Raw genomic sequence first — 72,089 nt, 5'->3', positions numbered from 1 at the left:
AATGAAGAGAGGCAGATGGTTGTTATGACCCCTCTTCCGGAAATCTACAATGATCTCCTTGGTCTTTTTGGTGTTTAAGACCAAGTTATTGTCGTGGCACCATGACTCTAGTTGTTGCACCTCTGTCCTATAGTTTGTCTCATCATTGCTGGATATAAGTCCGAGCACTGTAGTGTCATCTGCAAACTTAACAATGAGATTGGACGCGCAGGAGGAAATACAGTCATGGGTGAAGAGAGTGTATAGCAGAGGGCTCAGAACACACCCCTGAGGGGCACCGGTGTTGACCACAAGGGTGGAAGAGGTGTTCTTACCCACTCTGACACTCTGTCTACGGTTAGTGAGGAAGTCCACAATCCAGTTGCACAGAGAGGAGTTAAGTCCCAGTTGGTGGAGTTTGGGACGGAGTTTGTATGGCCGGATGGTATTAAAAGCCGAGCTGTAGTCTACAAAGAGGAGCCGTGCATAGGTGTTCCTGTGTTCCAAGTGCTTCAGTAATGTGTGCAGCACTGTGGCGATCGCATCCTCGGTTGACCGGTTCTCCCTGTATGCAAACTGGTGCGAGTCCAGGGATGGTGGAAAAGCAGCTCTGATGTGTTTAATGACCAGTCTCTCTAGGCATTTGGCGGGAATGTGGGTGAGTGCCACAGGTCTGAAATCGTTCAGACATGTGACATTTGACTGTTTTGGGATGGGAACGATGGTTGCTGCTTTGAAACAGGATGGTACCAGTGAACAGGACAACGAGGTGTTATATATAGAGGTGAAGACGTCCGCCAGGTCCGCAGCACAGTCTTTTAGCACCCGGCCCAGCACTCCATCCGGCCCGGCCGCCTTCCTGGTGTTAATGCTCCGGAACACACGCCTCAGCTCATGAGTGCTCAGGACCGGAGCAGGGTCAGTTGAGGGGAGAGGGGACAGGACAGGGTCGGTGTTCTCCCTGTCAAAACGGGCATAAAAGAGATTTAGATCCTCAGCCAGAGTAGAACTGTCGGCTGAGGGTGATGGTGTTCTTCTTTTGTAGTCCGTGATAGCCCTGATGCCCTCCCAGACCTGCCTTGGGTTTGTGTTGTTCTCAAACCTGGCCTCGATACGCCTCCTGTGCTGCTGCTTGGCAGTCTTGATGCCTCTTCTCAGGTTGGCCCTGGCAGCACTGTATGCCTCCTGGTCCCCGGATTTGAAAGCGTTGTTCCTTGTTCGAATAAGTTGTTGAACTCCGTGTGTCATCCAGGGTGGATTATTAGGGAACACACGGAATCGTTTCCAAGTTGTTACATTGTCCACACAGAAACAGATGTAGTCCAAGACAGTGGAGGTGTAACTGTCCAATGCGACACGATTGTCAGTGTCCTGCACCTTGAATACATCCCAGTCTGTGCAGTGGAAACAGTCCTGAAGCATCGGAATAGCATCCTGCGGCCATGTTCTCACGGTTTTGGTTGTAATCCCAGTGCTCTTGATCTTTTGTGTGTATATTGGGTGTAGCAGAAGGGAGAGATGGTCTGACAGACCCAGGTGGGGATAAGCCTGGGCTCTGTACGCATTCGCCATGTTGGTGTACACCTGGTCCAACGTTCTATCTCCTCTGGTAGCACACTTCACATTACGGTGGAAATTGTGAAGTACAGATTTCAGGTCCGCGTGGTTAAAATCCCCAGCCGCAATAAAGACACTGTCCGGGTGTGCTACCAGGCTGTTATTGATGCTGCTGCTCAATTGTGCTAACGCTAGCTTAGCATTAGCATCTGGTGGAATGTAAACAGTGCAGATGTAAACGGCAGAAAATTCCCGAGGGAGATAGAATGGACGGCACTTTAACACCAACAGTTCTACCTCTGTACTGCACAGTTTTTCCGTTACCGTGACGTTCGTGCACCAAAGGTTGTTAATATAGATGCACAGCCCCCCGCCAGTCTTCTTACCCGAGTCCGCAGACCTGTCGGCTCGATAGGCGGTGTGGCCTGCTAGATCGATAGCCGCATCGGGAATGGCGCTGTCCAGCCAGGTTTCAGTGAAAATCATGCACGAACAGTTATTAAAAGTCCGTCGAGTGGCAATCTGCAGTCGTATTTCATCCAGTTTGTAACGGATTGAACGGGCGTTGGAGAGGAATATGATCGGGAGTGGTGGTTTAAACGGACTAGTCTTTAGCCGTGCCCACAGGCCTCCCCGCTTGCCTCTCTTCTGCCTCCGCTCGCAACGTCTCCTCCTGCGGCTTGCTGTTGCGGGTAGCCCCGGGGGTTGCTTAACGATCTCCGGGGGGATGAGATACTCGGATGTTAGTTGAAGATCTCCACGGCTTAGTTGTAGTAGATCATCTCTGTTGTATTGAAGTAACCCCAGACTGTGTGAAATAATACACAGTACCACCAAAAGTGCAAAAGTGTAGGAGCTCCGGGCCGCTGCGTCTGTGCGCGCCGCCATGCTGGAATGAGCTTAATCTGTGAACTAGAATTCAAAAGTCCATGAAACAGGTCCAAGGGGAAAGAAGGGGCTGTGGCACGGGCGGAGGTGTGTAGAGTTGCTGTATTAAAAAAAAAAGGAGTCAGCTGGTTTCCACTGATTGACGGTAAGATTGGAAATGTTGCTCACACGTTGCAGCGGAGAACGTCGTGGAAGGAGGGCAGTCCAAAAGGTCTGGGTGAGCTTCCAATTCAGGGTGAGTCCAAAATGTACTGATCCAGAATCCGTGGCAGGGAGGCAAAAGGAGACAAATCGATGGTTTTTGACAGTAACTGGAGGGAGAGCACTTGTAAGTGGCAATTTGTCCACAATTTATTTTACAATGTACCAACTATGCATGTATCCACTTCAAGAAGTACATGTGGGGCAAAAAAGTATTTAGTCAGCCACCGATTGTGCAAGTTCCCCCACTTAAAATGATGACAGAGGTCAGTAATTTGCAACAGAGGTACACTTCAACTGTGAGAGACAGAATGTGAAAAAAAAATCCATGAATCCACATGGTAGGATTTGTAAAGAATTTATTCGTAAATTAGGGTGGAAAATAAGTATTTGGTCACCTCAAACAAGGAAAATCTCTGGCTCTCACAAGACCTGTAACGTCTTCTGTAAGAAGCTTTTCTGTCCCCCACTCGTTACCTGTATGAATGGTACCTGTTTGAACTCATCATCTGTATAAAAGACACCTGTCCACAGCCTCAAACAGTCAGACTCCAAACTCCGCCATGGCCAAGACCAAAGAGCTTTCGAAGGACACCAGGAAAAGTATTGTAGACCTGCACCAGACTGGGAAGAGTGAATCTACAATAGGCAAGCAGCTTGGTGTGAAAAAATCAACTGTGGGAGCAATCATCAGAAAATGGAAGACATACAAGACCACTGATAATCTCCCTCCATCTGGGGCTCCACGCAAGATCTCATCCCGTGGGGTCAAAATGATCATGAGAACAGTGAGCAAAGATCCCAGAACCACACGGGGGGACCTGGTGAATGACCTGCAGAGAGCTGGGACCAAAGTAACAAAGGTCACCATCAGTAACACACTACAACGGCAGGGAATCAAATCCCGCAGTGCCAGACGTGTTCCGCTGCTGAAGCCAGTGCATGTCCAGGCCCGTCTGAAGTTTGCCAGAGAGCACATGGATGATACAGCAGAGGATTGGGAGAATGTCATGTGGTCAGATGAAACCAAAGTAGAACTTTTTGGTATAAACTCAACTCGTCGTGTTTGGAGGAAGAAGAATACTGAGTTGCATCCCAAGAACACCATACCTACTGTGAAGCATGGGGGTGGAAACATCATGCTATGGGGCTGTTTTTCTGCCAAGGGGACAGGACGACTGATCCGTGTTAAGGACAGAATGAATGGGGCCATGTATCGTGAGATTTTGAGCCAAAACCTCCTTCCATCAGTGAGAACTTTGAAGATGAAACGAGGCTGGGTCTTCCAACATGACAATGATCCAAAACACACCGCCCGGGCAACAAAGGAGTGGCTCCGTAAGAAGCATTTGAAAGTCCTGGAGTGGCCTAGCCAGTCTCCAGACCTCAACCCCATAGAAAATCTGTGGCGGGAGTTGAAAGTCCGTGTTGCTCGGCGACAGCCCCAAAACATCACTGCTCTCGAGAAGATCTGCATGGAGGAATGGGCCAAAATACCAGCTACTGTGTGTGCAAACCTGGTAAAGACCTATAGTAAACGTTTGACCTCTGTTATTGCCAACAAAGGTTATGTTACAAAGTATTGAGTTGTATTTTCGTTATTGACCAAATACTTATTTTCCACCCTGATTTACGAATAAATTCTTTACAAATCCTACCATGTGGATTCATGGATTTTTTTTTCACATTCTGTCTCTCACAGTTGAAGTGTACCTCTGGTGCAAATTACTGACCTCTGTCATCATTTTAGGTGGGGGAACTTGCACAATTGGTGGCTGACTAAATACTTTTTTGCCCCACTGTAGCAGGAATAACTACTAAGTCATTGCGTCCATGAGTTTCCTCTTTGGCCACAAGACAAGTAGAAAGATTGCATTTCTATTACACCCATTTTTAAATCACATACTACATACAAGGAAGCAGGAAGCATTGCCAGAAGGTTTGATGCATTTCCCAGCATATTCTCAAGAGCATGCAGGACATTCTGAGAGACAGGCAGCTGCTCTAGGAGAGTTGGATAGGGCCATAATATAGTGGTAAAATTCTCAAATGCACACTTTAAAGCAGATAACTCGTAAGCTGGAGAGGAAATGGCATGTCACAAACTTAAAAGATCATCATTTAGCCTGGAGAAATAGTTTGTTACTTTATAAGAAAGCCCTCCGTAAAGACCGCTCTGGCCTTCGTTTTCAGTCTCCTCTGGAAGGTCTGAGGGGCCTGTCCAGCCTTCGTCTGCCTCCGCTGGAGGGTGTGAGGGACACATCCAGCCTTTGTCTGCCTCCGCTGGAGGGTCCAAGGGACTCGTCCAGCTTTCGTCAGCCTCAGCTGGAGGGTCCCAGGGGCCCATCCAGCCTTCATCGCCTGCAGTGCCACCACCTGGTCCTGCCTCGTCTGGTCCTGCGGTTGCTACACCTCAACATCACCGGCCGCTTTCCAGGCCACTGGCTGGGCGTCATCACTGTCGTGGCTGGCCTAGGGACCTCCTTCGCCTGCGTCGCTGCCTTCCGCGGACGGACCTCCAAGCCAGTCCCCTGAACTGTTCTGTTTTGGACCTCCGTGCTACTGGCCTCCTGGTCAGCCCCCTGAACTGGTTTTGGACTCTGTTTTCTTAGGCTCCAGTGTTTTTGGTTTTGGACTTGTATTTTTTTTTTTTTTTTTGGGACCTTCTGGTGCTCCGGTTTTGTTTCCCAGAACATGAGTTTCGGGTTAGCCTTCGTCACGCTGCTCAGGTTGCCTAGCAACCATGGCACTTACTGCGAGAAACGTTTCATACAGGATTCATTGTTTGACAGAAATGAAGGAGAAAAATGTCTTTTTGTTTATTCATTTTTTTATCAGATCACTTTGATGTATATATAGAGATGTATTATATATTATATTATATATTATAAGAGACAAATATTGTTTGTTTAATATGTTGGCATTATTACATATGTCTCAATGCTTACATATATGTGTAAAAAGAAAATGTACGAGTTGTGATAACTGTTGGTCATAGAATGAAGAGTAGACTGATATATTAAATATTCCTTTATTGGGTGAGAAAATCAGACCATGTCATAACTGCTTTAAGTCATACAGAATAGATATCAGAGCCTTAAACAGGCTGACTTTTGCTAAATGGGTCAAACTGGGCAGAAAGTATACAAACACATAACATCCTTATAGAATATGATGTAACACTATAGATCAACTTACCTCAGAATATTATTAGATTATTCTGTTATTATATGTTACCTTATATATGTAATCAAAGTAGTTGAATTAGAATACTGCTGTAGATCACATTATACCCTTTAATATAGAGTGTGTGAGCTGTATGTAGTGTAGTTCTCATTATACTTTTGAGTTAACAGAACATATTCACATATTAGTTCATTAGATAAATGTGCATCACTCTGTATCCTTGATCTGCTGGGAATGTGTTACACTGTTTTCTTGACATGCTTAATTGTTGAATCATGAAGAGAAGGTTGTAAGCAGGAGACTCTGTGTCTAAAGACAGGGGAGATAGATAGACCACATTCCACACCCCCACCTTACAGAAAGCAGAGAAACAACTGCCGAGGTCATAACTTAGGCGCTGTAACAGAGAAAAAAATGTGATGTTTTGGCTTTTACGACTAGCTGGGGGCCACTAGAGACTATAAAAAGCTGAGCAACCCGTCACCATTTTGAGACATGCTGTCGAACCTCTGCAGGCATCTCTCCCGTCCGGACGTTGTAATGCTCTTATTGTTGAATTGTATGGAAATAAATGATTGTTGATTGAGCATTTATACACCGAGTATTGTCCTTCCTTCAGCCCAAAGATTCAAAGAATTGGGAGATTTCAACAACTTGGTGCCGTGTGACCCGGATCTTTGGTGTGCTGAGGAGGTGTAGATTTGGCCTTTGGTGAGATCGTGGGGCAAAGTGAACAGAAGGCCGGCCTAAAACAGAAAGGTAAGCACAGCCTGTTGTATTATAAATACCAAATGTGCATATTGGGCTTTCCAAATTAATCTGTTCGCTGAGTCACATGTATTTTCACAGTAAATTTGTCGGTGTCTGGTTTTTGGCGCAAGATACTAACAACATAAGTTGAGGCTGAATTCCAGTGTGTTAAATAAACTGCTTCTACCGAGATACTAATAACATACTACGTTGGACTAGTTGCAGTAATCTGCTTCTACCGAGATACTAATAACATACTACGTTGGACTAGTTGCAGTAATCTGCTTCTACCGAGATACTAATAACATACTACGTTGGACTAGTTGCAGCCACTTTACCTTCCACATTTAATTTTGTCTAATACTGGCTTCTGTAGCAATAATACATTAGAATTTATTCTGAAGACGCGGCCATTAGTCCAGTACATTGAAGTTGAGGTTTGTTTATTTTGTTTATGGTGTCAGTGACGTCCTGGCTTTTGCCGGCTATGAAATAGAAGTTGATTTAAGGAAAAGCAGATGCTGGCTTCACGGTGCAGTTGAACGCTGGCAACGCGAGAGCGAAACACGTCCGTAGGTTTGGTTTATGATACGGCGTGTTCCGGTGGTGCGGCCGTGAAGTGCAGTAGTGGTTGGTGCTAGTTTTAGTACATTGGATAGAGGTTTGACGGTGGTTTGTGGCGTCAGTCGAGTTTTAAGGGCTGCGGTCATAATACAAAGTAAAATTTTAAGTACATAGAGCAACACCTGGTTTATGATGTCAGGTATAACTTCGGGGATGCAAGCATCACTTTTATGATGCGACTTTGCCCCGTTGTGGCGGTCATAAGCGCAGAGAAAGGGGTATTTTGGTCTATGGTGCAGTGTGCTTTAAGAAGATCTAATAGTTGAGCTCAGAAGTTTCTGTGCAAATTTCTGCTGATGAGAGGCGCTCTCTGTGTGTCACACTGATGGTGTAACGCGCTGTGTGTGTAAGGCGCGCTCTGGCCGTGGGTGAGGCGCGCTCTGAGTGTGCTTTTTGTGTGTGTGAAGTCTGAACACAGTGACAGTGACGGTTGATGTGTTTGATTAGGAGGACATTAGAGCAAAGACACATTTTAGGATCAAAGGTTGATGCCTAGTGTACCTGTGGAACATTTTGCCTATGGAGTGGCGACCCTCCTGTTCGTGGACGCGCGGGCAGGACCGGCGGTGTCCGGGTGCCGAGGTGGTGACTTGGGGAGGTGAGGGCCCCCGCATAGCTACGGAAATAACACTGGAACGGCCGTGTAATCACGGGTTCACATTTATTCCGGACTAGAACAAGACACATTTTGCGAACAAAGGTTGAGTCTAGATTAGTAAAGAAATATAAAAAGGTTGAATTCCTCGTTTCAGTGGTTGAAATTGTTGTGTGCCTGTCCCCTGACGAGTGTGAAATTAAAATAAAGAGGGAATTTGGAGCCACATAGAGATAGACGGGCATAATTGGGTGTATTACTCTGTGGTGTAATAAAAATAAAAAGGAGAGATAGTAAGAGGTGTGCAGTGGAGAATTATGGAGGAGTACAGAGAGGAATGTGTTGGGAGACTGGCGTACAGTTTACGCTGTCAAGGTAGGCGGGTTGCCTGCTTATCTGTTTAACAGTGATGAAAATGAAATTAAATAAATCTCTTAGTGTGTTAATACAGGAAGCTGCGGACCTGGACCAACTGCCCCCACAAGCACAGCGGTCGAAGCAAAATTATAGGTAATGGGAACCACACCCAGCACGAATCAGCAGCTGTGAAAAAGACAGCAGCGAGGAGAGAATTAGAGGAGAAATTAAGAGAAGCTTTAACACATAAAATTGGGGCCAACGGACTTGTGGAGGTTGGGAAGGCGTCCGGAGCATCACAACAAAAAGGTGAAACAAAAACACACACAAGCAGAGAAATCTGAGAGAAAGGCTCCTTTTAAGGTAACGCCTAGTTTGAGAAAAGATAAAATTAACCTGCTTTTATACAAATGCACATACACGCAATGAAGAAACAGCTTACACTCATGAACACGTGAAGATTTTCCAGCAAGGTTAAAGAAAAATTAACATACTTAAATGATGAAGTCTATACATTACTGACAAAGAAACCCTCTGGGTTGCAGGACAACAATTTAACTAAAAAAAAAAAAAAAAGGAACACTGGTCTAACCAACCAGGCAAGACACAACAAATTTAGTGGTTAAAAGATTCAAATTGTGACATGTTTTCTGTTGATTGATTAATAAAAGTGATTACTGAATGAAAGAAAGTTCCTTTTTTGGGCTTTTAAACATTATCTTAAGAATTTTAACATGTACCTGTGTTGTCCTGTCAACTTGGTGGGTTAGGAGTTGATTATATCGGGAGAGAAAAAACAAAAAAAGGGGGAGAGAAGGCTGACACAGGGCCTGGCCCCGTTGTCTCCCCTCTGAATAACACAGCCAACACAACATCATTTTCCTGTTCGTTTGTTTTTGTTTTTCGTTTGTTTTTGTTTTGTTTTGTTTTTGTTTTTTCTATACATATTTAATTACAGGCTGCTTTGCCGGCCCTGAAAGCCGAGGCTGACTGGACTCCTGCTCTCCCCCATACGTGACACTGACCAAATGCTGCAACAGCTGGACCCACAACAACGACCTGAGAATGTCAACAGACCTGCAGGAATGTGATCTCATGCAGCCGAGACGGAGAGCACTAAACCTAAGGCCCGTTTCACTACACGGGGGAAAATTCCCAGACTGCGTCAGCTGACAGAGCTGTGACGAGATGCCCGCCAAGCCCGAATGAAAAGTAAGGCCGAGCGAAAGAATGCTGACCTTGATAACTTTGCATTCACACTGTGCAGGACAGTGATGGACCAACACGGATGATCGGGTGGTGAAAAAGGGCGTGACCGAGACAAGAGGAGTAACTGAGGACAGAAGGCACCTCAGAATGGACAAAAACACAGAAGAAGATGCAGGTTTCACCTGCGGTGAACATCGACACTGGAGAAAGGACTGCCCCAATTGGGGTCAGAACCAGGACGGACAGAACTTTGGGCAGCAGCAGCAGCAATGGTCGCAAACAAACTGAAAAGGAGGGGGGCAGGACCCCAGGGCACGCTTCAGGCAGTGGTTTACCCAGAACACCAGAACAGGAAAGTGATGAACACAAACACCCACACAAACACACACATCTACATGCACTGACTCAGAATGAAGAGAAACAAACACACACACACACACACACACACACACACACACACACACACACACACACACACACACACACACACACATTGGAATGCTGATTCACTGAGAAGTGATCTACATACACACACACACACACACACGCTGATGCAATGAAGAATGCTTTGCTTATGCTGATATGCAAAATGCTGCACACAAACATCCCAATGCATAATTTTTATGAGGAGCCATTGATTACTTAGAATGTGTTATATGTCACCCAGAGGGCATTTATGTAGATTTTAGGAATAAGGTCTAAAAAAGTTTGGTTATGAAAACAATGTCTGTGCGTGATGTCTGTTTATGGCTCAAGGCCTTGACTGAATTCTTTGCTGTGCTTCACACAGCCCTGATGAGGAACAGTGGCACAGAGTGAAAATGATGAATTAATAGTGTAAGTTTAGGTCGGAGTACGGCATTTTCTGTGATTGAGATTAATTCAAGGAGGAACAAAAGGTGTTATGGCACCTGAGCTTCTCATTCCCACACAATATTGTCCCGGCAGGAAGCAAAACGTTCCTGTGAATTTCTGGTTGATTTTTTGGTTTTGCTTAGCGCTAGCTTGATGTTATCAGTGAGCTTTGGCTTGTGTTCTTTCTCGTAAGCGAGAGAGGGATAGTTTTATGCTTGGACATGTCTGCAACGGGCCCTAGTTTGTGTTATTGTTGTTAGTGTTTTGTTGGTTATGTCTGTTTTCGTTTTGTTACAGTGCACTGAGATAAGAAAATCTGAGAGGTGTGATCCACCGGTGGTGATATGTTGATATTTTGTGAGTTTATGATTTAACAATCAGCTCTTTAAACCAGGCCTGAAAGATTGAAATTTAAAGCGCTATGAAATATTCTTACAAAAACAGTTGCAAAGTGTGCTTCTCCATGATTGTAATTGGCTTGGGAGAAATTCACTTATAGGGAACACTGAGAAGTTCTGAGTCTAAAAGGATTGCACCGAGTCAATCCGGCCCAAAAGACAACAAGGAATTGTTTTCCTTTAAAATGATGACGTCATCTTGCTGGTGATGGATGCTCGAATAGGTTGCGCGTGAGACTCCATTATCAGCAACATCTGGTATGAATGTGTGTGGATGAATGCATGTGAATGGACTGTGATGGACTGACGACTAAAAGTTTTGACTGACTTGATACTGAGACAATGACTGCACCAACTTTAGGATTAGTAAATGCCAATAAACAATTCATAAACAATTCACCCAGCCGACAAGAGAAGGGTGGATGCTTCGCTTTGTTTTGTTTTGTTTTTTCAGGAGCAGGAAGATAAGAGAGACTGGAGGAGGAGACTCTAGCTTCACATAAGTATGAACTGCAGACTTAACACTGTGGTTGCTGATTTTGAGTTACCGATGTTTGCATTAAGAAAACTGTGCTATATTAGCTGTGTTTTGAGTAAGGTATCATGTTATATTATTGGGAATGCCAAATGCTACAGTGGAGAAGACTTTTGATGCCACTCATGACTGGAATATGTTATTATTAACCATAGCAGGCCACTGTAAAAAGTCAATTAAATTTTATAGAGGAAAATCGCCAAAATTGAACAATACCTATGAATGACTGGCCACATTCAGAATAGAGATATGCAATAATAAACATTGGTCCACGTGATTTAGGTTCTCACTTGAAATAGTAAGTTATTAAATGTAGAATATAATCGACAGGGACATTTGATAGGATGTGGTACTGAAAAAGAACAAGAGCAAAGTAAATAAAGAAAATATTGTGTTTAGTTTGGATAAATTCAAATTAAAATGTACCATTACACTCAGAGGATCAATATGAAATAAAACATATGCAAAATTTGTAGGAAGTACATGACTGATAACTGTTCTGTCCTGAGCGTTTGTTTCCAGAGCACCCACTTGACCACACCAACAGTTTCTCGCCACCGAGGAGGGGTACTTGCAAAAAGAATAAAATAAAAATCTGAGTTTAACAAAACATTTTAAATGTAAATATCAAGCTTACCTTTCTTTTTCCATGAAATGTGCTTGTGGGCACGCCAGCCATTTTGAAAAGGTGGGCAAAACAATTGGCAAGGCCACACCCCCACACGTGTGATATAATTTTAAAGGTACTGTTGCCCTCTCTAAGAAACATCAGGACTTAGAGGAGTGGCAAGTAGAGTATGCGAGCTACAAGCAAAAACTAAAATGTGTACTACAGTGTGCAAAAATGAAATACTGGGTCATCAGGGGGACATGAGGGACATTTATAAAACTAAAAGTCCCACTAACCTTAAAGTGCACTTGAAAAGCTCACACAAGAAGGTTAACCTAGCTTACCTAGAAGACCTCATCAGGGGGAGCACACTCCCCCTCCTTGAAGAGCTCACCCACTCAACCCGCATCCCCAGAAAACAGCTAACCCCAGATAAGGCAGCGTGATGTATCCCGAGACAACAGGACTGGGACATCTAAATAAAGGTGTGAAACAATCGCCTTCAAAAGGTTATCAATTCATTTCAACCAAAATTAGGACCACACGGTGCGGCAAGAGTTAATAGTTATTAGTCTCAACACCCAAGGATAACCAGAAGAGCATGACTGATATGATGGAACTGGGATTTTGTTACACTTAATTTTTGCAAAACACAAATAAAACTAAATTGAAACTAAGGATTTTCAGAAAATAAAAACTAAACTAAACTAGCAAACAATTGGTAAAAACTGATTAAAACTGATGAAAATTGCAAAACTATTACAACCCTGGTCCAGACTAAGATGGTGTTGGACATCTTCAGGGCAGAAAAGGGTTGGTGTGACCAAGGTGTGGTTTGGCTTGTTGTATGTACATTTCAAAATGTTACAGCTCTGGATGGACCAGTTACCAGGGCATGGAAGGATGACAGACTTTATTACATGAGGAGAAGGGACATTTTCGGGATCGAAGATCCTCAGGGATGACAAGGCTGGAGCAACGGTACTCGAGAGAAGAATTTCTGATACTTTCTGAGATATGATGTCACCAACCTTCTCTTTTAATTGTCTAGCTCCAATGAATTGACACATGGGAGTGTGTCAAAAAGGGGGAAGTTGAGTCCGAACATCAAACAATGGTTTTATGAACATCTTATGACGTTATTTCTGTGTTTAATAATTTAGCTATGGTAAAACTTAAGCTTATAATGTGTTAGACTTAGAAAGGGTTCACTAATTTTTGATTTCTTTTACACACACATAGATTATGATTAGAATAGGTCCTGAACATAATATTTTAAACCAAATTTGAATCATTAAAAGAACAATGGATAACAATATTAGATTATCAGGGCTAGGGAGAGAGGTGTTTTGGTTTTCTGTCTCTTGCAGAGAAAGGAAGAGACACCAGACGGGGACACGGAGATGTGAGGACCCTTCACAGCAGAGACAGATGTAGGGACAGCCGAGACAGCAACTGGGGTCAAGTGTCATGACGTTTGGGCTCCTGGAGAAGATGGATCCCACAAACACAGCAATAACCATGAAGGGGTTGGCGAAAACCAGGAACACCAGACCAACGAGGTTCGAGAGGCTCTTGGCAAAAAGGGGGACACGCCGGTGAACCCAAAACACACAGATCCTTGTTTGAAATCGGGGCAGAATAATCCCCAGAACTGTGCAATGACTAAAGGGTGGTCTAACCCCGGAGGTCGAAGAAAGAAGCTGAGAATCACCCAACTGGAAGACACTGGTAGCTGCAGCAATAAAAATAAAGGTTAAAAGCTCCTTAGACAGAGGTTCTAGTCTAAGTACATTTGAAAGGTATAAGGTGGCATTAAAATGGGAGTGGAAAACTGGAGCACCAAAATAAAGCTGTGGGAGAATTGGGGAGTGATGGGAGAGTCATCTGTAACTGCTGTTATGGTTGTAAATCTAACTTTGCTTGCATCTGAACTGCGTGAACACAGAGGTCATCCCACATGTGGTCCACCCGTTAAAGGGGAACAGAGGGCCTCAGGATCAAGAAAACCTGGACCTTGCGACCCTGGAGTGCATGTTGTAAGTGATCTCTTTCAGAGATCAAAAGGGGGAATTATTAGATTATTCTGTTATTATATGTTACCTTATATATGTAATCAAAGTAGTTGAATTAGAATACTGCTGTAGATCACATTATACCCTTTAATATAGAGTGTGTGAGCTGTATGTAGTGTAGTTCTCATTATACTTTTGAGTTAACAGAACATATTCACATATTAGTTCATTAGATAAATGTGCATCACTCTGTATCCTTGATCTGCTGGGAATGTGTTACACTGTTTTCTTGACATGCTTAATTGTTGAATCATGAAGAGAAGGTTGTAAGCAGGAGACTCTGTGTCTAAAGACAGGGGAGATAGATAGACCACATTCCACACCCCCACCTTACAGAAAGCAGAGAAACAACTGCCGAGGTCATAACTTAGGCGCTGTAACAGAGAAAAAAATGTGATGTTTTGGCTTTTACGACTAGCTGGGGGCCACTAGAGACTATAAAAAGCTGAGCAACCCGTCACCATTTTGAGACATGCTGTCGAACCTCTGCAGGCATCTCTCCCGTCCGGACGTTGTAATGCTCTTATTGTTGAATTGTATGGAAATAAATGATTGTTGATTGAGCATTTATACACCGAGTATTGTCCTTCCTTCAGCCCAAAGATTCAAAGAATTGGGAGAATTCAACAATATATAAAGCATATAAACAATTACAGCAATATGATGCAACAAACACAGCAGTGTTACTAATCCAAAATACTCAAAGCTTCATAGAACTGGAACAAACATTTAGTTTTAGGTCCATTCTGCTGCTGATACATACTTTGGGTTTCTGAATATTAAACTTGGGCAAGTTACTTTGAAAAAGTAATTAATTATAGTTACTAATTACTTCAAAAAAGTAACTGAGTTAGTAACTGAGTTACAAGATTCTAAAAGTAATTAATTACTTGAAAAGAAACTATTACGTTACTTTAAAAAAAAATTTTTTTAACCCTCTGGGGTCCAGGGTAATTGGCCATTTTTAACTACTTTTGATGTTTCCTCTACATTTCACCTTAAAAACTATTTACTTTGCCTTGTTTGGTATCATCATTTTCAGCACAACCTCACGTGTCTGAATTTACAGTTATGTTTTCATTTTGACATACTGTAGTAAGACAATTGATCTAAAATCAGACAAAAAACATAAAATCCGAGAAGAAAAAGTTATATTTTTACTGTAACAACCACAAACATGTTTAATGAATCATATTTCATAACTTCAAATGCAAATATAAAGTGTCAATTTTAAAATCATATGCACAAGTTTTGCAAACAACAAAGTTATTTGCAGCCATTTACTTTTTACCCTTTTTTTAAATAACCATTTCAAACTATTTACATAACAATCAGCTGTTCTGCATTCAATAAGATGCCACACAAATTATTTGTGCCACTCCAAATATTCCTGTCCACTATAAAGGAGAACATCACAGCCTGATAGGTCTAACAGCAGCAGGTGTATCACTCCTTTTTCTACCTGGAGACAGCAGTCGCCTCATTGTTCTGACACAAAACACAAAACTATCCACAGCACTACCTACACAAAACAACACATTAACTACACACTCCAAACACGTCACAAATCTCTCACATCTCCAAACTCGCTCTCTCTCTTTTTCCGCTCTCTCTCTCTCTCTCTCTCTCTCTCGTGGTCACTCCTAAATCTTCCCCCTCTTCCTAAACAACCAAATGTCATGTTGCCATATCATTTTTGATTGGTCGATGTGGTGCATTTTTCCACGAACACGAAAGGGCTGTTTTTTGTTCTTTTTTTTTGGTCATAAGCAGAGAGTGCTTGCTAGCGCTGTCCTTAGACAGTAAACGTGTCGAAATTATTGAGGAAAAACACACGTATATATTGTTTATCATGACTCTGGTTTTACGCGGCCTATCAACACAATTTAAAAACTGGTATGTATCACCTTGTTGCTTTGTCATCTTGAAGTGGTCATCTGATTGGCTTACCACGACTACTTTATTGTTCCTCAGTCAAACAGCAGCACTCATGCGATTGTTTTGCCCTCTTAGCTCCAGGTGTTGTGCCAAAAAGTGTTCGTCGGGCAGAAAGTGATTGCCGCCGCTAGTGCCCAGATTACTACTTCCGTGCAACTGATATAAGATGCGGTAAGCTGAAGACAGCTTCAACTGTTTGTTTGTTGAAAAATAGTAATGCGACTGCACCGCATTTTCTTAATAGTAACAATAACGGCGTTGTAATGATAGAAATAGTAATTAGTTTACTCATTACTGAAAAAAGTAACGCCGTTACCTGTAACGCCGTTATTCTCATCACTGATTCTCTGTAAGATAACGGTCAACTATTGAACGGCGTATATTTAAAAGTAAAGGCTTTAAAACTGCTGCATTGACTGTTGCAAGAGCAAAGGACCTAAATTTGTGTCCGAGATGAGCGTGCGCCTTGTCATTTCAAAACATGTATCTCTCTGAATTTGTATCCTCCATGAGAGTTTGTGTTGTATTATGTCCATCCATCCATCCATCCATCCATTTTCTTCTGCTTATCCGTGGCAGCAGCCCAAGCAGAGAAGCCCAGACCTCCCTCTGTCAGGGCCCTGGGTCTGAGCGACCCAGGGACCCTGAGCAGTTATGGACTTGAATTTTAATATATGTATTTCTGGTATTGTTGTCCCTCGTTCTCCCTGCTTGTAGATATGTGTGTATGTAGGTGTTTGTGTGTGGCTGCAGGTGTTTCTGAGAGCACCTGTTTACAGGCACCTTCAGGCCTGGTGGGTGTGGCCCTGGCAGGTGATTGGCCACACCTGAAGACCGTGACACACCTGCAGCTGATCAGGCCTCATTGGAGAAGCTACTTGAGAGTGTGGTGGAGCTCTGTCCGACGCTGGATCATTGCGTGGCTTCACGTTAGTCTCTTGACCAGTTACCAAGTTTAATCTGCTGCATTGTGGTGTGTCTGACGGCTGCCTCTTTGTTGTTTTCCCCAGGAGAGGCGGCAAGGAGGAGGTAAGTGACGGAAGTGACGGACAAGGTAAGCGACTCATGTTGTAACTGATGTCAGACGCCGGAGATTTTGGCGGAAAATTAAAGCAAATGGTAGTTTAGATTTGAACAAATTCATTTAAGCTTCAGCATTACCAAATACACTTATCAATTGTCTTATAACTAACACTATTTGTCTAAATAATCTCCAACACCCTGGAGAACAACGAGGAGAGTTTAGAGACTCTCCAAGATTATATTGATCAGTGCTTTCAGGATCTCGTGATGAAGAAGACCCCGTGTGCAGCTTCCCCAGCCAAACCTGAGACGCCGTCGTCGAAAAGACAACGCCAGGCAGATTCCCCCGGCTCAACATCGCCAGCCGGCAAAGATATTGCCGACATATTGGAGTCAATCGACAAGCGATTGTCCAGTTTCGACGCAAGGCTGTCCTTGGTGGAGATTCTTCACCGAGAATTTAAATGCTTGCGAGAATCCCTGGAGTACAGCCAGCAGCAGGTGGAAACGCTTGCTGCTGAAAATGCCACGCTAAGGGAGTCGGTGAAATGTCTCACAGATAATGTTACCCAGCTCAATAGAGAAAATAAAAAAATAAAAGAAACAGTTATCGATCTACAAGCTCGTAGCATGCGTGATAATCTGGTATTTTCTGGTATTCCAGAAGCCGCTGGAGAGGACGCGGAGACCACGGTAAAAAGCTTCATCAAAACCCACCTGAAGCTGCCGGAGGACACTGTGAAGAACATCGTCTTCGATCGGGTACATCGCCTCGGCCCCATTCGGGCTACGGCCGGGAGACCACGTCCTATCGTGGTCAAATTCGGCCACTTCAAACAAAAGCAACATGTGAAAAGCCGCGGCAGGGAATTAAAAGGAACGGACTTCAGCGTGAACGACCAGTTCCCCAAAGAGATCTTGGAACGACGCAGGGTCCTCTTCCCAATCCGACGCGGCTTCATCCAGAAGGGCTCCCGCGCTGTCATCGCTGTGGACCGGCTGTACGTGGACGGACAGCACCACCGCGACCCCAACATCACTCCGTGGCTGTATTAACCTCACACCAGATAAGAATCAGCTGCACCATTTCCCTATCCACTCACACTAACTTGCATTAACATCTGTTTAACTTACCAGCATCAAATCGCATCTTAAAGTGTGATTTCATAGCAGAATTAACACCGTCACTCTCCGTCAGTGATTTAATTGGAATGTTTACGTTTTGTTTTGTTTTTTTTCTTCTCGTTTTTTTTCCCCTCTCTTTCCCCCCCTCTTGGTTTTATGCTGCTCACCCCTGTCCTTGGTTTCTTTCTTTATTCCTTTCACTGCCTCGATCACCTGTTTCGACACTCATCCACAAACATCCTTTATTTCGACACATACGCACCATGCGCTCAACGGCAGCACATTTACATCAGTCAGACAGCGCACACAGTCGTTTAGGATACACACACTTAAGCCAAGCCTACTCATATTAGTAACTATGCATACACAAAGTCAGACTCAGGGAGCATCTCGCCACACATTTTTTCTCTCTCTCCTTCTCTTTATTTATGAACAAGTGACGTATTCTCTCCACCTGGCTAAGCGACGCACACAGCATACATCCCTAGTTATACACAAACATCTATGGGTACACTGAGGTTCATTACATGGAATATAAATGGAGCTGGCTCCAGAGTAAAGAGGTTAAAAATATTTAACCAACTCAAAAAACTACAGGCAGATGTTGTCCTTTTACAAGAGACCCACAGACCTCTTAGAGGTTCGAATGAACTTAAAACACCTGAGTTTCCTAATGTGTTCTCAGCTTGTTATAATTCTAGACAAAGGGGAGTAGCAATTTTAATACATAAAAATATTAATTTCACAGTACTCGATACAGTTATAGATCCAGAGGGCAGATTCTTAATCATTAAACTATCTATACTTGATAAAAAGCTATGTGTTGCAAGTGTATATGGTCCAAATGTTGATGATCCCTCATTCTTTCACGGTTTTTTCAGTGCACTCTCTGAACACTTAGATGGCACACTTGTTCTTGGAGGCGACCTCAACCTTGGACTAAATGAAGACATGGATAGGCTCAATACAGCGGGAACTCAGCGTAATTGGCAGTCCACAAATATAATCAAACAGTATATGAGCGACTTTGGTCTTTGCGATGCATGGCGCTCCCTTCACCCCACCAGTAAGGAATATACTTTTTTCTCACATGTCCATCACTCCTACTCTCGTCTGGATTATTTTTTTTGGTCAGCAGCTCACTGCTGAACGACATTTCAGACACTGAGATTCATCCTATAGCTGTCAGCAATCATGCTCCTGCATCTTTAACACTAATGCACAAGAATAATACTACGCCAAGAAAAAAGTGGAGATTTAATATATCACTACTTAAAGATGAAGACTTTATTAAATATTTTAAAAAAGAGTGGACTTCATATTTGGACTATAATGACACTCCCGAAACATCAGCTTCTGTTCTATGGGAAGCAGGGAAAGCTGTGATGAGAGGTAAAATAATTTCTTTTTCATCACATAAAAAGAAAAAAGAAAACAAAAATATTCAGGAATTAGAAAAAAACATCAAATCACTAGAAGAAGCCTACGCGTCCCACCAAGATCAGGAAACATTGAACAAAATCCGCAAAACAAAACTAGAATTAAATGAGATAATTGATTAAAAAAACAAAATTCTTAGTACAAAGACTACGCCTACAAAATTATGAACATGGTAATAAATCCGGTCAATTTCTAGCAAACCAGCTAAAAATAAATAAAGAAAAAACAACTATATGTGCTGTTCAAGATTCATCTGGGAACACAATATATGATCCGATACAAATAAACAACATTTTCAGGGATTTCTATAAAACGTTGTATTCACCACAAATAAACCCATCTAAAAAAGAAATTGATCAGTTTTTGGACAACATAACTCTTCCAAAATTATTGGACACTCGAGCAATGGCACTGGATTCACCACTGACACCAGGTGAACTCCAGGAAGCTCTGATAAGTATGCCCAATAATAAGGCTCCAGGTCCAGACGGCTTTCCTGCAGAATTCTACAAAGAATTCTGGTCGATTCTAGCACCAGTTTTCTACAGAACGTTGTTGGAAATTAAAGAAAAGGGCAGACTTCCATCAAATATGAATTCTGCAAACATTAATCTCCTGCTAAAACCAGGCAAAGACCCTGTATATCCCTCAAGCTATCGTCCAATATCCCTTATAAACGTAGACCTTAAAATAATCTGCAAAGCTCTCTCAAAGAGACTGGAGAAAATAACCCCCCTCTTAATTAATCCTGACCAAACTGGTTTCATAAAAGGTAGGCACTCATCAACAAATACACGTAGATTACTTAATTTGATAGACTACTCATACAGTAAAAACCTAGAAACTACAATATTCTCTTTAGACGCAGAAAAAGCATTCGACAGAGTTAACTGGAAATTTCTATTTGCAACTTTACACAAATTTGGTTTTGGATCCTCTTTCATAAACTGGTTAAAAATATTATATAATTCCCCAACAGCTTGTGTTAGAACAAATGACCAGACATCCTCCAGCTTCTGTCTCTTGAGGGGCACCAGGCAGGGATGCCCACTCTCCCCTTCACTGTTTGCAATTTTTATTGAACCACTAGCAGCAGCAATTAGACAGAATTCAGTAATTAAGGGCATAAAATGCAAGAACGTGGAACATAAAATCAGCCTTTATGCAGATGATGTGTTACTCTTTCTCCAAAATTCACAAACCAATATCTCTGGGGTGATTGAATTGATAAACTCTTTTGCAAGAATATCAGATTACTCAATTAACTGGTCAAAATCTACAGTTCTACCGATTAATTGCTCCCTTCATAATTCCTCTTCTACACCACTGCATTCGGGAAATATAAAATATTTAGGTATTAATGTTTCTCCCAAGCTTGCAAATCTAACTAAATTAAACCATATCCCACTTTTAAAGAAGGTAGAAGATGATCTGGCTAGATGGAAATGTCTACCCATATCACTCATGGGAAGGGTTGCCGCTATAAAAATGATGGTCTTACCAAAAATAAATTATTTATTCTCAATGATCCCAACTAAACCGCCACAAGATTGGTTCAGATCTCTAGATTCATGTATGTCCAAATTCCTTTGGAAAAATAAACCCCCACGTATAAGCTTAAAAACACTACAAAAGACCAAGGATAAAGGAGGACTAGAACTGCCTAACTTTCAGCACTACTTCTTAGCCAACAGGCTTCAGTTTATCTCAGGATGGCTAAAACATACCCTCTTAGATGAACCTTGGCTAGATGTAGAACAAGCACTTTGCAATAATCTAGAGATCTCAGACCTACCATTTATCAGCTCAAACATCCAACGACATGAATGCTTTAAAAGCATCAACATCAGCGCTTCTCTGACAGCATGGTGGGAGTTTCTAAAATTGACAGCGTCTTCATTAATCCCATGCAAACGTACACCTATCTGGAACAACCCTGACATATTACAAAACAATAATATGATAAACTTTTCAGATTGGAGTGGTAAAGGAATCAAATATTTAGAACATATACTAGAAGGAACAGAATTTATTTCATTTGACAGACTAGTTACACAATATGGGATCAACAAGAAAAGATTTTTAGAATATCAACAAATTAAATCCATAGTAAAAGAGAAATTTAAACCGGGTCAAGTTGAACTACAAACACCACCAAGTGTGGTTCAATTTCTTACTCTTAAAACCCCCAAATTACTATCCAAAATATACAGAATGCTTTCTAAAACAGATGAATCAATATCACTTCCTATTGCAAAATGGGAAGCGGATTTATCAGTTAACTTAGACCTAAACTTCTGGTCTCAGATTTGCTTAAAAACCTTTCATCTAATTAGAAATCCCAGTCTTCAATTAATTCAATACAAAATATTACATAGAGTGCACTATACAGGTCATCGGATGTTCAAAATGGGCTTTACGTCTACCAACAACTGCTCACACTGCCAAACCAATTCACCGGACAATTATATCCACGCTCTTTGGTTCTGTCCACCAGTTCAGAAGTTTTGGCGCGAGATATGTGAAGACTTATCGAAGTGTCTGAAATGTAACATTCCAACTTCCCCCTTAGTGTGTTTGTTGGGCAGCTTAGATAATGTCACTTCAGAAAAGAATATCGCCCATATGGTTTTCACTGCCCTATGCATAGCCAAGAAAACAGTCCTCATGAACTGGAAAAATAAAAATAATCTTAATTCTAACCAATATAGAAATTATCTATTAGATTACATTAGTCTTGATACAGCCTCTGCCACCACATCAGATCAATTGCTCTAGGCTCCTTTGATCAGCTCCATCACCTAGTGGGGGTGGGGGGTCATAGTTTGGTCCCACCTTCACTGTTGTGATTGGTGTGGGGGTAGGGACAGGCTTAGGGCGTCGGGGAGTTCCCCGGAGGCATTTTCCTTGGGGGGCTCAACCCGGGGTAGCGGTCATGTCCGGTTAGGGGCTCTGTTGGCTCTCAGGTGACTGTTTCCTCGCGGCTGCGTGCAGCGGGACTAGGGGAGGGTCTGTGCTGACGGACGTGGGTTACTGACCTGGTAGCCTGGCTGCCCCTGGGTGGGTCCGGGATGGGCGTGAGGTTCTGGGGGCGCTCCGTCTCTGGGCTGGGGCCCGGGCCGGGCCTCGGGGGCTTGGGTCCTGGTTGGTGTGTAGCCGGGGTTGTGGGCGGGTGGGTGCATGGGGGCCCAGCCCTGGAGCAGGGTGCCGCCGGTGCATCGAGCCACCTGGGGGGCTCTTCAACTGGTGGGGAAGATTGTCACATCTTGCAGGAGCTTTCCTCTCCTCAGGGGCTCTCTCTACAGGAGGGAGAGATACAGGAGAGGTGGAGGAAGATCTCAGCCTGGGTGTTTATTGTCTTATGTAGTCTGGAAGAAGAGTGGATGGTGGGGTGGGTGCAGTTTTCTCTGTGGTGGGGTTGGGTGGACTGTCCTGGGCTCTGTGGGGCCGGGAGGCGCTGCTGCGCTGGGCCCCGGTCTGGATGGGCCTGGGCCCCCTTTCCCTGGTGGGTCGCGGAGTATGGGGGTGCCTACTGGGGTCAGCGGGGGAGCTGGCCCCAGGGAGGGGTCACTTGCCCCTCCCTTCCTTCCCTCCCCATCTCCAGCTGCCTCCCTCTTCCCGCTCCACCACAACCACCCACACATGCAGGACCTTGGAGTAGGGGTATGTCACCAGGGTGCAGAGGAGGCCACCCCCCCCCCCCCCTGTCCCCTTCTGGCTGCCTCTGCCTCAATTTTATCCCACAACTTAGACATTCACATTACTCACACTCTCATTACACATACATATAGGATCTTGGGGGTGGGCACGATACACGGAATCCAAAGTACCATCAGGGTGTACACCCCACCCCTGGCGTCGTTGCCCACCTCTCAATGTTAAATACACGTAGACATTGAGGGCCAGCAGGAGGGACCATGCGCTTACCTGCTGCTCTCTGGCAGGTAGCTCCATGCCCTCCTGGGTTTTAAATGCACCTTAGAACACACATGCATCAACACTACAATGAGCGGGTGGAGGGAGGTTTGGAGTCTTCTCTCACCCCCATTCTCTGCGACCTGCTGGAGCGGGGGGGCTAGGAGGAGGAGTTGGCCGTCCGACTGCGGTCTGGAGTGTGGGGCCTCCCTGCTGCTGCGGAGTCGGGACGGTCTGTCTCCCCCCACCGCAGGGAAAAGGGTAACACCACCTGGGTCTGGGGGCAGTTCCCCCCCCTCTCCAGGGGCAAGGGTACCTAGACCCGGGGCTTAGAGTACGCTTGGGGAGTGTGATCGTGTGTACAGCATCTCTTTATGTCTGTCTCCACGTTGGTTGAGTGTGGAGTAAGTGTATATGAGAACATGAGGGTGGGAATGGATGTTTGTATATGTGTGTGCCTGTATTTCTGTGTCTATATGTCAGGTTGGGTGTCAGGCGCCACCTCTCTGGGGACATCTTAGGCCCTCCAAGGTATGGAGGCCTATCTCCCCCTACCACCACTTCCCCTGCCAGTGGCGGACTCCCTCAGACATCGGTGCGTTGGAGGTTCTTTGTGTCCGGGGATGGGCGTCCAGGTACACACTGGCTCACTCCTTGGCGGCCGCTTATCGGGGCCTGGAGCCTGGGGCTTGCTCGGGCCACTTCGGAGGTGGGGTGCCCCCGGCCTCTCGGCCTGGGGCTCGGTCACTCAGGCACGGCTGGCTGCCGGCGGAGCTCACGGGCGCGTCACTGCAACTCCCCCTGGTTTCTGCTCCGCGGCTGCTGAGTGAGCCCTCATCTGGGACTCTCCTCAGCTCTTTCTGGGACAGTGGCGCGGCTGCCCCTCTGTTGGTCTTCCTTGGTCTCTTGTGTTCTGGGGGCCTCTGGATGTCTGGAGTTTTGATCTCCACCATACCTGCTTCATGCCCTGGAGGACGGGGCTGTAGCCCCCCCACACCCTCTAGCAGATCATTACATGAAGGAACCTTTTAAAAAACAAAAAACAAATGCGTCCATGCTCACAGGTGTACACACGGGTGATCACACCCACAAACTACACCCTTTTTGGCTCCTACCTCAAAGCACACTGTGTTCTGTTGATCTTATGTGCTGCACAATAATGTTTAATATTTAGTATTTACTGTCATATTCCCATATATCATTGTGATGTTGTTTATTCTATTACTCTTGTTCTCTTCTGCTTGTTTTCTTTTTTCTTTCTCAGCAGGTGACCCAGGTGATTGATATATGCTTTTTTTTTCTTTTTTTCTTCTTTTTTTTTCTTTTTCTGCTCATTCTGTTGGTTTTTGGTTTTTGCCCTTCTCCCCCGTCCCTCTTCTCAGCTGTTTCTCTTTCCCTCTTTCTTTCTCCCCTTCTTTCCCCCAGTCAAGTCTGTCCCATATTCAGTAAGTGAAAATAAAATAAACAATAAAAGGTGAATCAAATGGACCATTATTGCAAGGCTGGGATGGTCAATTTGGTAAAGTAAATCCGTTGGGCATCTTTCTTTGCCTTTAGACAACAATTCTGATGGCAAAAGAGCCAAACGGGACAGGCCAAAACAAAAAAAAAAAACAAAACAAAAAAAAACATGTATCTCTCTGAATTTGTATCCTCCATGAGAGTTTGTGTTGTATTATGTCCATCCATCCATCCATCCATCCATTTTCTTCTGCTTATCCGTGGCAGCAGCCCAAGCAGAGAAGCCCAGACCTCCCTCTGTCAGGGTCCTGGGTCTGAGCGACCCAGGGACCCTGAGCAGTTATAGACTTGAATTTTAATATATGTATTTCTGGTATTGTTGTCCCTCGTTCTCCCTGCTTGTAGATATGTGTGTATGTAGGTGTTTGTGTGTGGTTCAGGTGTTTCTGAGAGCACCTGTTTACAGGCACCTTCAGGCCTGGTGGGTGTGGCCCTGGCAGGTGATTGGCCACACCTGAAGACCGTGACACACCTGCAGCTGATCAGGCCTCATTGGAGAAGCTACTTGAGAGTGTGGTGGAGCTCTGTCCAACGCTGGATCATTGCGTGGCTTCACGTTAGTCTCTTGACCAGTTACCAAGTTTAATCTGCTGCATTGTGGTGTATCTGACGGCTGCCTCTTTGTTGTTTTCCCCAGGAGAGGCGTGGAGACGAGAGGGCAGCAAGCACCGGGTGCTCAAACACTGGGAAGCGGAGACAGGAACACTAGCACTGGGAAGAAGACACGTCACGGGGGCCGGGAATGCACTGAGGATTTATTGTTATGTTTGTCCATTCACTGTAAATAAACGCACTGCTGCTATTCAGAGCTCCGCGCCTGAGTCCTCCTTCCTCACTTCCCCACGGTTGGCCATCGTCAACCATGACACCCTCTCCCCAACCACCACTTCCAGCTTGTCCGGTGGAACACCCAAGCGTTCCCAGGCCAGCCGAGTAATATAATCTGAGGTGTGTCAACCAAGATAGCCCTTCAATATCCAGAGCCTTCAGGAATTCGAGGCAGACATCATCCACCCCAGGGGCTCTGCCACCAAGGAATTGTTTAACTGCCTCAATGACCTCGCCCCCAGAGATTGGCGATTATCCCCTTCGTCCGCAGACTCTGTTTCCTCCACGGAAGACATGCCAGTGGCATTAGGGAGGTCCTTGAAGTATTCCTTCCACTGCCCGACAATTTTCTCAGTCGAAGTTAGGGGCGCTCCACCCGCACTACACACAGTCCAGGTAGAACACCGCTTTCCCCTCCTGAGTCAGCTGCCAGAATCTCTTCGAGGCAGCCCGAAAGTCTTTTTCCATGGCTTCTCCAAACTCCTGCCACACCCAAGTTTTTGCTTCAGCCACTGCCCGTGTTGCGTTCCGCTTGGCCTGTTGGTACCTAGCAGCTGCCTCCAGAGTCCCACAGGCTAACCAAGACCGATAGGACTCTTTCATCAGCTTGGTGGCTCCCCTTACCGTTTGGTTCAGTGCAGCGGCTTCGGCAATGGAGGTGCTGAACATGGTCCATTCCGATTCAATGTCCCCAATCTCCCTCAGAATGCTGTTGAAGATCTCGCGGACTGGGGCCTCAGCTAGGCATTGCCAGCTCACCCTCACTGTACGTTTAGGCGTGCCAGGTCTGTCCAGCGGCCTCCCCTGCCACCTGATCCAACTCACCACCAGGTGGTGATCAGTTGACAGTTCAGCCCCTCTCTTTTCCCAAGTGTCCAAAACATATGGCCTTAAGTCTGGTGATATGATTACAAAATCAATCATAAACCTGCAGCCTAGAGTGTCTGGGTCCCACGTGCACTTATGGACACTCTTATGTTCGAACATGGTGTTCATTATGGCCAAACTGTCATTTGCACAGAAGTCAAATAACAAAACACAGCTCGGGTTCAGATCTGGAAGGCCGTTCCTCCCAATCACACCCCTCCAGGTCTTGCTGTCATTGTCCAAGTGAGCACTGAAGTCTCCCAGTAGGACAACAGAGTCCCCAGGAAGAGCACCCTCCATTACCCCACCCGGGGACTCCAAGAAGGCTGGGTACTCTGAACCACCATTCAGCACATAAGCACAGATGACTGTTAGGACCCATTCCCTGACCCAGAGGCGAAGGAAACAAACCCTCTCGTCCCCTGGGAGAAACCCCAACATCCAGGCAAGTAGCCAAGGGGATACCAAGCTACCCCAGCCTGCCACCTCTCACCAGGGGCAACTCCAGCCTGAGACAGAGTCCAGCCCCCCTCTAGGAGACTGGTTCCAGAGCCCAAGCCATGCGTTGAGGTGAGCCCGACTATATCTAGCCAGTACCTCTCAACCTCACATGCTAATTCAGGCTCCTTCCCCACCAGAGAGGTGACATTCCATGTCCCAATTGCCAGTCTTGGTATCTGGTGATTGGTTCCGCCAGGGCCTCTGCTCCTGGCCACCGCCTGGCTCACAATGTAAGCCGGGTTGTATTATGTTCAAATGTTTAATTAAAAAATTTTTTATTGCTCATTCATAAAGAAGAAAGTTTGTAACTATCTTGACTAGTGAAGAGAGTGTAATTTAAACTTGTGTCAAAAAGTTCACAGAACTTGGATATGCACAGAATGTTTTCCTTCATCATGTGGTTGAACTTGCAGGTATGTCCCATTTGCTGGGAGTAAGGGCGCCCTCCATTTGTGAGGTGCGCCTGCTGCTTGCGGCACAGGGAGGAGAGGGCGGGGCGGCGGGGGATTCTCTGGCTGGCTGGAGCAGCATCTAATAACTCACTCGCAAAATAAAACAAAACAACAAAAACACCAGACATTATGATACAGACTTATAATTTACACCGATGTTTTTTCGAAATTCTATACACGAAAAGTGAGTGCGAGAGCCCTCGGTGCGCCTGCTTGCTGCTGAAGTCAAAGTAAACTTTATTGTCATCTCCGCTCAGTGGCGTGTCCAGCGGGGTGGCCCCCCCAACCAGACTGGCCACCCCAGGTGCCAACCCAAAGGCAAAACAATAAAATTCAATCAAATATCAAATGTACGATTATGTTTTCACGGTGAAGCTCAGATATCAGAGTGTAAGTGAATGCAGCATCGGCTTCTGCGCTATGTGCATCACGTTAGCAAAGGTAGGAAAGCCAAGCACGAAAGACGGCACTGCAGGAAACAATTTTTTGGTGAAAGAAAATGAGGACAGAATAAATGTCCCGGTAAGTAATATTAAGTTTGTTGAGTTTAGTAAACTTCGGTGAAATTAGAATACCAAAGAAAAAATAACACTTAAAGAATTAATTCAGCCGACGAATATTTCAGACAGTATGCTACTGAGGGGAGCTAACATAAGAGTTATGAGTTATAAGATATAATCTAAGTCGTAACATTGCTGTATGGAGCTGCAGATTTGGTTGCAGGTTAACATAGCTGGACTGGCCATCGGGCATACCGGGCATATGCCCGGTGACTTATTTTTAAAAAAAAATTTTTTGTAATGGCATGAACAATGAGAGGTGGTGGATTGGCCAGATGCAGGTTGATGTGTAAAAATAACTCAGTTGTTTGGTGGTGGCTATGGCGGGGCTTCCACAGAGGCCAGCAGGTGGATGAGGGAAGGGGAGGCAGGAGGAGAGACCCGAAGCAGCCGCCAGTCTGAGTGTCAGGTGAACTGAACTTCAGGTAAGAAGTTATGACCTGCAGTCTATCTGGGTCAGATATAAACCAAGTTTAGGTGGAGTTTATTTTCGTTGTGCTGACTTTTTACCCTCAGTTGCAATAACTCGTACTGCGTTGTAGCCAGCTTGACGGAGTTTATATACAGCTGGGTGGTGCTATGATGTTACTGATAGTGAACTTTATTTTATTCATAAAGTTAGTTAGTAGAGTTGCCAACGGCTCCTTAAAAAAATGGAATGGTCCCTCATTCAGAGAAAATATTACACCTTTCGTATTGAGCTGAGAAGAGACGCAGTTTGTCCCGGACTTTCGCTAGAATGAAAAAAAGACACAAAGCTGGAGTTATTCTGTCGTTATGCTGCACAGCTGCCTCTTCTTCTCTCATTCTCCCCCCCTGCCTCTCCTGTTGCTACTTCAATCATGAAACTGATCAATGATCAGCTGATCAGCTTTTCTCTCTTGTTTATTTATCGCCCACTTTGCGCCAGAAAGAGGAAACCAGCAGATGTCGCGCTAAACAACAGCAGCACGTTTAAGCTTGATCAGCTGTTGTTAGAATTTATTTAATATTAATTTCTAGTATCAGCTGATGTTTGCTGGAGCCACAGCTGTAAAAGCTGCTGGTCATGATGTCGGTTTGGATATGTGGTGAGAGGGAAGCATGAAGATGAAACCAGGAGATGTCCTTACTGAATCATCAGAGCTGAACAGGTGATGGAGAAACAGGTTTACCTTTTAGGTGACATGAATGAGTTGAAGGGAAGTTATGAACTGTTTCTGAAAGATAAATAGCACCAGGATCCTTTTTCTACGTAGCTGACAGCTGGTAACTGTGCAGGGGTGGATCTAGCAAAGTTTTGCCAGGGGGCCAGGTAGGGCATTAACAGGGAAAGGTGGGGCACAAAGAAATACTTTTCTTTCTTATTCTCATTTAAAATATCTAGCTTTTATTAAATAATTATCTAAATCTTACAACCAAAGTTTTTATCTGACGTAAATACATACATATATATACACCAACAAGACAGTGTACATCACTGTCACAACAGCATTTATTTTCATTCAAAGTCTTTATGGCTTTAATACCTGGTGGGCCGGTCTCTAGTCAAAATGCCCGATTTTCTGTCCCAGTCCAGCCCTGCAGGTTAATACTGGTAGTGTCACCATGCCAGCTGACTGTATTTCATCATAAGCCAGTGTTGTTCTTGATCAATATTGATCTTCGTCCCACTCCTTTTTCAGGCAAGTTTTGTTTTTTGTTTTGTGTATTTTATGTTCAATATAGGTATTTGTTGTGCCTGAAAATGAATAAATAAATGAATGAATGAATGAATGAATATTACCAAAGTTTACCATAAGGCAGCATAGAAAGTATTTACTTGCTTTCAGGTTTTATTCAAATGTTAGTCTTTTCAGTTGTTTCCCCACTTTTTTCCTGTTTCAAAATCAAACACCAATTTGTGAGAAGATTATCTTCTTTTTTTAACAGGCAGATAAAGTTTTGCATTGGCTAATTTGTCAATTGTTTGTTACAAATGTTCGTATTTTAATATTCAAAAATGTTTTTGCCCAAAACATATGTGCACTACATGTCAGTAAAAATACTATGCAAATATTGCTGTCCTTGAATGCTGAGTAAACACTGACAAAGCACTGATTGTATCTCTTGTACTTTATCAACGCAGTATCTAAAAACTTTGCACCGTAGTGGTTAAAATCTCATTCTAATAAGAGTTAAAAGCGCATTCGGTTATTAGGTTTATAGGGTTATTGAATTATGGCTAACGGTTGGTAGAATTTTTTTTAAACATTATCTGCTAATTACATCTGCCACCCTTCTCCAAATCTGTGCCCCTACCTGGCCCCCCCAACAAAAATTTTCTACACACGCCACTGTCTCCGCTACAGTCCAGTATATAGAGAGACGAGATGACGAGGCTCCAGTTACAACAGTGTAAGTAAACAAACAGTAACTACAGGGAGTGCAGAATTATTAGGCAAGTTGTATTTTTGAGGAATAATTTTATTATTGAACAACAACCATGTTCTCAATGAACCCAAAAAACTCATTAATATCAAAGCTGAATGTTTTTGGAAGTAGTTTTTAGTTTGTTTTTAGTTTTAGCTATTTTAGGGGGATATCTGTGTGTGCAGGTGACTATTACTGTGCATAATTATTAGGCAATTTAACAAAAAACAAATATATACCCATTTCAATTATTTATTTTTACCAGTGAAACCAATATAACATCTCCACATTCACAAATATACCCTTTTAATTATCTTTTTAATTTGCTGACCTCACTACCATGAATACACCGCTTGAGCTTTTCTAGATCCTCTTCTACAGGAAAACCTGTAATCACATCCCAGGTTACTTTGTTTTCTCCTTAAGATCCTCGTCTCCTGCGGTCTTCTTACAAATGCTTTTGTCATTCAACACCTTATTTTTCCAAACTTCTGTCTTAACCACTATCAATAAGTTGCCATCTCTAAGAATTTTTGCCAGCTGAATTTCTCCAAATTTCTTTTTCAATTATCTAGTTAAGGCTATTGGGCTCGATTGCACATTCTCATCTTCCTTCCTGAACTTCAGGATTATTTTAAATTCTTCCCTCACCGTCTTCCTCTGAACAACCCTGGAGTCTTCATCCAAACTGTTCCCCTCCAAACTCCAAACTTTACTTGTCTGTGTCCCAAACAAACTTGGCTCCTTTCTCCTGCTCCTCCCTCTTCCTGATCTTCCCACACTAGCAACCAGGGTACATTCACCAAAATCTATTTGGTCATAACCTGAGATGATGACGATGTCTCCAGTCTCCCTCCTACCTCAGTTTCCACCTGGTGTTTCTCCCTCAACTCCAATCTGTCCGTGACACCGAACTGAGGGAGACACTGACCTAAATACGCATAACAGGATAACAGGGACGTGAGAAGACACGAGGAACACAGCTGACACGAATAACCATAACGAGCAAACCTGAACTGGATGGTTTAACGTATAGATACGACGCTATGAATATAATATTTTTATATATGTCATTTCTGAGCAATAGCATGCAACAAATACAATATTTTAAAAGACTCAGTTAACATTTTACCACAATTAATTAACAATTAATACACAATTACAACTTCTTCAAAAATAGAAAACAGGACACTGCACAATAAAGGAGATACACTGAACCAAAGCTGGATCAAAGCATTGCTAGACTGCCTGATGACCTCACCCTCTAGCAGCCATCCTGTTATGAACCAGTCAGTCATTTGCAATAAGTAAATGATTAACAGTTGCAGCAGTTTGGTCATTTGTTCTTCTGTATGTCATTTAGCTCTATTCTAGTTGTTTGAACAATTTTTCATCAGATTATAGAAAAACATAATTTTAAGGTATGCCTCCAGAATAATTTAATTTAGTTATTTTTTACAGCGCTAAATTACAACAGCAGTCGCCTCAAGGTGCTTTATATTGTAGAGTAGGTCGTACAATAATACATACAGAGAAAAACCCAACAATCATATGACCCCCTATGAGCAAGCACTTTGGTGACAGTGGGAAGGAAAAACTCCCTTTTAACAGGAAGAAACCTCCATCAGAACCAGGCTCAGGGAAGGGCGGGGCCATCTGCTGCGACCGGTTGGGGTGAGAGAAGGAAGACAGGATAAAAGACATGCTGTGGAAGAGAGACTGAGATTAATAACAAGCATGATTCAGTGCAAAGAGGTCTGTTAACACATACTGAGTGAAAAAGGTGACTAGAAAGGAAAAACTCAATGCATCATGGGAATCCCCCGGCAGCCTATTGCAGCATAACTAAGGGAGGATTCAGGGTCACCTGGTCCAGCCCTAACTATATGCTTTAGCAAAAAGGAAAGTTTGAAGCCTAATCTTAAAAGTAGAGATAGTGTCTGTCTCCCGAATCCAAACTGGAAGCTGGTTCCACAGAAGAGGGACCTGAAAACTGAAGGCTCTCCCTCCCATTCTACTTTTAAATACTCTAGGAACAACAAGTAGGCCTGCAGAGCGAGAGCGAAGTGCTCTAATAGGGTGATATGGTACTACAAGGTCATTAAGATAAGATGGGGCCTGATTATTTAAGACCTTGTATGTGAGGAGCAGGATTTTGAATTCTGGATTTAACAGGGAGCCAGTGAAGGGAAGCCAATACAGGAGAAATCTGCTCTCTCTTTCCAGTCCCTGTCAGGACTCTTGCTGCTGCATTTTGGATTAACTGAAAGCTTTTCAGTGAGTTTTTAGGACTTCCTGATAATAATGAATTACAGTAGTCCAGCCTGGAAGTAAATAAATGCATGAACTAGTTTTTCAGCGTCACTCTGAGACAGGATATTTCTAATTTTAGAGATGTTGCACGAATGGAAGAACGCAGTCTTACATATTTGTTTAATATGTGTGTGACCAAGTGGTCGGCGGGGTTATAAAAGAAATAATAAAATGACAACGCGACTTAGGGGAATTTCACCCCCAGGAAATATATATTTAAGAAAAATAGATAAAAGGAATAAAAAGAGGCCGCACAGATTCAAGGAAGCACACCGAGGCAGGTTGGCTCCAATATTAAAACAGTTTTATTTATAGTAAAAATAAATAAAATATTAAAAACCAAGATATAGCGTCATTGTTGACAGTGTCCTAAAGTTAAAATAAAACAATCATGGAACTTGGACTTACCAGCAGCTGTGGACCCAAAAGAAAATCACACGAAAAGAAAATCACCCGGTGCTGTACAAAAGAAAGTGTAAAAACGACCCACCACCTGAGGTCCCTGGCACGTCCTCCATTCACTGAAATAAAACAGAAATACGTTAAAAGAATAAAAGGACACTGAGCATCAGGCTCGCTACAGATCATAAAAAAACTAAAACCAACTTTAATAAAAGAAATCACACACGTGCGCACACACACACACAACACTGGAAGGCTACGAGTCAACTAAAACTCGTGCTGGTGGTAATTGTCCAAGCCTCAATTGCAAGCCGGTCTGGGTCCCCACAGGCTGAGACCGGCAACTGAGGCGATTTAAAGTTCCCAGCATGACACTCGGGCAGAGGATCGCTCAGAAGTGTGGTTACAAGCAACAGTCCAGAATAAAATACAATAAAACCAGGCGAACCAGAAAAAGGTAGGCCTACTTAAAAAAAAACAGTCTCACGACAAGACAAGACAGGACAGGACAGCAGGCTCCACCGAGGAGGAGCCCTCACAACAGCGGCTAGGCAGGCGTCTTGATACTCCAATTAAGGTTGGGCGAGTTGCCACGGACAGGTGAGGGCAGCGAACAAACCCCCAGGACCGGAGGCACTATACCAGGGGTGCTCAATACGTCGATCGCGATCGACCATTCGATCGCAAAGGTAGCATTGGTAGATCGCATGGCATTAAAAAAATAGATGCCAGCCTATCATCCATCTCGTCACTTGATTGATACAGGGAAGCCAGTCAGATGACATCAGATTTTTTCTGACGCTTAGGTCGCTGCGCATGCGCAAACAGCGGCGCGAAGTGTAGTAAAACTGACAAGCTAGTCAGCGAGTTAACTCCAATTTTTAGCTCTCGGTTTTTTTCTCTTAAACCTAAGAAAGGGTTAAAAATGAGTGAGGGAGCTGGACCAAGTAAGAAGACAAAAACGTATCACTTTCATACGGAATGGGAGGAGGACTTTTTTTTCACGATGTCATTTTCGAAGTGCGTTTGCCTCATCTGCCAGGCTACCATCGCAATGCCAAAGAAGGGAAATGTGGAGCGGCATTTTCGAACTGTTCACGGAAAATACGACACTACATTCCGCCGAAAAGCGAGCTAAGAAAGAAAAAGGTGAATAAACTAAAATCCCAGTTGTCCGGACAGCAGTCATTTTTCACACAACAAACTTCAAAAGCGAAAGCCGCCACCGAAGCATCATTCCGGGTGAGTCACATCATCATTAAAAACAAGAAGTCTTTTCAAGATGGAGAGATGGTAAAAGAGGCTTTCGTTGAAGCAGCTGACTCATTGTTCCGAGACTTTAAAAATAAGGCAGAAATAACATCTTCGATCAAAGCTCTCCAGCTGTCAAGAAGTACAGTTACACGGCGCTGTGAAGCCATGGCGGAGGATTTAACCCAGCAACTTTGGAAGGACATCGGAGATTGCCAGTGTTTCTCACTGCAGTTGGACGAATCTACGGACGTGAGTGACACAGCCCAGGTGTGCATTTTCATTCGTATGGTGTTTACTGATATCACTGCAAAAGAAAAGCTATTAACAGTCCTGCCCATGAAGGAACAGACGCGAGGAGAGGACATATTTCAGTCGTTCAAAAACTTTATCGAGAAAACCCAGCTCCCAGTGTACAAATTGGTGTCTATTACCACAGATGGAGCACCCGCAATGGTTGGCCGCTTGAATGGATTTATTGCCAAGTGCAGGCAGGACGATGCTTTCCCGGACTTCCTAAATTACCATTGCATAATCCACCAACAAGCGTTATGCGCTAAAATGCTCAACATGAAGGAGATCATGAATGCTGCAACGAAGATCGCCTGTTCTATTCGCGCCAGATCTCGTGCACATCTGGAGAAGGCTGACTGCGACCACTCTGAGTTGTTGCTACACACTGACGTGAGGTGGCTTAGTCGAGGGAAATTCCTGCAAAGATTTCGAGAGCTCTGTCCGGAGATTAAGGAGTTTTTCCGTGTAGCTGGACAAGCAGAATACATGCAACTTAATGACGGTCAGTGGCTGTTAGACTTGGCATTTTTAACCGATCTGACAAACATGTTGAATGGCCTTAATCTACAGCTGCAAGGAAAAGACAAAACAGTGATCAACATGATCAGCTCAGTTAATGCTTTCAAACGAAAGATGCAACATCTCTCTTTAAAGCTGCAGCGCCATGATTTGATAAACTTTCAAAACCCGGCGTCAGAGCTGGAGATGCAAGGGATGGCCTGTTTGCAACTTGACAGTGCACGCTACACAGAGCAGATTGACAATTGTCTGTCAGAGTTTGACAAACGCTTTCAAGACTTTTCTTTGCTCGAGCCAGTCGCTACCTTCATGTGCTATCCTTTTCGGGAAGATGCTGAGGTCGATTCACTCGCATCAAAAATTGCAAAACTATTTCACCTGAACTCTTCTGGAGTGGAAGATGAGATTTTGACACTACAAGCCGACATTGAGCTGAAGTCCAGAGATCATGGACAGTTCTGGAACTTACTCACAGAAGTAAAGTACCCCAACATGAGGAAATGTGCTGCCTCTTTGACTGCATTATTCGGCTCCACTTATTTATGTGAGTCATCATTTTCCCACATGAAGATCATTAAGTCCAAGTACCGTTCCACCATGACTGATGAACATTTGGAAGTGTGTTTGAGGCTGGCCGTCAGCAGCTACTGTCCGGAATATGCATCCCTGGCTGATTCAATTCAGTGCAAGTCATCAGAGTAAACTCAGGTAATGACAAAAAGTTTACATTGTTAATTGTGTTGTGAAATATTGGATATTGCGGTTATGCATGTATATACATTGTAGATATAAAGAATCCTCAATATATTTATAAATAAGTATATGTTTTGGATTTTTGTAGTGGGTAGATCATTTTGACTTGGTCATTTTATAAGTAGCTCACATGCGGAAAAAGTGTGAGCACCCCTGCACTATACTCTCACTGGTGGAGATAACTGAGCACCTCTCTCCGCAACGCCGGAATAAAACAAACTGCCACGCTGTAGCTGTCATATGATCTACTCGCTTGCTGATCAGTCCGTCGCAGTGTGCCAGCATTTACTGCTGCTTTGCGCCGAATGCACGGGAGGAATGATCCAGAAAAACACCGGCTTAGCTTTATACGTGCTGACGCCACCCTGCAATCAATATGCAGGTGGGTTCCCAATTAACCTAGTTGCACAGCCGAGAGCGAGAGCAAGAGAGAGCGAGAGTGAGAGAGAGAGAGAAAAGAAAAGAAAGGCAAGTAGCCCATCCGGCTACATGTGCGTTGAAGGACATATCCTGGTCAAAAATGACTCCAAGGTTCCTCACAGTGTTACTGGAGGCCAAGGTAAAGCCATCCAGAGTAAGAATCTGGTTAGATACCATATTTCTAAGCTTTTCAGGGCCAAGTACAATAACCTCAGTTTTATCTGAATTAAGAAGCAGAAAGTTTTCCGCCATCCAGGTCTTTATGTCTTTAAGACATTCCTGCAGTTTAACTAATTATTGTGTGTTATCTGGCTTCATGGACAGACAGAGCTGGGTGTCATCTGCATAGCAGTGTAAATGTATGCTATGTCTTCTAATGATACTGCCTAAGGGAAGCATGTATAATGTAAACAGAATTGGTCCTATCACCGAACCCTGTGGAACACCATAATTAACCTCAGTGTGTGAAGAGGACTCTCCATTTACATGCACAAATTGGAGTCTATTAGATAGATATGATACAAACCACTGCTGCACAGTACCTGTAATACCTACAGCGTGCTCTAATCGCTCTAATACACGTGTCAAACTCAAGGCCCGCAGGCCACATCCGGCCCGGTGTACATTTATATCCGGCCCGTGAGATCATTTTATATAGATTTATTATTATTGTTATGTATGGCCCGGCGATATGAGGCGCTAATAACACACAAACTACAGATCCCATAATGCAGAGCTGCAGCCTCCTTGCCGAACACTAGGCTAGCTGGGAACATTCCCACGTCAATCAAGTCAAACTTCTGTTATTGCGAAGCTAGCCCCTCACAATGGTGGAGAGAAAAGTTGATTCTGAAAGCAGAGCCTTTCAGCGCCAGTGGGTGACTGAATACAGACATTGCCGGTAAACCCGTGTGTCTTATTAGTGGAGCTAATGTGGCTGTAATTAAGGAATTTCATTTAAGATGGCACTACGAGACAAAACGTCAGGATAAGCTGAAAAACCTAAATGCACAAACCACAGAAGGTAGAAGAGCTAAAGAAGAATCTAACATTTCACCAGAGCAAAATCACAAAGTGAAGCTGTTGTGAAAGCAAGTTTTATTGTAGCAGAGGAAAAAGCCAAATCAGCCCGGTGCCACTCTGATGAGCTGCGAAGACGCTGTGAGACATCTTGTGTCCAGACAAAACGCAGATTTTGGCAAATGTGAGCCTGAGGAGAAATACGATTGCTGATCGGGTTTGTGAGATGGCCACTGATTTAAGAACACAGTTGTGTGAAAGAAGCAAAAACTTTATTGCATACTCTCTTGCTGTGGATGAAAGTATAGACATGATGGACATTGCACAGCTGATCATCTTCATCTGTGGAGAGGAAATATTGAACATTAAGTCGATGCAAGGGACAACGACAGGGAAAGACATTTTTGAAAACGTATTTCAAAGTGTAACCGACATGAAACTGCCCTCGGACAAACCTGTTGGACTTACAACAGATGGAGCGCCGGTGTTGTGTGGTGAAAAAAGCGGACTAGTCGGCAGGATGCGAGTAAAGTTGCAGGAGGAGAACTGTACCGGTGAGTTAACAGCATACTGCATCATACACCACGAAATGCTGTCTGGTAAAGTCCTAAAAATGGAGCATGTAGTGGTCAATTTCAGTCTTTTATGTGGGAAATAGATTCAGAGTTTGCCAACATTCCTTATCATACAGAGGTCCGTTGGCTGAGTCGAGGAAAAATTCTCAATAGGGTTTTTGAACTCGGCAAGGAAATCTGTCAGTTCATGGACATGACATATGATGCAGTGAAGGCATTTCAAGTGAAGCTGTCACAAATGCACCAGTGCAACTTGCTGCACTTTCCCTGTTGCCAAGTAATGTTGAACCAAGTTGGCGCACTTTGCTGATAAACTGAGCGCACTGAGTTCGCAGCGCTTTGGTGACTTTGAAGCACAAAAAGAGAATTTTGAGCTGCTTCGCAACCCATTTACGTGGAAACTGCACCTGTGCAGATTCAGATGGAGCTGCAGTATAATGGTACAATCAAGGCAAAGTACGACTCTGAATGGCCCGCACAGTTTATTTGTTCCATTCCTGAAGTTAAATTAAAAATGCTTCAAAGGCTTCGAACTGAACATCTCAATATCTGAACATCTTACCTTGGGCATGGGCATCTGAGAGGTTGCACTCTTGACTATTTCTGATTGGTTTAGACCATGATATGGGCTTAAAGTGTGTCTGTTGTTGACCACACCGAGACTTTCAGATTTGCAGAGACTTTATTTTTTCTTTTGACTCAAACAACTGGTCGAACTAGGAATTTTTGGTCCCCCATTTCTCAATGGGGGACCAAATTGGTCACACTCTAGAGCCCTATGAGGGGAGCTAGGACCCAGCCGAGTCTTGTACCCATACTTCTTCCTAGGGAGGGAGCTGCTGGTGTCTGGCCTGTATCCCCCACCCATCCCTGTCTCCAGCTTGAAGGTGGCTAAGGCCTAGGCTGCATCAGGCCCGGTCCCTGGAGTGAGAGCGGCTAAGCAACAATGGCAGCCCCAGTCTTCAGAGCAGGCAGCTGGTGGTCCCTACAGTCTTGGGCATCTGCACAGCCCGACTGGCCAGTTATGAATCCATCCAGTGATTCCTGTTCTTCTTGTAAATCTTGTTCATCCTGACTCAGCCCCAGACTGATGGGCCCAAGCAGGTTGTGACCCCTGCACAGCCCCAGCTTCTACAGCATTCATTGTAACTGGGTCCCATCAGAGTGTGTGTGTGTGTGTGTGTGTGTGTGTGTGTGTGTGTGTGTGTGTGTGTGTGTGTGATCACTCAGGCCACTCACACACAGACTCTATACTCAGACCAAGTCCTTTACACTTTATTTGAATGTGTGTACACTACAAAACTCCTGTTCTGTATATATTTCTCTTGTTGTATATAATCCTCTTGTCTGTTATTTATTGTTTCTGTTCTACTATGTATATTTTGATTCCATGCACAGTTGGTGTGGTGCATCCACAATTTTGTTGCACATCTACAATGACAATAAACGGCTATTCAATTCTATTCCACTGCATTCTACTTTACGAATATCACAGAAATGTATTGAAGTGATTTTAAAGTTCAAACTCTGTTTTAAATCATGTGTGTGGAAAAGTCAGATAGCGAGCTGATGATAAGGTTTGCTGGACATCAGGTGATTAGATGTTAACAACGTGATTGGATGTCACAGTAGGTAGGTCAGGCCATATGTCATTTCTGAAGATGTGGCATCCAGTCAGAGATAAAGGAGAAAAGGTGACCGGGTTTAAAAGAAGAAATAGAGGGTTACTTCATCTTGTTATTGCGATGAGCAAAAGCTCATCTGAAGATTCAGCCCAGGGAATCCACAGCTAGAAATGATAGAAAGTAACCCCAGACGAGCAGCAAACTGGTCGAGTCATTTCTGGCCTTTTCTCTGCTCATTTTTGCCATGTTACATTATTAGTTCAGAAGGATTTGGATTTTTTTTTTCTGGATTCCAACTTTCAAGATTTACTCAAGATTTACTTTCATGTGGTTTGTAACTTTGAGAAAATTTGGATTGCCACTGAACAACCAAGGGCTGCTGCTTTCCTGTCGGAATATATATGGTCAACACAGAACACAGAGAGTGCATCATCAGATCCAATTGTGTTTGTCCTCTCCGATCTCTCTCCTCCCAAAGATTGGAGCAAAATAAGTATTAGCCCAGAGTTGTCATGGTTTTGGCTCTTTGTCAGGATAATGAGATGCTAATGTTCAGTCTGGAGAGACTCTCGGTTTTATGTTTCTAGTTCTTAGTTCTTGTTTATTTTTGTTGTTTCCACAAGTACCTGCCAGTTAAGTTTGTTAGATTTAGTTATTTGTACTTGCCAAAAATAAAACCCGACCAGCCTGACAATCCTGAATTTGGGTCCTAACCTGCCTGCCACACACAGCATTATGACAAGAGTAGGTTAATTAGATAAGTATAATTCAGGTGATTTGATTATTATTTTGTTACAATTATTAGATTCTGTTTTTGCCTTGCTCTCACTAAATTGCTTTATTAAGACATCCTGCAATCAAAGTCTAAATTGTGGACGTTCCCTTTTAAAGTCTTTGTGAAACAGTAAAAATCTAAGTATGAATCCTCACTCTTACTCCAGCCCTTTAAAAGTAGCAGACCCCTGGGGCTTTAAAACAACTTACATTTCCATCTGAACATCTGTTTTTGGGAAGGTCTTGCATATAGGCAAGATCATCTTCTTCCGTTGCTCCAGCAACCATTGAGCAACTGTTGCTGAACTGGCCTTCCTGCAGTCCAGGCCTCTGACCAACTGAAAATATATGGTGCAATTCCATATCTGTCGATATGGAATTGGTGTAGACGGGTTGCCTGTGTCTTAGTGGATGTTCAGGATTTAAATATCGTGTATGACGAATCTGTATACAATTTGTAGGTGTTGCCTCCCTAAGATGATGACCAGAGGTGTCACGGTCCGCTGTGACAGACCGTGTGGAGAGTGCGTGGAGGACTCAGGTGCGGACACGAGTGACACGGGAGTAAACTTTAAACAAAAGCGAGCCTTTTATTGTGGCTGGTAACGCAAGAGAAACAAACAAGAATAAGGGCAGCTCAAAAGCAATAACTAAACAGAAACATAAACTGGGAATGAACTAAGGTAAGGCTATGAATACAACAGACCGGGCATGGAAACATGGAGGGTGGGAACACAGACGACGCGACACAGACTGTATGAAACACAGAGACTAAATACACATGAGGGATGATCAGGGGAAGTGGATGCACACGGGGAACACAGGTGACACTGATAATCATAACAAGACACGGCAGGAGTGAACGTAACACTGATGGGAGATGGGCAAAGTAAAACAGGAAGTACACAGAGGTTCAAACAGGAGGAGAGAGAGCACGGGGAGAACGCAGACATAACGGGCTGGGGAAAACATAGAATAAAACACAAAGAGAGACGAGGGCTCATAAATACACAGAGGGGCACACAGGGGGTAAGAGTCACGAAGGGAAAACACATAAGGAACAACGTAACAGATCAACCCAGGAAGCATGGCCTAAATAAAGAACAAAATACAAAAATACATGAAAACTAAGAATACTGGGCCCACATGGCCCAGGACCATGACAAGAGGGGCAACTGGTTTCCTGTTCAACAACGTGTGGCGCTGTGATAAAGAATAGAAAAAGGGACACACGTTGAGCTGATGTCAGTTTCACAACAGGAAGGTTTATTCTTCACAACAGCTTAGAACAGCTTCAGGTATCACCATACTAACTGCAAAGAAATGGCCTTATGTTTCAGTCCAGTTTACCATACATGGCCACAGTTCCCTGAGCTAGAGACTGTATAAAACTCTCAATACAACTTTGACAAAACATAAACAAAATATTGCTTAAATCCATTGATAATATCAGATCCACAATGTATCACAATAAACACATTTGTTTTACAAAGATAAACAAAACACAATAGTATATTCTGTACTTCATTTTTAACTACATTTACAAACATCATAAAATTAACTCATTTTAATTCTTGTTCAGCACTAAATTATTTATGTGAAATGTATTTCCACTGTACTGACAATGTAACTTCTGTTTTTTTAAATATAGCTATTTTACTCTTTACAAGGAAATAATGTCTTTGACATAAAACAAACATATTCACTGTTCTTATACAACCTACAACTATATAGAGTGCAATGCTCCTTTAACAGCGTTCACTACTGCTGTGCAGTCAGCATTGATCAAACAGTTTCCTTATAACACTTTATAAATGTCTTTGTATTAAACCACAAACTTGTTCTTGTAACCACAAGATCAACCAGAAGAATAAAACATAGTATGAAGCCCATTTATCAGAGTGCATAATACATTAAGAGTTTAGTCCAGAAATCTCTCACAGGTCAGATTAGCTTCCCCACACACACTCCGTATTCCACATTAGCCAAGTCCGCTAGCATTAGCATCATTTAGCCTGCAGCCTTAACCCACAATTCAGACACAACTCAGAATGAATCCATTTCTTTAGCGAGTTGCGCTCATTACCCACATAAACAACATCATCCGTTTGTAAGGTCTGCAGTATACATTCATTTAAATGCATTTACTAACCTGTGATAAAGAATAGAAAAAGGGACACACGTTGAGCTGATGTCAGTTTCACAACAGGAAGGTTTATTCTTCCTCTGTGCCCCAAAACGCTACTCGATACCACTGCGCGTAATGCGCCCTCTAGCGGCTGGATGTAGGATAGCATTTTAAATGACAGGTACAAAGATACAATCACAACAAAACACAACAACAACTGGGCTGTTTTCCCCAGTTTAATTCTGATACTAGATTTTACTAGAAAGCTATTTTCAACTCTCTACACTCTCCCCCACTTAAAAGAATGTCTCCTGACATTTGTTTCTTCATGTGTGGACCCATTAGTGTATGAGTGTGCAGTCATTGTGGTAGTACGGCTGAGAATAGATAGGGTGAAAGAATGATGGGACGCTGTGTGTCCACATCCAGGGTTGGCTAGCTGAAAGGGTGTTCATATCTGCCCTCCAGTGACAGTATGATGGCTGACCCAGTGCATTGTACGTGAGTCTTTCTGCTGGTCTCCCCCTCCTCTGTGATCTCCTTACAAAGTCATTTTCTCTATTTTCTCCATCCATTTCCTCCATGTCTTTTTCTGCTAACTCCTCGGCCTCCACAACATCTTGTTCTCCCCCTTTTTTTTGGCCTGTCAAGAGGACAGAACTCTCTTGCTGCTGCCCGTAGCTTGGGCTGACTTTGAGAATCCTGCTTTGGAATGACAGTTTCCTGTTGCTGAGGGTGCTCCTGTTGAATAGCAGGTCCTTGTTGTTGAGGGTTCACGAGTCTGTAGCATGGAATCTTCCTCCGGAGGTCATGGTGGTAGGTATAACTATCTTCCTAATCCGAGCTACTGGTCGCCGTTTCGTTGACATCTCTTTCAGGTTGTCTTTACCTTTTTGCTTTTGTCTTTTCTTCCACAGGAAGTTCTTCCTCGAAAGGTAAGTCGTTTACTGGTAGTAGGAGGTTTCTATGAAGAACCCGCATGGCTTTACTACCTCTCTCTGGCTGTACCTTATAGACTGGTCCATCTCCCAATCTCTCCACCACACGATGTACTACCTTCTCCCAATAGGCGCGGTTTTCCTGGCCCTCCTCTCTCTGACAAATTTTTCACCAGTACTCTGTCACCTGGCTGGAGAGTAATACCTCTTACATGTCTGTCGTACTGCTTTTTGCTTTTGGCTGAGGACTGTCGGCTGTTATTTGCAGCTATTTGGTAAGCGACTCGCATCCTCTCAGCCCACTTTTGGACAAACGTTTGGTGGTTTTGTGCCTCAGTGTCTTTCCCTTGGTGAAAAAGTAGGTCAACTGGTAGCCGTGGAGCCCTGCCATACAAGAGAAAAAACGGAGAGTACCCTGTTGCGTCATGTCTTGTGCAATTGTAGGCATGCACGATCTGAGGCAGGTGATCTTTCCATTCACTCTTTTTCTCTTCTTGTAGGGTGCGCAGCATTTGGAGAAGTGTGCGATTTAATCGCTCCACTGGATTGCATTGAGGGTGATAAGGAGTGGTGCGTGAGTGTGCAATTCCTGATAGTTGTTGCAGTCTTTGGAACAGGCTGTTTTCAAACTCACGTCCTTGGTCGTGATGCAACTTCTCTGGATACCCAAAGCGAGGAATAAAGTCCTGAAATATCTTTTCAGCAGCTGTCTTTCCTGATTTGTTTCTCGTTGGGTATGCCTGTGCAAAGCGCGTGAAGTGATCAACGAGGACAAGGATATACTCATATCCTCCTTTGCTTGGCTCCAAGTGCAAATAGTCAATAGAGACCAACTCAAAAGGTGCACTGGTGGTGAGGGATCCCATTGGAGCTCTCTGTTGGATATTGGGGTGCTTCTGTTTAATACACGGGCATTTTTTTGTCACGTATTCTTCCACATCTTGCTGCATGTACGGCCAATAGAACCGTTCTCGGGCCAGATGGATCACCTTTTCAGAACCTACATGCCCCATGTCGTCATGTAAGCTTTTCAGTACCACTGATTTGAGCTGTTCAGGGAGGACCAGTTGTCGGTTTTGGTTTGTTTTTCGGTAGAGTAGTCCATTTTCTACTTCTAACTTGTTCCACTCATAGAGCAGTCTCCTTGTCTGTTTAGACATTGTTTTTTTTATCTTTTTCATTTGGAGTCCAAGCTCTCAGTTTCAAAGAAATAACTTCTTTAATAGCTGGATCTGCTTGCTGTGCAGCTCTAATATCTCTGGGAATGATGCCTGAAACGCTATTGTGTGGTACAGCATTTCCATCATCACCATTTAGCTGCAATGCAGCCACCCAGGGAACATCATCGTTTTGTACCATTTTTGTCCCCTGCCACACCGCAGAGACCACCTCCGGTGACACTGTCTCTGTATGGTCACTCATCTGCTGCTGCAGGTTCACGGGATACCTGGACAACATATCGGCATCAGCGTTCCTCTTTCCTGGTCTATACTTAATGTCAAAATGGAAATCCGCCAACTCCCCAACCCATCTGTGACCCACAGCATTTAGTCTTGCTGAACTCAGGATGTAGGTCAAGGGGTTATTATCGGTATAGACCGTGAAAGTTGGTGCATAATACAGGTAATCCCGGAACTTGTCGCAAATAGCCCATTTAAGTGCCAGGAACTCAAGTTTGCCCGAGTGCAGATGATAGTTCCTCTCTGCAGGTGTTAAGGTCCTGGAGCCGTATCCAATGACACACAGTTTGTTGTGTTGGCGTTGGTATAATACAGCTCCCAGACCTTCGTTTGAAGCGTCCGTGTGTAACACAAATGGAAGATCAAAATCTGGGAAGGCCAGGATGGGGGGGTTTGTCAACATGTCCACCAACCTGGACACCACGTTCTGATGTTCAGTAGTCCAAGTGACAGGTGAGCGAGAGGGAAGTTGCCCCTTGTTCCCTTTGGTCACTGGACTTTTTCCCTTAACAGTCTGAGGCTTGATGGCATGACCTGTCTCAGCTGGGTTTTGGAGAATTTCAAACAAGGGCCTCGCCAGTCATGAAAAGTCTTGGATAAAGGACCGGTAGTAACTGAGAAATCCAAGCAACGTCCGGACCTCTCCAACTGTGCGAGGCTTCTTGTCTTTCAGGGCTAGAACTGCTTCCAAATCCTTTGGATCGATCTGAATCCCTTCTCCTGACACCACTCGCCCGATCTACCGAATTTGTCTCTTAAAGAGCTCACATTTGGCTGGGCGAAGCTTAATGCCATGTTGTCGCATCCGGTGAAACACTTGTCTTAGATGGTCTACATGTTCGTCAAACGTTTTGGAATAGCAAAGGACATCATCCAAATACGGCACGCAACACTCGTCTCTGATGCCCTCTAACACTCCCTCCATGCACCTCTGAAAGGCAGCTGGTGCATTCGTCAGTCCAAAGGGTATTCGTACCCATTCGTAGAGTCCCCAGGGTGTGCTAAAGGCAGTTAGATGTCTTGACTCCTCACTCACAAACCCTTGATGGTACGCACTCCCTTGGTCCAAGATGGAGAACCATGAATTGCCTCCTAGGCTGTCCAACAAATCCTGGATCCGTGGGAGTGGATGGCGATCTGGGACGGTTTTGCGGTTAAGCTCAGGGAAGTCAACACACAGGCGAAGACTGTTGTCTTTTTTTCGCACACACACTACAGGTGAGGAATGGGCAGAAACAGACTTCCTAATCCACCCCCTGTTTAGGAGATTTTGGATATACTCCTTCACCTCCTTAAACAGTGGCCGTGGAATGGAATTGTAGCTTTTTTGAACGGGAGTGTCATCAGTTGTATTGATTTTGAGCTGTAAGCCAGGGACACACCCAATGTCTCCTTCATCACGAGCAAACACGTCTGATTCCTCATAAAGCATTTGCCGTACCATGCTCTGGTCAGGCTCCGGCAGGTGATCTAAATCCACATTTGGATGCCATCTTTCCTCCACACTGCCAGCCTGGCGATTTTCCTTCCCATTACTTTGTTCTTCACTGGTCGGACTTGTTTGGGTAGCGCACAGAAGGGTGTCATTGTGTGGTTCTCCAGGCCCCTGCATAGTTGGATGGATGTTTACAGGTGTGCTTTCAATAATTTCTTCAATGAATCCTAAGACTGCTTTTGGAGGTAAAAAAAACATCATGCCTTGTTGAATTCTGGATTGGTATTCTCACTATTTTTGAGGCGCCAGCCGGCACTTCAACAAGCGCAGGAAATAACTCCAACCCATCTGGCAAGTGACTGTCTACATTCGGCTCAAACAACATGACTCCTCCTCCAGGAAAAGCTCTCATGCGGCATTTCACCTGACAGATCTGACTGCGGGGGATCGTGAGTCCCTTCTTTCCAACTCTTAATACTGGACATTCTGACTCTTCCAGGGGTTGCTTTGTGTGAACCACCGAAACAAGACTTTCAGCATTACTCTTCTGAATTCTCAGGGCTTCTGACAGGAGACTCACTAAGTTGCCGTCATCTCTTTGATCACCATTCCCTGCAATCATCTCTTGTATCACATTAAAGCCTAGTAGCGGGCTGCTCAACCCCTCGACTTACTAGCATGGGAACATGAATAGCAACTGAACCATGTCTGCTACTTGTGATCTCAAGAAAAACTTCTATCCACCCTTCAAACGGCACATCTGTCCCATTAGCTGCAGTGACTTTGAGTGGGTGATTTGAGAGTAGGCTTTCCAGTGGCCTAATTGTCACATTTGGCAAGGCCTTTTGCACCCAAGACTTCTCCACAATGCTTACTTGGGCCCCACTATCCAACAACATTTGAAGTTTGACCCCATCTAGATAACAAGTTACCATACACCTGCCCCCAATCAGCTGGGCAACACGCTCCCTTTTGGACACTTGACATGATTTGGGGGTCTTGGTTGAAGATGGAATTTTATCTTTCAGGTGCAGCTTCTCTGGGATTGGGGACTCTGCATTCTCCAAGGTCACTGGTGGTCCCTCCCCAGCGACCTCACCCGGTTTCCCGACAGAGTTCCCTTTTGTAAGCAGCCAATAGCTCTGTGTCCCTTTTTTCCACATCGGAAGCAGTGTGAGCAGGTGTCATTTCCTTGGGATACACATTGGTGACATTTCCCTTTAACTTCAGGCTTGGTTGACTGTTTTATGTGTGGCAAAGGGTTGTAGGTGTTTTCTGTTGCCACATTCACTACCGGTGTGATGGCTTTCTCCAAACTTTTGGCCAAAGATGACACTTGGGCTGTTAACTCCTGTATAGCACTGCGATTGGCCTGCACCTCTGCCTGCACTTGAATGGCATTCTGTTTGTCACTGTCCAGCTGGGCTGTATTGATACTGATTGCTTTTTGTTTGCATACCTGTCCCAACCTGGTTTTCCTCTCAGTGTCCTCCCTCAGTGATCTTGTGATCACGTCGAGTATAAAGTCATCAGTCACATTCATGTCTGAAATATGTGGTTGAAGATCTCGTCTGATGTATGAGCATTTTTCATTCATCCCCTGGTAAAGCGAATAAAGAAACACTCCCTGCACCAGTTTGCTATCATATTGGAAGTCTGTACCTTGTTTAGAAGCAAACATTATACGCTGCTTGACCCCCATTAGTCTATACATAAACTGTTGTGGGCTTTCTTTGTCATGTTGCTTTGCGTTACTTAGTTCCTGGAACAATTCAGTACTGCTCTTATCCCTAAGGTGTGCTTTAAGGAACCTTTTTAACTCAGCAAGGGTCAGGGTGTCTTTGGTCATGAGCATGTCTTTAAAGGTACCAGGCTTAATTATCTTGAGCACCGTTCTTAAGACCTCAGCTTCTGAGAACCCCTCAGCCAGACCTTCATCAATTTGTTTACATAGACAGTTAAAACTCAAATCAGAAGCTGAGTCTGAGATTTGACCACCATGTATCTTAAATTCTCTATGTGGTAACAATGCAGCCACATCTGTCAGTTTTACTAAACCAGTTACAGGATCAGCAATCACTGCTGTTGGGATACTCTTTTTCATTACTGATGCTACTACTGCTGGTTCAGTCTCTGATACAGAAACAGCATCCCCTTCATCAGACGCTTGACCAAGTTCAACAGTTACCTGAGGTGCTTGCAGGTCATCAATGAGGTCACGAAATGCAAGCAGACGAGACATGCCCTGATCTTCGAGGCTCTTCAGTCGTTTACTTCTCAGAAAGTCAACAATAAAGTCAAAGAGCTCCACCTCAGTTGCATCCTCACCGGGAACATCTTCCACCTCTTCTTCTTGACACAATACTGCAAGTTTATGTAGCAGGTCCCTGTTAGCGGCTCTGGTCAGCTGATGAAGCTGGTTCTGGATCTCCCACTGTAGGTCGTGCAGAGTGGCCATGTCTGGATACCTGATGTCAATCGTTACTAATGCTGTGCATCAGAGGGATATGGATCCCGCAATTCTTGGCTGATTAGCACCTGACCACCATGGCGCTAATCCCGGACGAGCCCCCAGAATTGTTGCCTCCCTAAGATGATGATCAGAGGGGCAACTGGTTTCCTGTTCAACAACGTGTGGCGTTGTGATAAAGAATAGAAAAAGGGACACACGTTGAGCTGATGTCAGTTTCACAACAGGAAGGTTTATTCTTCACAACAGCTTAGAACAGCTTCAGGTATCACCATACTAACTGCAAAGAAATGGCCTTATGTTTCAGTCCAGTTTACCATATATGGCCAAAGTTCCCTGAGCTAGAGACTGTATAAATCTCTCAATACAACTTTGACAAAACATAAACAAAATATTGCTTAAATCCATTGATAATATCAGATCCACAATGTATCACAATAAACACATTTGTTTTACAAAGATAAACAAAACACAATAGTGTATTCTGTACTTCATTTTTAACTACATTTACAAACATCATAAAATTAACTCATTTTAATTCTTGTTCAGCACTAAATTATTTATGTGAAATGTATTTCCACTGTACTGACAATGTAACTTCTGTTTTTTTAAATATAGCTATTTTACTCTTTACAAGGAAATAATGTCTTTGACATAAAACAAACATATTCACTGTTCTTATACAACCTACAACTATATAGAGTGCAATGCTCCTTTAACAGCGTTCACTACTGCTGTGCAGTCAGCATTGATCAAACAGTTTCCTTATAACACTTTATAAATGTCTTTGTATTAAACCACAAACTTGTTCTTGTAACCACAAGATCAACCAGAAGAATAAAACATAGTATGAAGCCCATTTATCAGAGTGCATAATACATTAAGAGTTTAGTCCAGAAATCTCTCACAGGTCAGATTAGCTTCCCCACACACACTCCGTATTCCACATTAGCCAAGTCCGCTAGCATTAGCATCATTTAGCCTGCAGCCTTAACCCACAATTCAGACACAACTCAGAATGAATCCATTTCTTTAGCGAGTTGCGCTCATTACCCACATAAACAACATCATCCGTTTGTAAGGTCTGCAGTATACATTCATTTAAATGCATTTACTAACCTGTGATAAAGAATAGAAAAAGGGACACACGTTGAGCTGATGTCAGTTTCACAACAGGAAGGTTTATTCTTCCTCTGTGCCCCAAAACGCTACTCGATACCACTGCGTGTAATGCGCCCTCTAGCGGCTGGATGTAGGATAGCATTTAAAATGACAGGTACAAAGATACAATCACAACAAAACACAACAACAACTGGGCTGTTTTCCCCAGTTTAATTCTGATACTAGATTTTACTAGAAAGCTATTTTCAACTCTCTACATAGGCATATCCCCTTTCACCTCCAGCTGCTTTATTTTTACTGAAAAACTATACATTTAAATATGACGGAAAAATCAAAAGAAAGGAAAAATGCACCTGACAGACTAGTGTGATTGACCAGTGTGATACAGGTGGGTGGTATTAAATCCAGTTATTTGTATTCTTTAACGGCCAAGAAAGACACGGCTCAAAGTGGTCTAACTCAAGAAATGATCTTTAATTTTACATATTCCGGAATATGGAGACTGAGCAGACACACAGACATGCCAGCCTGATTATTTGTATACTTCCTCTAGACGTCACACACACTTTAAGTTTCGATCAATACTGCATAAACATGCTCTAGTGACAACTTTGCACTAAAGAAAAACAACATAGACCCAAGCAGAAATGTACCATCTTCTGAATGTATAATTAATTTCTGTCTCTGTTGCTGGTTTCTATTGTAGTGATCAAAGTCACAGAGCCTAACATCCCTTTTATTCATCACTGTATCATTTGCTTCCAGTGTTGCTCTCTCTCGATCTTCTGTCTCTCCCCCTCACCCAAACTGTTCTCTTTCTGTCGATGGAGATGCAATCCTTGCAGCTCTAATTCTCTCTTCTCTTCCTTTTGTGTGGGAACACCATCCAACTATTTAACCACAGCCCTGAAACAAACGAGCATCTGTTTGGATGCCAGCCCAGACCTAGCCACTGCCTTCCTGCTACGAGAATACCAACTGCCTCCGGTTTAACCCCTTGCTGCCAGGCCAAGGCACAGGCAGATGCCACGCCAGCACTGCAGTCAGAATCGCATGTTATCTATCAGGTGTTAGCTCGGGTTGTGAAAAGTACTTTTAAGGTTTGGTGTCTCCCTTTTATAAGTGCTACTTTGGTCTGTACCCATTAAGTACTTGTCAGTCAAATGTTGCTGGTAGTACTGTGCCATCTGATTAAGTCTAATCTTTTGAGTTGCCATTTATCATATTCAAAGGAGCTTGCAAAGAAAAGCGTCTGCACTTTTCTTTCTGGACTTTTCTTTGCAAGCTCCTTTGACTACGATGACCTGGATGACTGAGAACCTTCACAGACATTTATCATATTATTTATTCATTTTTTTACTGCATATTCAACATGATCAATAAGGGCCTGGCTAGCTGAATAGTCCTGTTATTAGTCATCTTAACTCATTCACTGCCAGCCATTGGCAGTGAATGAGTTAAACCCATTGACTCATTCACTGCCATTGACGGCTATAGACGTCAATGGCAGTGAATGAGTTAAGAGATTAAAAAGCAGTTTGCTATTGTACAATAAGAACATAACGACTATTTACAGGAGGGTGCTCTCCTTGCCATATTTTATTTGAAATATGGTTTTACTCTGTCCAATTTTTAAATCTCCAGTCTTTTTTAATCTTCTTTCTTGGTGGAAGCACAGTGTGCTTGGTGCTTTGGTGGTCCGTCCTTTGAGGAACTGTTGTTTAACTTGTATTCTTCTGTCTGGCCTGTGTGATCTGGCCAAAGTTATTTCTTCACCATGTTGTCTTACCTGCATCATTTGTGTATTTGTTATACTGGCTGATGTACTGATTTACTCCAGTCGTTTTATTAGAGTTCTGTGCACCGTATTACAACCAACAACAATAACCAAAATAGTGTGCGCGCACAGATACCACAAAAAGAAAAGAGAAGAATGTCACACACAGGTCTTTTAATTGTTAATGTTATCCAGTTCAGGCCTCTTGGCTGATCTGGGCAGTTTATTGGTGTGAATTCAGTCCAACAATTGATGTATGGTTTGTACAGTTTGTCCTAAGATTCAGTTCCATATGGGTTGTGGCTCACCATCTGTTGCAATGGAAGATCGTTCTTCTATGGATTTCCAAAAGGGCTGCAACTCAAAGTTCTCTGCAGACTTTCAGTTCTTTCAGTTCTTTGATCTCCAGAAAGCCTGACCTAAGAGCAAGGTCAGAGTTACTTCAAATGCACATTATCCACAGTTAACAAACAGTTATCCACAAACATCTGTGCTTAAAGCATGAACAAAATTAGTTTCAAATCCAAGTTCTGTTTCTAGTGTGTTGTACAACTATCACATTTAAAATTGTTTTCCATCAAATGGCAATCTTGCCATCAGCAATCATGAAACCAAAATGTTAAATGAGATATTCTGATTAATGCTGTGATCCTTTAGCCACGAGTGTTTTAAGTTATGCAAATGTGAATTAATTTGTCCTTATTTTGCTTTTGAAAGAACGCTTTGTGTAACTTTATTTTTGTTTAAGAAATCTGGTGTAGCGTAGATAGGACTGTCTGATGGAACTGCAAACAGAGAGACAACATTAGTTTACTAAACGTTGTGGTAGTAAGATTAACTACCACAGCATCCCCAAACAAATGTTTGTTTGTTTGGGGATGCTGTGGTAGCCATGCTGGTCCAGTGTGCCTTCAATTTTGAATAGATCCACAACAGTGTCACCACCAAAGCACCTCCCTCCACACCATCACACCTCCTTCTCCATGCTTCACAGTGGGAACCATGCATGTAGACACCATCTGTTCACCTTTTCTCCTCTGAACAGCTGATGTAGAGATGTGTCTGCTACTGAAGCTCTGTGTGGCATCTATCTGGGCTCTAATCTGAGCTGCTGTTAACTTGTGATTTCTGAGGCTGGTGACTCGGATGAATGTATCCTCAGCAGCAGAGGGGACTTTAGGTCTTCCTTTCATGGGGCGGTCCTCATGTGAGACAGTTTCATCAGAGCGTTTGATGGTTTTTGCAACTGCATCTTGAAGCTCACTGAGAGAAGGCCGAGGGTTTGCAGCACTCTCAACAAAGCACAGGGTGGAATCTAAAAAATAAACATATTTAGAGTTATTTATCAGTTTTTCTCTGCTACACAATTCCATATATATTGCTTCATATATATGATGTCTTTAGTTTGCACCTTCAATATAAAGTAATAATTGGTAGTCAACTGTAAGTTGCAGGTTGTATAATTAAATATTACCAGATACTGTTTAATCAGGAAATAGAACCAATTATCTACCAAAGAATTTCAGTTTAACTCAGTTCAGTTTTATTTAAATAGCCCCAAATCACAACAGCCATCTGCTTTGTATTGTAACATACCCTACAGAAATAAACCTTACAATGATACACAACAACCAAAGACAAAGGACCCATTTTACAATCCATAGACACATATAACATGTAAAAAATTGTACTGATGTACTGATGTGAAAAAGACTTGAGATCTCATTTTGTTCTCTTCATTAGGCGAAGATTTCAGCACCTTTCAAGTTTTGTTTCTTTATTTGGGAAGGAGTACAGCAGACTGCTGCAGATAAGTCTTTCAAGAACAAAAGCAGTCCCTCAAACATGGGCAGAGAAGGCTTGGATGACTGTTATCACTCCCCTTTATCTTGATTTGCCCTCTTTCCATCTGCCATGCTTCTTTCCACCTCTAGTTCACTGTTATTCACATGGATAGAGTAAGGGAAATAATTTGGCTGTGTCTCTATGCATCATGTAGATCAATCAATGCCTCCATCAATCAATCAGTCATTCAGTGATCATGAGAAATGTGGTCAGGCCAAAAGTAGCCCAAAAACGGGAGGAGGGTGTTAATGATCTGACGCCAGTTGGGACAACAGTCACCAAGAGCACCACTGGTAGGTAACACGCTGTAATGGACTGAAACCTTGCAGTGCCCACAACGTCCACTTCTCAAGGCTTGCCTCAACCTGCAACATGATGAGACATCTTCTATACAACTATGACATGTTTTTAAGAGCCAATATATGTGTGGCACTATGGATTAGGTTGTATTGCATAGACCATGCCAGATTAGGTGGATAAGTGTGGTTAATGCTAGCAGGGCTAACTGTAGATATAGCATCTTAGCAGTTAGCTGAAAAAAAATGGTTTCTGTTCCTGACTAACAAGGGAAGCGGTGTTTAATCCTTCAGCTGACTAGTTGCACACAAAATTAATTTTCATTCATGAGCTGATAAACAGTGTGCTTCATAGATGTCAAAAGAGATGCTGTCTCCTTGGCTTGATAAAGTGTTGTTATCAAAAATGTGAGCAGCGTTAAACCCAAATGCATCCTTACAATCAGCGTCACCATTCAAACTCTAAATATTGTTACTGTGGACTGAAACTCTCAGTGACATTCCCTACAGGCAAAGGGCCTCACGATGCCTGCAGGCTCACTGATGTGAAGTAACTTGCCTTTTTTGTGCTGATACGCCTACCACACAAATTGGTTCCCTCTGTGCACATGTATCCGGCCACAGGACACAAATAACTAGATGCAGCTCCCTGTAATGACATATAGTGGACAAAAAAGGCTAGAATTATGGAGGGAGGGGGGGAAAAATCACTGCTTTTATCTTGCCTGCTGGGGCTGTCATGCTCTTAAAAAGTCTCTGGTCGGGAATTCCAAACTGTAGCAACGCCAGACAAGGGGAGGCACAATACAAGAGCACAGGAACATATATGCACACATCAGACCCCCATGGATGCTCACAGGGGGTTGCTTTTCAAAGACTGCAGTTTGGAGGGGTTTCAGCATCAAGGCCCTTGCACTATTTCATGCCATTAATACTGAATGACTCTGGGTCAGTAAAATAAAAGAGCATGTTAAGTAAGACACTGAAGGCCTGCTTACCCCTCAAGCTATCTACACTTCCTTCTATATCTTAGATGTGCAGCTGCAGAATGACAATAATTTGAGCTATGAAATCAGCTCGTGAATCATTTTAAAAAGTCAGTAATTGGGTAGAATTCATGATGACTTACATCGATAAAACTCCTTGGAAAAAGAGTAAAACTAGGCTTTTTTTCTTCTCTTTACATTCAGTTGTCGTCTTTATTGTCAGGGGGCTGGTACTGTGACCCAGCATTTTGAGATATTTTGTATTTTTTGATTACTTATGAGATAACTGTAGGTTCTGGGGTTATTATTAGTCCATCCTAGTGGAGTGTTATCGTCCTTGTTTATGAGTTTTTTAACTGTTTGTCATGTGTTATCTCCTTTTCTATGTATGTTCCCCTTGTGTGTCTCTCCTCTGTGTCTCTCTCCCACTCTCGCTCCATCTCGCTGTCTCTTGTGTCAAGCTTGCGTGTCCCAGTTAATGTCTCTCCATCTTTTCTGTTTTATTTTGAAAGTTTTGTCTCCATGTTCAGTGTGTTTAGCTTTTCTTCCCCTGTGGCGTGATGTTGTGTTTCCCTGGTGTTTCTACTTTCCTCATTACCCTCCTGTGTATCTGAGTCGTCTGTCTCCCTCTGTTCAGTGTGGGGCTGTCTGTTTGTATTGTCTAATGTCAGGTCAGGTTCTTTTATGCTCCTGCTAAGATTCATGTTCATGTTCTCAAGTCATAGTTTTCTTTGTTTTGTGTTTTTTTCCTATCAGCCAAATAAATGGCTTGCTCGCTTTTTGTTAAACCTTACTTATCTCGATCCCTTGTATGCGTTTTGATCCACACCTGAAACACAACGGATACTCCTTTATGTCAAAAGTGGAAGAAACCAGAAGATTAAACTCTTTAATTAGGGGTCTAAATGTAATCTTGTAGTTAGCTTCCAGTTGTTAAGCTTTGCATTCTTTTTGCAGGAAGGACAGGAGGGAGAATGGCAAGATTACTTCTGTCTCTGCATCATCTGAAATGAAACAGACCTGAGATGCGATGAAACTTTGGCCTAAGCTCAGGCCTGCAGCTGGTCACGTAGTTTAAGATTAAACAGGAAATGGAGTTTGGGGCTGTGTAAGGGTTTGTTTGTTATGACTGTGGATGGTTCTATTTGGTCTAAGTAAATAGCTTGGGTAAGTGCATGTAATTTATGTTAACAGTAAAGGACAGCAGTTTTATTTATGTACTTAAAGTCTTTAAAAAAAGGCTGGCTATTGTCATGTGAGATTTTCCTTATTAGATGGGTTACACAGTACCCCCCATGAAGTCACTGCTAGTAAGGTAGTAGTAAGTAGGGGTGGGTTTTTATAATCGATTTATCGATTAAAATCGATTCTGGCTTGGATAATGTAAAATCGATTCATTAAAATCCTGAATCGATTTTTTAATATAAATTTATTTTGCCCGAAATGCCAGAATCTCAGGTGAAATCTCACAAAATTTCAACCACCACCAAACAGCTAAGACAGTAAACGAGGGCAGGTACACGGATTCTGCACAAAGACTTAAACACACAGCGTGACCCACGGATCAGAATCAGTTAGATGTCGCCTTTCTCACGGTCCGGGCTGAAAGCCGACAGCTCGCTGATTCTGATCTGTCGGCGGGTCCGCGCTTTGTGTTTACGCCCTTTATGCGCTGATTCTAAAGCTGTTAGTTTGATGTCTCTCCAAACAATATTGACCGAACCAGCAGCAAAAGAAGATCCAAACTATGCTTCACATGAACATTGTCATGTATTCACTCTTACTTTTACTGTTTTGCTTCGACCACGATGCACAGCTCTCTCTCTCTCTCTCTCTCTCTCTCTCTCTCTGTACTTCAAGAACAGTTTCCCTTTCTTCATTATTCGCTTACTTGTTATGCACAAGACTACCGTTGTTTACAGCGCTGTCAGCCGACGGGTTTTTTTTTCGTTTTATATACTTCCGAAAAGAAAACCTAATTTCTGCCGTTCAATACTGAACAAATTTAAACTTTTTAAAATTATGCAAAATGCAAAATGCTTAGCCGTGTCTCTAATAAAACCGCTGTAACTTCAGATTACAATCATGTGTTGATTAATGGTTTTCTTTCGTTTTTGATGTACTGCAGAATATTTTTATAAAATCCCAGGCCAGGAAAATCACCTTCATGTTTTTCTGTGTTTTATCCTCAGCTACTTTGACACAAAGGCATCTGCTGTGATGCTCACACCTTTGATGAAGTCTTGCGTGTGTCAGCTTCCTTTTTATAGATACAAAAATATGTAAATGTACTGATCTGAATTATAATATTTCTGTCAAAATTTCCCAGATTCAAATTGAATAGAATCGAATTAAATCGAATCGTGGATCGAATCGATTCGGGACTTTGTGAATCGGAATTGAATCGATTCTAGAAATCAGTGACGATACCCAGCCCTAGTAGTAAGTACTTAATTCATCATTTATAAAGCATTACAAATCTCAGTATGTAATTTATAAATAGATGTTTATTCTTAATTAATAAGCTAATATTTATGTGTTCAACTTATTTTATAGTGTAATCTTCACATGCTTTATCCAAAGCATATTCTCGGTTGACTCACCCACTAATTATATTCACAGTATTCACTACCTGTGTCTTTAGGGACTCGCTAGCTTAGCGTAGCTCGTAGCTGACTGGCTAGCAGCATGGCCTCTACACCTGTTCCTCCTGCACTTTCCTACTCATTGTGTCAAAGGTTACTCCTCAGCCTTCTTTAGCAGTAATGATACTTGTAATAAAGTAGTACATTTGCAGCTCTGGAGACCAGGATCACTGAATTGGAGATTTGGCTTTGCACCCTTGAAAAACCTGTTGCTAGCCAGGCCTCTGTAGTTGGTGCAGCTGAAGGTAGCATGGGCCCCATTAGTTCTGCCCTGGCAGATTGTCCCGAGCAGCCAGGAACTCAGGATCACTGAGTGATGGTGAGAAGGAAGCATAGCCTTAAACAGAAGCTTTCAGTGCACCACCTGCGTCTAACTATTTTTACCCAACCGGTGACACACCCGCCTGGGATCAAACTGATAATTGGCGATTCTGGTGCCAGCAACCATAGTCAATTGTCTTCCAGTGGCCAGAGCAACACCAAGGGAAATTTAAAAGTGACTCCTGGTTACGCCAATTGGAGGTCACTAAAATCAATATTGAATTGGTGTGTGACTTTGCCAAAACAATGTCGGACTCTGTAGTTTTCTCTGGTCAGTCAGTCTCAGTCAGACCAGGAGTGACATGTTTAGCCGCATGTTCTCCTTAAATTGTTGTCTGTCTGAGTGGTGTCCAAGAAACGATGTGGGCTTCATAGATAATTGGCAAACCTTCTGGAGGAAACCTGGTCTTGTTAGAAGAGACGGCATCCATCCCACTCTCATTTCTAGAAATATGGACAAATTTATTAAACCCCCCAAAATATGACTATCCAGAGTTGGGACCAGGAAGCAGAGTTGCAGTCTTACACGCTGTGATGTTTACAGAACTTTTATTTTGAAAGGTCGAATGTAAGGCGGAAGGAGGATATATAAAAAAGGAGACAACAGAAAACGGTAGATGAACAAGTTAGCGCTGCAGACTGTGTTGCCGCTGCAAACCTGAGAATTAAAGAATGGAACTGAGAAATACTGAAGGTGTCATCATTAATCTCATGCCTAAATATGATCACGTCCTTATTGTTGGAGATTTTAACGTCCGTGTGTGTTCTCCTGACAAAGCGATGGTTAAAGATTTTTAAAGTTTAATTGATTCTTTTAACCTCACACAGTGGGTGGCTGAACCTACACAAGTATGTGGACATACACTAAACCTTGTTTTATCCTACATCCTGCCTGTTTCTATCATGATCATTTTAGCTGCAGTGTTTTCAGATGAGAAGCCTTTGTTAGCTGACATTGTATTGTCTACAGGCACAGACACTCCTGCACAGAGTTTTCAGCTCATCATGAGAAAATGTCTTTTTAGATGAAAGTAATGTCCTTGAGATTTTTCAGTCTGGTTTCAATTCTCTGCATAGTCTCGGATTGTTAATGACATCCTTCTGGCTATAGATGTAGGGGATCATGTGGTCTTGGTTCTCCCAGCGTTAACGGCTGCCTTTGACACGGTGGATCACAACATTTTACTATCTCGTTGGGAACACTGTGTAGGCATACGTGGCACTGCTCTAAATGGGGTTTAGATCTTACCTGGCTGAGAGAACGTTTTGTGTATATCAAATCCTTCTATGGGTTTTAAATGGGTAGTGATTCTATGTTTGACAGTCAAGTGAGAGCAGAAGTGAAATCCTTTGTTCCGGTTGAGGTAAGTCTCGCCCCACACAACCTCTCTGAGCTACTGCACCCACACACTCCCTCTCTTAGATCAGCTGACCAGTTGTTGTTGGATGTGCCAAAGAAGCGCTGGAAGCCCTGGGGGATCGCACTTTTGCAGTTGCGACTCCCAACTCACCTGTTCAATTTGGCTTTTAACCCAGTATAGAAATGTACATTTTATTTGGATTTGATTGTCTTCTTGATGTAGGTGTTCTATATTGTTTACTGTTGTTGTATTTTTACTTTGATTTTTAGTATTTATACTTTTCCTATTTGATGTTAAGCACTTTGGTCAGTGTTAGCTTTTTTAAATCTGCTTTATAAATAAAGTTAGCTTGGCTCGATCACTCTGGTCTCCGGTCCTGGACCTGAAGACCACAGGGAAACACCACACATCTATCTGCTGTCTGCTGTCACTGCTAAATTATTTTTGTAAAATTCTCTTGAAATTATTTTAATCTTTGTTTGATAAGTTAATAATTTTTATCTTAATTGAGTTGTTTCTGCTCTGTACTTAGATCTGTGGTTATTAGTAAAATCATTGTTTATTGTGTTGATAAACAGTGAACAAATGCTCTGATCAGATGCTGATTATCAACTTTTTACAGTTGTGGAAGAAGTACCTGTGTTGATAGGAGTTATGTGGGTAGTTCATAGGGTTGCCAACCGTCCCTTAAAATACGGAATCGTCCCGTATTTAGAAACAAAAGTACACGTCCCGTATTGAGCTAATAAGGGACGCACTTTGTCCCGTAATACAGTGAGAATCAAAAGTAGTCTATAACTTTTAATGGAATTAACACTTTGTTTGAAAACATAATTCCCAACCCCTCTCCTGCTTTGTGACCAATGAGCTGACAGCACACTTATGACAATTCGAGTATAACAATTCAGATTACCGCTCATCTCATTGGTCGAGGAAAGGTCGCTTACAGAGAAAATACCGGAAGACAACAGATGACCACAACAAGAAGCATGGCCAACAGGGAAACAAACGCCGACACTGCGGTGCAAGTCTCGGATGACAGTACACCTAAAGCTGGACATACACTGTGCGATTTTTTCAGTCGCGATATTCAGCTCCTGCTCAAACTGCACGATTGACTCACAGGGGTTAGAAGTTGGTAGGTCACGTGCAGGGTCTCACACTATACCGCCCGATGCTCTGATGCGACCTGAGTGCTCACACTGTGCCTCCATAAAATGAAGGTTATAACAGAAAATCTGTCGCTCGCTCTCTCTGTCTTTCACTCACACAGACACACCACCACCATCAACTTTGCTAAATTGCTAATGAAAAACATTGATCAGGCTGCTGTGATTGAGCAGCAGTGTAAATCCAACTATTTTCACGGTTGTTGTGGTTGTGATAATTTTGTGATGCCACATCGAAAAGGCTCGGATGAGCTTTCCAAAGTTCTACAAGTTGTGCCTCCATCGCTTGTGTCCAGATCACACGCTGCACAGCCGTGCTGCTCCGTCTTTTTCACCGACGTTTACGTGTTTGCGCGTGAGCAGTGTGAGCGGCTGTGGTGACACCCTCACGAGCGATTGATAATCGGGAGCTGGTCGTGAGGTGTTAATTGCTTCTCGTCACCCCACGTATACTACACGATGCACGATGAAGGCCAAAATCGGTCCGATCACTCAAAAATCGGCTCAAAATGGGCCTAAAACCGCACAGTGTGAGCCCAGCGTTAGAGCAGCAATGTTTGTTCCCCTCAGAGAAAGGGAAGAATGGGAAAAGGAAAACACCTGGCTGGAAAAAGTTAATATGGGCATGTGCAGTGAATATCAGCGCTATGTGGCCAGAAGTGTGATAATATAACTTATTTTGTGTAATAAACAACTGCAAGGATAGATGATTACAACAAATTGATGACTAATACATAAAAGTAATACATAGATGAATAATGATGATGAGTTATTATGCGTAATCATGGGAACAAGCGGGTTTACAAACAGGAGCAGCTGATTAGCATTAGAAAAGCTAAAATAATACCTCAACTGAAGCCAATTGTACTAAATGCACTAAATGTGCACTGTTACAAGAATATTTTTCTTTCTATTGTTTTCTATTATTTTAAGTTAAGCAGGACAGTTCTTTTAAAGAAAGATTTACTTATATTCTCAAAAGTTAAGCATGACAGGCTTCTGTTTAAGAAAGAGACCTGTTTTATTGTGTTAATGTTGTCATTTTGAGCTAAAAATAAATGGCTAAATGATCATTTGTTTCACACGAGGTGTCCCTTATTTATTTTTCAGGGAGTTGGCAACCCTAGTAGTTCAGCTTCACCACTAGGGAGATGTCTAACCAAATTGTAATAAATACTGTGTCGTAGAAGCAGCGGCAGGTTATGTTTACGTGCATGGATGTGAGCCACGTTAAAATAAAGAAGCTTGCTCACTACTACTGTTGTTTTATTGAAAACACGACATGGTACCAGGAGTGAACCGGTAAAGCAGGTCATCATGGACAGTGTTAAGCCACCAGATGCCGTCAACTGGAACAGAAATGTGGACTGTGAGTGGCGAACTTTTAAACAGCGGTTTATGCTATACCTGCAAGCTGTCGGCCTAGATAGTAAGCCTGATACACGGAAGATTGCACTGCTTCTTACCGTAGCAGGTCCACAAGCGGTGGAAGTATATAACACGTTTGTGTTCGCAACTGCAGAAGACAAAGAAAAGTTTGAAGAAGTAGTGAGAAAGTTTGATGAACACTGTTCGCCCAAAAAGAATGAAACATTTGAGAGGTACGTCTTTCGGTCACATATACAACAACCTTCAGAGAGTTTTGATACGTTTCTGACTGACCTCAAGTTAAAGGCAAGAACATGCAATTTTGGACAGCTGCAAGAATCTATGATAAGAGATCAGATCGTATTTGGAATAAAAGATATAAAGATAAGAGAGAGGCTTCTGAGAGAGGCGGATCTGACTTTAGCAAGTGCTGTGAAAGTATGTCATGCCAGCGAGCTCGCAATACAACATGCAAAAACCTTCAGCGGGTCGCCGAGGGAAACAGACACGGAAAGCACAGCTGTAGCTGCAGTTAATACACGGCAGGCAGGGCGCACGTACAAAAAAGAACAGAAAGAATCAAAAGACACTTTCTTGTGCAAAAGATGTGGCACAAAACATGGAAGGAAACAATGCCCAGCTTATGGTAAAATATGCAAAAAATGCAATGGACAAAACCATTTTGCCAAGCAATGTTTTTCAAAGAATAAACAAAAAGAAAGAGTACACACAGTAGAAGAAACTGCTCTCAGTGACACGTTTTTTGTGGGAATGGTAATGCAGCACGATACACCCATGGACCAACCTGCAGTCAGTACAGTGAAGCAGGACAAATGGACGGAGATGTTACCAGTGAATGGAGCCCTGGTAACTTTCAAACTGGACACAGGAGCCAAGGCTAATCTGGTGAATGAGCTGGATGTGAAAGCGATGAAAACAAAACCACACATATTCCAAAATAACAGTTTACTCCAAGCATATAATGGAGAACCAATCAAAACCAAAGTTAAATGCAGGCTCAGGGTACAAGTAAAAGGAAAATATCACAGTCTGATGTTTATCATTGTGCCAAAGGGACATGGATCTCTGTTGGGAGATAAAGCATGTGAGAGACTCGGCCTAGTCAGACAGGTATACAGTATAAACAGCTCTGAGCCCAAAAGTGTGAACGAAATAGTGGATCTGTACCCAGACATATTCAAGGGGTTTGGAGTCTTACCCTTCACCTACAAGATAAAGCTGAAAGAAGGAGCTCTGCCTATGGTTCATGCACCTCGACGTGTTCCAGCTGCTCTTAAAGACAAGCTCAAAGAGGAACTAGAGCGGATGGAGGCACTGGAAGTTATAAGAAAAGTTAAAGAACCTACTGAATGGGTTAACTCCATGGTGTGCATTAAAAAACCAACCGGCGCTCTTAGAGTCTGCATGGATCTGAAAGACTTAAATGCTAACATACAAAGAGAGCATTACCAGATACCTACAAGAGAAGAAATAACAAGCGAAATGGTTGGTGCAAAATTTTTTAGCAAACTAGATGCGTCCCAAGGATTTTGGCAACTCAAGCTTCATGAGGACAGTACAAAATACTGCACGTTCAACACGCCATTTGGGCGTTACTGCTTCTTGAGAATGCCTTTTGGAATTTCTTCAGCTCCTGAGATATTCCACAGGACCATGGAGTATATGATCGAAGGAATCGAGGGAGTCAGAGTTTATATGGACGACATCATTTTGTGGAGATCCACACTACAGCAGCACAATGAGAGACTAGTAAAGGTTTTGGAAAGAGTGAAACGTTATGGACTTAAACTGAACAGAGCAAAATGTCAGTTTGGCGTGGGTGACATTACCTTTCTCGGTGACAAGCTGACAGCCGAAGGCATCAAGCCGGACAAGGAAAAACTACGAGCTATACTGGAAATGCCACGTCCTGAAGATAAAAAAGGTGTGTTGAGAATCCTGGGAATGGTTAACTTTATTGGAAAATTCATCCCAAGCCTGGCGGCCAAAACAGTGCACCTGAGACAGCTTCTACACAATAGCTGCGAGTTCAGATGGAATAAAGAACTGGAAAACGAGTGGCAACAACTGAAAAAGACACTTACAACAGAGCCAGTTTTGGCGTATTTTGATCCAAAAAGAAAAACAAAAGTGTCAACAGATGCATCGAAGGCCGGGATCGGCGCAGTGTTGTTGCAGGCTTATGGAGACCACTGGAGGCCAGTGGCATATGCCTCAAGAGCAATGACAGAGACAGAATCTCGCTACGCCCAAATAGAAAAAGAGACATTGGGGCTTGTTTTTGGATTTGAAAAGTTCCACACCTATGTCTATGGTTTGCCAACATTTGTGGCAGAGACTGACCACAAGCCATTGATAGCCATAATCAAGAAAAACTTACGTGAAATGTCTCCACGCATTCAAAGATTGATGATGAAGCTACAGCGCTATGATTTCAACTTGATCTACACACCAGGTAAACACATTGTGTTAGCAGATGCACTCTCTAGGGCCACAACCCCAAACAAAGAGCAAAGCTCCACAGAGATGGATGTAAATATACATGTAAACCTGGTAGCAGAGTCACTTCCTATGTCAGACAGAAAATCACATCAGATCAAGGCTAAAACACAAAAGGACTGTAGTCTGCAAAGAGTTATAACACTGTTGAATGGGAAATGGCCAAGAGGTGAATGCAAAACATACTACAACATAAGAGCAGAACTAAGTGTTGTGAATGGACTTCTGCTAAAACAAAACAGAGTAGTAATTCCACACTCACTGAGAGGAGACATCCTGAAAAGACTGCATGAGGGACATCTAGGCATAGAGAAATGCAAACGGAGAGCCAGAACAGCAGTCTATTGGCCAGGTATAAATGCAGACATTGAGCAAATGGTTTCAACTTGTGATACGTGTATCAAACACCAGGCCAAACAACCAAAAGAGCCTCTGACCATAACAGACATACTGGAGGAACCATGGCAGAAAGTCGGAACAGACATTTTCCACCTGGGAGGAAAAAACTACCTGCTGGTTATTGATTACTTGTCAAACTATCCAGAGATGGCATTATTGTCCAACATGTCAGCTACTTGTGTCATAACACACATGAAATCAATATTTGCTAGACATGGGATACCACAGATTGTTCATAGTGACAATGGACCTTGCTATAGTTGTAGAGAATTCCAACTATTTGCTCAGGAATATGACTTTAAACATGTGACCTCAAGCCCCCTGCATCCGCAGTCCAATGGGAAAGCAGAGAAAGGTGTGCACATTGTGAAACAGTTACTAAAGAAAGCACAAGATAGTAAGGCAGATCCTTATTTGGCACTACTGAGCTACAGAGCATCACCACTGGAGCATGGCAAGTCACCAGCAGAAATATTAATGGGAAGAAAACTACGGACCACTCTTCCTTACACAACAACCAGGAAACATAAAAAAGTGAGAGACAAAATGAAACAGTTGCAGAAGAGACAAAAGGTCAACTTTGACAAGTCCTCAAAAAGTCTAAAACCACTCGCACCCAATGAAGCAGTCAGAGTGGAAGATGCAAACATCTGGGCAAAGAGAGCAACTGTACTGGAGGAGGTAAACCCAAGATCGTACAATGTGAAAACTGAAGATGGACTGATATTAAGGAGAAATCGGAGGAGTTTACTGTACACTCAAAAGACAATGGGACCATCGGAAGGACAGTGTGATGACAACAACACACCACCTGAACCAACAACACCCGTGAAGGACAGTGTGGAGCAAAGAGACCAGTCACCCATTGTCAGAAGATCAGCACGCTCTATCAAGCCACCTGATAGACTAAACCTTTAAGCATATATATATATGTATATGTTGGTGTATACATATATAGCTAGTAGGGGTGCAACGATATTCGTATCGATATTGAACCGTTCGATACAGTGCTTTCGGTTCGGTACGCATATGTATCGAACAATACAACATTTGTAATTTATTTTATCAATTTTCCTTCTGACGATGCTGTCTGTGTTGAGCGCTCAGTGAATCTGTGTTCGACTACTCCGCCTAGGCTGCACTGATCCACTGAGCGCTCAACACAGACAGCATAGTCAGAAGGAAGAGCGCAGGGCAAGCTAGCGAGACAGAAGTTAAGCTCTCCTTTCAACCGGCAAATTGAACCTCATTCAGATCTGGCGTTTGGAATTATTTTGGTTTTCATGTGACGTATGACCCTGAAGGTAAGCGAGTCATGGACTAAAGTAAAACAGTATGTTGGATGTGCCATGCAATGCTCAATTACATTGGTGTGAACTAGTGTGTTAGCGCAGTTAGCTCGTTAACGTGTTGGCCGTCTAGCCCCATGCACGGAGTGATCGGCGGTAGCTCGTTAACGGAGATTTGCCGTGTTGTGGCGTTAAGGTCATTTCAACGAGGTTAACCTGAAAGCACTAGTGGGAACACAACGAATATGACTGCACATTTACGCCGACATCATCCTAGTGCAAAGACAAGTGGAAGCAGACAAAAAAAGCAAGCATGCTACTAACTTTAGCCGAGTCATTTAGACAGCTGTTAGCACATGATTCTCCTTATGCTGCTGAGAATATAGCCCAGAAGAAGCGGATAGTATAGCTTTTACTTTGGAAAGAGACATTTCTCTGTAATAAACTCTCTTTTCCAAAGATGAGTGATTCCTCAATCAGATACAGGGCTTGCAATATCGCTAGCCCGACGTCCCGGAGCTAGCGATTTTTTCAGTCGGGCTACCAAAATCTATCTCTTCCCTGCCCGTCGAGCTATTGTAGGAAAAATATATGTCAATGCTTTTGCATTCTTTCGGAAATGTAGCTGGGTAATTATGTCATTGGCATCGGTGAGCCACTGTCAATATGTGACATATTGAAGTCGCGTTTGAATTTGCGCTTGTTTTTTTGCTTTCACTTTGCAATCGTGCGAACTGTGTAAAGAGAGCGACAGCACTGATCTGTGAGTGATGATAATTTGTGCACCAATTCCTCTGACATCGTCTTATTAATCGTTAGCTTACTATGCAAACATGACAAGTGAAATCTCCCGCAGCAAGCTTAAACATGTGAGAGGTTGATCGCGCAGAGAATCGCTGAGCTTATGTGAGTGCGTGTGTAAAAGCAGCAGGATACATATTTTAGTTCTGCTGAGCCAAATAAGACAGGTCAGGGTGAAGAAGTGACAGCCAAAGAAAAGCTTACCACAAAACGGAGAAGTTATGACAAATCAGACTATAAGGCAAAAAGAAAGTGCAGCTTTATGGTTTCATGGACAAAATAATTTCTGTGGCTGCAATATGACGAGCTAAATAACCAGGGCTGCACATAAGTGGTCCGCAGGTGCGCATTCGCTGTCAAAATAAAAAACACGCACAAGGGTTAGGGTTAAATTTAAAAACTGTACTTTTGAGTTAAAATATATATTTATAATTTTAATAAATGACAAATTAAAAATGCATGAACATTTTTTTGTATCGAAAAAATATCGAACCGTGACACCAAAGTATCGAACCGAACCGAACCGTGAATTTTGTGTATCGTTGCACCCCTAATAGCTAGATATATATACATATATCAAAAAGGAACTTTCTGCATTATTGTGTGTTCCATAGTTTACACTGTCACAAGTGTTTGTGATGTAATTCAAGCTATGCAATGTTAGGTATGTTTCCACAGTGTTGTTCAGCAGTTAACATCTAAAGAAAAGGGGATGTGTTGATAGGAGTTATGTGGGTAGTTCAGCTTCACCACTAGGGGGCTGTCTAACCAAATTGTGATATATACTGTGTCATAGAAGCAGCGGCAGGTTATGTTTACGTGCATGGATGTGAGCCACGTTAAAATAAAGAAGCTTGCTCACTACTAGTGATGTTTTATTGAAAACACGACAGTACCTATCCTAAATCTTGTACTTATATAAAGGTACTAACACTATATATGTACATTCTGTAAAATAAAATGTTTAGTGAAGTAAAAGTACTACTAGTACTACTAATAATAATAATAATTCCCAGATTCTAATGCACACTTCCTCTCCTGATTCTCATTATGATATTTTATTTTTTTATTTTTTTAAATCATAGAAACTATGTAATTCTGTATAAGTAGGGTGACCATATTTTGATTTCCAATCAAGAGGACACCGGCCCAGTCATGAAGAACTTTAATAATACTGTTTGCTTAAAGAAAATAAGAAAATTTTAACATATTTAAATGATGCCTTCTCTGTGCGGTTAAAGAGTGGTGAAACAAAAAATGTCATATAGGCTTTTACAAGTCAACAAGGGCAAAAAATGGTAAATGGCCTGTATTTGTATAGCGCTTTACTAGTCCCTAAGGACCCCAAAGCGCTTTACACATCCAGTCATGCACCCATTCACACACACATTCCCACACTGGTGATGGCAAGCTACAGTGTAGCCACAGCTGCCCTGGGGCGCACTGACAGAGGCGAGGCTGCCGAACACTGGCGCCACTGGGCCCTCTGACCAGCACCAGTAGGCAACAGGTGAAGTGTCTTGCCCAAGGACACAATGACCGAGACTGTCCGAGCCGGGGCTCGAACCAGCAACCTTCCGATTACAAGGCGAACGCCCAACTCTTGAGCCACGATCAAAAAATATACCCATAATATCCTATTAGAGCAATTAGAGAAAGCTGTAGGTATTACAGCTACTACGCTGCAGTGGTTTGTATCATATCTATCTAATAGACTCCAATTTGTGCATGTAAATGGAGAGTCCTCTTCACACACTGAGGTTAATTATGGTGTTCCACAGGGTTCAGTGCTAGGACCAATTCTGTTTACATTATACATGTCCATGAAGCCAGATAACACACAATAATTAGTTAAACTGCAGGAATGTCTTAAAGACATAAAGACCTGGATGGCCACTAACTTTCTGCTTCTTAATTCGTATCAAACTGAGGTTATTGTACTCGGCCCTGAAAATCTTAGAAATATGGTATCTAACCAGATTCTTACTCTGGATGGCATTACCTTGGCCTCCAGTAACACTGTGAGGAACCTTGGAGTCATTTTTGACCAGGATATGTCCTTCAATGCACATATTAAACAAATATGTAAGACTGCTTTCTTCCACTTGTGCAACATCTCTAAAATTAGAAATATCCTGTCTCAGAGTGACGCTGAAAAACTAGTTCATGCATTTATTACTTCCAGGCTGGACGACTGTAATTCATTATTATCAGGAAGTCCTAAAAACTTGCTGAAAAGCCTTCAGTTAATCCAAAATGCTGCAGCAAGAGTCCTGACAGGGACTAGAAAGAGAGAGCAGATTTCTCCTGTATTGGCTTCCCTTCATTGGCTCCCTGTTAAATCCAGAATTCAAAATCCTGCTCCTTACATACAAGGTCTTAAATAATCAGGCCCCATAAGATGAGGCCATAATCAGGCCCCATCTTATCTTAATGACCTTGTAGTAGTACCATATCACCCTATTATATGGGTGTAGGCCTGCAGTCACTCTCGCACTGCAGGCCTACTTGTTCCTAGAGTATTTAAAAGTAGAATGGGAGGCAGAGCCTTCAGTTTTCAGGCCCCTCTTCTGTGGAACCAGCTTCCAGTTTGGATTCAGGATACAGACACTGGTTGATCTGATATCCTCGTGTTGGTGTTGTTCCCAGATCATCATACTAAATGTTGTTCCAGGATCAACATTGCAAGTGACCAATCAGAATGTTGTGACGTCATACTTTTGCGACTTCGGGAAAAAACGGCGTAAAACAAAAAACTGTACTAAAGCTGCGTGAAACCACCTCTGTCCGCCGATCAACGGACCCTGACCCTAACCCTAACCGTAACCCTTTAATAAACAGTAAGCAGAATTGATATTGTCCTTGCAACATTGGAATTTAATAAATGCACGAATGCGCGCAAAAGAATAACGTCACAACAACGTGATTGGTCACTTGCAATGTTGAACCTGGAACAACATTTTCATGATGGTCTGGGAACAACAGCAACACGAGGATATCAGATCATCCTACAGACACTATCTCTACTTATAAGATTAGGCTTCAAACTTTCTTTTTTGCTAAAGCATATAGTTAGGGCTGGACCAGGTGACCCTGAATGCTCCCTTAGTTATGCTGCAATAGACGTAGGCTGCCGGGGGATTCCCATGATGCATTGAGTTTTTCCTTTCTAGTCACCTTTTCCACTCACTATGTGTTAATAGACCTCTCTGCATTGAATCATATTTGTTATTAACCTCAGTCTCTCTTCCACAGCATGTCTTTATCCTGTCTTCCTTCTCTCACCCCAACCGGTCGCAGCAGATGGCCCCGCCCCTCCCTGAGCCTGGTTCTGATGGAGGTTTCTTCCTGTTAAAAGGGAGTTTTTCCTTCCCACTGTCGCCAAAGTGTTTGCTCATAGGGGGTCATATGATTGTTGGGTTTTTCTCTTTATGTATTATTGTAGGGTCTACCTTACAGTATAAAGTGCCTTAAGGCAACTTTTGTGCTGATTTGGTGCTATATGAATAACGTTGAATTGAATTGAAAAACTGAAAAAAAATGTTCTTTGTAAGTATGGCTAATGTATACTTTAGCTATACACACACACAAGAACAACAACAACACAAAGAAGAAGAAGAGGAGGTAGTCTACTACGCCTCAAAAACGCAATCATTAGTCTTCCAACTGTATCTTTCTGTTCTGACTGTTTACTGAGCTGTACTTTGGGAGTCATACTGTTGTGATAGTGGGGAGAAAAGGATAAGGTGTGAGAGACTAAACCGTTACACACAAAACTTCAAAAACCTAAAGCGTGTGAGAGACTGTTAGCCGTGTTGTTCAGCAATAAACTTATGTACAATGTGTTAGTAAAGCGTGACTTGCACTTCTGGCCTGTTAAGCAATGGTTTTTAACAAATTTCACTGCAAACTATAAAAGGAATCTGGATTTAAATAGAACATAGTAGTGTTTGATGTAAGTGCAGGAAACACTAGTATAAGGTGTCTATGGAACAAATCTCCTTCAACGTTCACAATGACCAAAGTGGATGACTACAGGCATTTCTCTCAGTCAGCTGATTGTGTTTAGGGAAAAAAGCAGCTAAATACACTGAGATTGCTCCACATTCTTAGTGCGTTAACTCTGGATGTCTGTGGGTTTTGTCAAACTTGGAGTGAACAAAAGCAGAAAAACAGTAAAAGATGCAGACAGTGAAAGTCTGGTTTATTTCATGAATACAATGAAACATTTTACAGGCCACAAAGCAAAGTAGCATACATGATAAATGGATACTACAACATAACACGGACAGTGAGAAGTAAAACTCATCGTCTTACCAGATGTTATATTCTGTAAACTTAAAATAAACCACTGAAATCTGAGTTTAGTGTTTTAAGTCATCTATTAAAAAACATGAGTCAACACTTCTTTCTCCCAGCAGCATTACTGAAGTGACACTTTAATGATCCTTCATATCACAGTCTGTATGATGATAAAACATGTTCTCTCGTTAGCAGATGTCTGTGCTGTCACTTGTCATGAAAATGTCCAGAGCCAGGGTTCAAGCTTCTTCTTCAATCACCATTGATCATTATTAGGGCCCACCGAAGATTTGTCACATTATCCCCATAAACAACATGTTTTTATAGAAATCATTGTGACACAAAGATTTAGATTCTTGTTTCACAATGTGCATGAACTCAAAATCTTTAGTTTCATATTCATAAAGTATCGAAAATAATACATTTATTCCAATGTACGAGCTACACTTTTTTTTGTAAAAAAAAAAAAAAAAGCTGATTGGAAATGCATTCAAAAAAAGCTCCTGCCATGACCTTCCTTCTTCGAGCGCGCGCACACACACACAGAAAGAGAGAGAGAGAGATCATTAATATAAAGGATTGCAGCAGCTGTTGGATTTTCACTCTTTGTTGGATTTGATATGAACAGCCACATAAAATTCATTCCAATTTTTGCCTTTGCTTCAATTAAGATGTCTTTAAATCTACCATACCTTTTCTTCTTTGGCTTCTAAAATATGTGGTTCTATTGCGTGCTGCGTACATAACGTAATGTCAACTAGACCGTTATTAAAATTTATAATATTGATAATAAGTCACTAAAATGGCGCCTGGAGCCTGTTTTGACATGAGCTCTGTGTCTGCTCTAGAAACTCTGAAATTCAGTAGAGCTGAGCCGTACATTAAATACTCACATGAACCTGTACTTTGAATTCTGTATGAGCTGTATAAAATACAGCAATGCACAAGTGTTTTGAATGAATAGAAATGTGACACAAGGTGTGTCTTCGACTGTTCCTGTATAACTTATTTTCGGACTAGTTGACAAGTTATGCTCCGGTCATTTGATGTTTAGATGTCCTTTTGTAATATAGTTAAATTTTCTTTGTAAATTTCATTTCATTCAAGCCAAGAAGAGGTCATTACACTAAC

General features: G+C 42.8%; 1 protein-coding gene, 1 long non-coding RNA gene and 1 pseudogene across 2 annotated transcripts; all 3 read left to right on the top strand.

Moving 5' to 3' along the window:
• Positions 1–24,316: 24,316 nt before the first annotated feature.
• LOC145423228 (uncharacterized) lies at positions 24,317–25,589 on the top strand. Its single transcript, XR_013904327.1, has 2 exons — positions 24,317–25,337; positions 25,419–25,589. It is a non-coding gene; the product is annotated as an uncharacterized LOC145423228 (long non-coding RNA).
• An 8,925-nt stretch (positions 25,590–34,514) lies between these two features.
• Positions 34,515–35,861, top strand: LOC145423035 (general transcription factor II-I repeat domain-containing protein 2A-like). The gene has a single exon (XM_080295145.1). The coding sequence runs from the start codon at positions 34,515–34,517 to the stop codon at positions 35,859–35,861; it is 1,347 nt and encodes a 448-aa protein (XP_080151271.1).
• Positions 35,862–37,159: 1,298 nt separating this feature from the next.
• Positions 37,160–38,280, top strand: LOC145423006 (general transcription factor II-I repeat domain-containing protein 2A-like; annotated as a pseudogene).
• Positions 38,281–72,089: the final 33,809 nt, after the last annotated feature.

This window comes from Astatotilapia calliptera, chromosome 20 (genome assembly GCF_964374335.1).
Source record: "Astatotilapia calliptera chromosome 20, fAstCal68.1, whole genome shotgun sequence".
Classification (NCBI taxonomy): domain Eukaryota; kingdom Metazoa; phylum Chordata; class Actinopteri; order Cichliformes; family Cichlidae; genus Astatotilapia; species Astatotilapia calliptera.
The sequence above is the reverse complement of the archived record's forward strand: the minus strand, read 5'-3'. Positions and strand labels throughout refer to the sequence as shown.

Coding starts and splice junctions, on each gene's coding strand:
- LOC145423035 (XM_080295145.1), top strand. CDS start 34,515: ATGGCGGAGGATTTAACCCAGCAACTTTGGAAGGACATCGGAGATTGC.